The 61361-nt window shown below is 42.8% G+C and overlaps 1 pseudogene; it reads left to right on the top strand.

Moving 5' to 3' along the window:
• The first annotated feature begins 15064 nt into the window (after nucleotides 1–15064).
• Nucleotides 15065–23739, top strand: LOC149971538 (uncharacterized; annotated as a pseudogene).
• Nucleotides 23740–61361: the final 37622 nt, after the last annotated feature.

Below are 61361 nucleotides of genomic sequence, written 5' to 3'. Positions count from 1 at the left end.
CCAGCCGCGTCCTCAGAGCATGGGCAGACCAGCTGGCTGGTGTGTTTACAGACATATTCAATCAATCCCTATCCCAGTCCACTGTCCCCACATGCTTGAAGATGGCCACCATTGTTCCTGTTCCCAAGAAAGCTAAGGTAACTGAATTAAATGACTATGGCCCCGTAGCACTCACTTCTGTCATTATGAAGTTCTTTGAGAGACTAGTCAAGGATCATATCACCTCTACCCTACCTGTCACCCTAGACCCACTTCAATTTGCTTAACGGCCCAATAGGTCCACAGATGATGGAATTGCCATCACACTGCACACTGCCCTATCCAATCTGGACAAGAGGAATACCCATGTGAGAATGCTGTTCATTGACTACAACTCAGCATTCAACACCACAGTACCCTCCAACTCATCATTAAGCTTGAAACCTTGGGTCTCGACCCTACCCTATGTAACTGGGTCCTGGACTTCCTGATGGGCCACCCCCAGGTGGTGAAGGTATCGCTGATCCTCAACACTGGGGCCCACAATGATGTGTTCTCATTCTCATGTACTCCCTGTTCACCCACGACTGCGTGTTGCCATACACACCTCCAACTCAATCATCAAGTTTGCAGACGACACAACAGTGGTAGGCTTGATTACCAACAACGACGAGACAGCCTACAGGGAGGAGGTGAGGGCCCTCGGAGTGTGGTGTCAGGAAAATAACCTCACACTCAACGTCAACAAAACAAAGGAGATGATTGTGGACTTCAGGAAACAGCAGAGGGAACACCCCCCTATCCACATCGATGGGAAAGTAGTGGAGAGGGTAGTAAGTTTTAAGTTCCTCGGAGTACACATCGCAGACAAACTGAATTGTTCCACCCACACAGACAGCATCGTGAAGAAGGCGCAGCAGCGCCTCTTCAACCTCAGGAGGCTGAAAAAATTTGGCTTGTCACCAAAAGCACTCACAAACTTCTACAGATTTACTTTCTGAAGACACTGTATATTTAAAAACAAATGGTTGTTTCTCTTTAATACTACTAGCTAGCAAACCATTTTATGAAGTTGTCTTTAGCTACAGTGCCTTGCGAAAGTATTCGGCCCCCTTGAACTTTGCGACCTTTTGCCACATTTCAGGCTTCAATCATAAAGATATAAAACTGTATTTTTTTGAGGAAGAATCAACAACAAGTGGGACACAATCATGAAGTGGAACGACATTTATTGGATATTTCAAACTTTTTTAACAAATCAAAAACTGAAAAATTGGGCGTGCAAAATTATTCAGCCCCTTTAATTTCAGTGCAGCAAACTCTCTCCAGAAGTTCAGTGAGGATCTCTGAATGATCCAATGTTGACCTAAATGACTAATGATGATAAATACAATCCACCTGTGTGTAATCAAGTCAGGTTTGGATACAAAAATATTTCCCAAGCTTTAAACATCCCAAGGAGCACTGTGCAAGCGATAATATTAAAATGGAAGGAGTATCAGACCACTGCAAATCTACCAAGACCTGGCCGTCCCTCTAAACTTTCAGCTCATACAAGGAGAAGACTGATCAGAGAAGCAGCCAAGAGGCCCATGATCACTCTGGATGAACTGCAGAGATCTACAGCTGAGGTGGGAGACTCTGTCCATAGGACAACAATCAGTCGTATATTGCACAAATCTGGCCTTTATGGAAGAGTGGCAATAAGAAAGCCATTTCTTAAAGATATCCATAAAAAGTGTTGTTTAAAGTTTGCCACAAGCCACCTGGAAGACACACCAAACATGTGGAAGAAGGTGCTCTGGTCAGATGAAACCAAAATTGAACTTTTTGGCAACAATGCAAAACGTTATGTTTGGCGTAAAAGCAACACAGCCGATCACCCTGAACACCCCACTGTCAAACATGGTGGTGGCAGCATCATGGTTTGGGCCTGCTTTTCTTCAGCAGGGACAGGGAAGATGGTTAAAATTGATGGGAAGATGGATGGAGCCAAATACAGGACCATTCTGGAAGAAAACCTGATGGAGTCTGCAAAAGACCTGAGACTGGGACTGAGATTTGTCTTCCAACAAGACAATGATCCAAAACATAAAGCAAAATCTACAATGGAATGGTTCAAAAATAAACATATCCAGGTGTTAGAATGGCCAAGTCAAAATCCAGACCTGAATCCAATCGAGAATCTGTGGAAAGAACTGAAAACTGCTGTTCACAAATGCTCTCCATCCAACCTCACTGAGCTCGAGCTGTTTTGCAAGGAGGAATGGGAAAAAATGTCAGTCTCTCGATGTGCAAAACTGATAGAGACATGCCCCAAGCGACTTCGACACAGCTGTAATCGCAGCAAAAGGTGGCGCTACAAAGTATTAACTTAAGGGGGCTGAATAATTTTGCACGCCCAATTTTTCAGTTTTTGATTTGTTAAAAAAGTTTGAAATATCCAATAAATGTCGTTCCACTTCATGATTGTGTCCCACTTGTTGTTGATTCTTCACAAAAAAATACAGTTTTATATCTTTATGTTTGAAGCCTGAAATGTGGCAAAAGGTCGCAAAGTTCAAGGGGGCCGAATACTTTCGCAAGGCACTGTAGCTAGGTCCCCATCTCCCGACCTCATAACTAGCTCCCGACCTCATAATAAGCCATTTCAGGCTATTAATCAAGTTCGAGTAGCTTGTCTAACTATCTTAGCTGGCATTCCTGCTGGCAAGATTGGTCGACTTTAGAAAAGCAAGCAATTACTACATTTACTGAAAAAGACACAGATTTCTTTTAAACGTTTATCCAGATTTTAGCAGTGAAGCATATTTTGTTTCCTTAATAAAGAAATAACCACCAGTCAGCACAAGAGGTATGCTTAGATATGCAGGAAAATATAAATATTTTTGAAATAGAGTTAAGCATAATAACTATGGTTCTAGATCGCAGGAAATAGCTGTTTCAGGTGTTTGAAAAATGCAACATTCTCCAATTTATGGACTGGGGGCACCCCCCAGCCACCCTCACTTACTTTGTGCCCCCTCAGATTTTTGGGGTGCATGACGCCCTTGTGTGTGTGTGTGCCAGCTGTGACTGTGACCCACCCTCAGTGTTTCTGCTCTGTATAGCTCTGCTTGTTTGAGCAGAGAGCTGATTATTACAACAACACATTTTCACAAACACTGGATAGCTTTAGTTTTTCACAGATGATGTATTCTGGTGGATAAAAATATGATGTATACTGTAGTGTAGCCAAAACATGTAAAGATGTCTGTTGAAAACTTCCCATAAAGCAACAGGGAGTCACTTTCTGTGTTTATCCTATTGGGTCCTGAACATTGAAAAGACCTCAACGTTTTTTAATGTTGACTTTCTTCATTGAAATATTTCAAAGAAAATTATAAAAAGTGTATAATTGGATATGTTGGACTGTTGGAAATGTTACTTAAGTATAGCTTTGGATTTTTTCTCAAATTCAGTGAAACAGAAAGCCAGCCATAAACTAAAAAAAGAAGTCCTAGAACTCCTGTTGTGAAGACCTGGGGAGAAAACGGAGGCTTTGCTGACTTGCCAGGAGCATCAGTAATGACACACACACACACACACAAACAGAGAGTTATGAGCAGTCAGAGGTCCTCATCAGCAGGTTAAATAATGAATGAGTTACATTAACTTCACTCTACTGTCATCACATCTCAAAAGGAGCCATTTCCCTCCTCTCTGATTCACGGAACTGGCTTGAGAGTAGTAAAGAATACGGTAGGAAGGACAAACTCAACATAGACACTTGGGGCCAGTTTCCTGCTTAATGGAGAATCCTTTTTGAAAGTGCTATTTAGACCAGGAATACTGTATCATACTTAATTGAGAATCCCTGTTGAAAGTGCTCTTTAGACCAGAAATAGGCTTGGCCTGGTGTCTGGGAAACGAGTCCTATCCTACTTGTGAAGAAAGGAAGGATACATTTTTTAAAGTTTTCAAAAGTCAAAACATTCAGGTCCACCTTGTCAATGATCCTTCCGGTCGTTCTCACTCTTAATCTGGTCTTTGTCTTTGTGAATCTCAGCTCATCTAATGGTGGTTCTCTTTCAATATCAGAAGCATTATGCACATGGAATTACTCCAAGTTAACTCAGAGTATTAATGCATATGATTTCATAAATAACTGCCTGGGAAGTAAACATTGAACTACTTTTATTGACTAACTAATAATAATTTATTCAACTTCTATAGTGCTTTTCGTAACAGAAATCATCTCAAACCACTTGAAAAAGAAAAAGAAACAAGAATAAAAAAAAAACAGCTGTACTGCATGACAGAGTCTCCCCTACGGTTTGATTTGAGTGTTTCAGACCTGAGATGGAGCGACAGTCTTGATAGTTATATTTGAACTCTGTTTATCCCTTCGCTGTTCGGACGTACTCTCTGTAGCATTGTCTGACAGGGTACAGCAATGTAAATAAAAGGCAAGTATTCATTGTCATGCTACTCACAAGGAGCTGAGAGAGAGAGAGAGAGGTCCCTCCTGTGAGCTTGTGTGGCCTGCCACCTCGCGGCTGAGCCGTTGTTGCTCCTAGGCAATTCCACTTCAAAATGCTTAGATATGCAGAAAAATTAAGCATAATGATTATGGTTCTAGATCACAGGAAAAAGCTGTTTCACGTGTTTGAAAAATAAAAAATAAATCTCCAATTTATGGACGGGGGGGGCCTTGCCTACTCCAGAACACCCCCCAGCCATCCTCACGTACTTTGTGCCCTCTCAGATTTTTGGGGTGCATGACGCCCCTGTGTGTGTGTGCCAGCTGTGCCAGCTGTGACTGTGACCCACCCTTAGTGTTTCTGCTCTGTATAGCTCTGCTTGTTTGAGCAGAGAGCTGATTATTACAACAACACATTTTCACAAACACTGGATAGCTTTAGTTTTTCACAGATGATGTATTCTGGTTGATAAAAATATGATGTATACTGTAGTGTAGTCAAAACATGTAAAGATGTCTGTTGAAAACTTCCCTTAAGCAACAGGGAGTCACATTCTGTGTTTATCCTATTGGGTACTGAACATTGAAAATACCTTTAAGTGTTGATTCTCTCCAGGAAATATTTCAAAAATATATATAAAAAGTGTATAATTGAATATGTTGGACTGTTGGAAATGTTAATTAAATATGTTGATTTTATCTCAAATTCAGTGAAACAGAAAGCCAGCCATAAACTAAAAAAATAAGAGGTCCTAGAACTCCTATTGTGAAGACCTGGGGAGGTAATGGAGGCTTTGCTGACTTGCCAGGAGCATCAGTGATGACACACACACACACAAACAGAGAGTGATGAGCAATCAGAGGGCCATCAGCAGGTTAAATAATGAATGAGTTACATTAACTTCACTCCACTGTCATCACATCTCAAAAGGAGCCATTTCCCTCCTGTCTGATTCACGGAACTGGCTTGAGAGTAGTAAAGAATACAGTAGGAAGGACAAACTCAACATAGACACTTGGGACCAGTTTCCTGTTTAAATAATTATCAGACCCTTTTTTTCAATTTTTGCCCAAATCTAACTGCCTGTAGCTCAGGACCTGAAGCAAGGATATGCATATTCTTGGTACCATTTGAAAGGAAACACTTAGAAGTTTGTGGAAATCTGAAATGAATGTAGGAGAATATAACACATTAGATCTGGTAAAAGATAATACAAAGAAAAAAACATGTCTGGGAAGTAAACATTGAACCACTTTTACTGACTAAATAATAATATTTTTTTTCAACAGGGTGGCAGGGTAGCCTAGTGGTTAGAGAGTTGGACTAGTAACCAAAAGGTTGCAAGATCAAATCCCCGAACTGACAAGATGCAAATCTGCCGTTTTGCCCCTGAACAGGCAGTTAACCCACTTTTCCTAGGCCATCATTGAAAATAAGAATTTGTTCGTAACTGATTTGCCTAGTTAAATAAAGGTCAAATAAAAATAAAAACTTCCATAGTGCTTTTCGTTACAGAAATAATCTGAAACCACTTGAAAAAGAAAAAGAAAAAAAAATAAAAAAAACAGCTGTACTGGATGACAGTCTCCCCTACGGTCTGATTTCAGTGTTTCAGACCTCCAACATATGGAGCGACAGTCTTGATAGTTATATTTGAACTCTGTTGATCCCTTCGCTGTTCGGACGTACTCTCTGCAGCATTGTCTGACAGGGTACAGCAATGTAAATCATGCTACAGTAAACAACAGCTTAATATTGTGCTGTAGATAGGACTCAGGGACAAAGGGGTGTGAGGGGGAGGTGAGGAGAGAGAGACAGACAAGAAGAGAGAAAGAGCATGTGTGTGTGGTTATTCCAGCACCAAACCCTGGGAGAGATGGGATATTTCATTGGGGATATATTCAACATGAAACGTTGTCATTGCTCTTTGCTAAGCGTCAGTCTCTGCTAGGGGGGAGTTTAGAGTTTAGTATCAGTCTGTGCTAGGGGAGTTTAGAGTTTAGCATTAGTCTCTGCTAGGAGGCAGTTTAGAGTTTAGCATTAGTGTCTGCTAGGAGGGAGTTTAGAGTTTAGCATTAGTGTCTGCCAGGGGAGTTTAGAGTTTAGCATTAGTGTCTGCTAGGGGGGAGTTTAGAGTTTAGCATCAGTCTGTGCCAGGGGAGTTTAGAGTTTAGCATTAGTCTCTGCTAGGAGGCAGTTTAGAGTTTAGCATTAGTGTCTGCTAGGAGGGAGTTTAGAGTTTAGCATTAGTGTCTGCTAGGGAAGTTTAGAGTTTAGCTTGTGAAATGCCAAACTAAAGGAAACACTTGAGTAAATGAGGCATACAAGCACACTCTAAGGCCTAAAGTATGTGGACAGCTACTTGTCGAACATCTCATTCCAAAATCATGGGGATTAATATTGAGTGTTTTCCACCCTTTGCTGCTACAACAGCCTCCACTCTTCTGGGAAATCTTACCACTAGATGTTGGAACATTGCTGGGGGAACATGCTTCCATTCAGCCACAAGAGCATTAGTGAGGTCAGGCACTGATATTGGGCGATTAGGCCTGGCTAGCAATCGGCGATCCAATTCATCCCAAAGGTGTTTGGTGGGGTTGAGGTCAGGGCACTGTGCGGGGCTGTCAAGTTCTTCCACACCAATCTCAACAAACTATTTCAGTATGGATCTTGCTTTGTGCATGGGGGCATTGTCATGCTGAAATAGGAAAGGGCCTTCCCCAAACTGTTGCAACAAAGTTGGAAGCGCAAAATCGTCTAGAATGGAACTAAGGGACCCAGCCCAAACTATGAAAAACAGCCCCAGACCATTATTCCTCCTCCACCAAACTGAGTTGGTACTATTCGGCGGTCCCGTTCTTGGAGTTTGTGTGGCCTACCACTTAGCGGCTGAGCCATTGTTACTCCTAAACGTTTCCTCTTCAAAATAACAGTTGACCGGGGCAGCTCTAGCAGGGCAGAAATTTGACAAACTGACCTGTTGTAAAGCTGGCATCCTATGACGATGCCACATTAAAAATCACTAAGCTTTTCAGTGCGGGCCATTGTTTGTCTATGACGATTGCATGGTTATGTGGTTGATTTTATACAGCTGTCAGCAATGGGTATGGCTGAAATAGTTGAATCCACTCATCTGAAGGAGTTGTCCACGTACTTTTGGCCATGTAGTGTATATTGAAAGCAGGTGCTTCCATACAGGTATGGTTCTGAGTTAATTAAGAATCAAACATTCCATTATACTTATGGTCACATATAAAATGCCCAGTTGCCCATGGCTAGAAGAAAACATTACAGTGACTTTGAAAGAGGGGTTGCAAAGTAGCATAGGAGGTTTAAAGTGTGTGTGTTTCTACATCAGTCACCAGATCTCAACCCAACTGAACACTTATGGGAGATTCTGGAGTGGCTCCTGAGACAGTGTTTCTCATTGGAGAATGGTGTCGCATCCCTCCAATAGAGTTCCAGACTCTTGTAGAATCTATGCCAAGGTGCATTTAAACCTCTTCTGGCTCGTAGTGGCCCAGCACCCTATTAGGACACTTTATGTTGGTGTTTTGTTTATGTTGGCAGCTACCTGTATGCGTTGTATTTTATACATCTCAGGCCAGTAGTAAAAGCTTTGTCATGGGTAATGCAATTCAGTGTTCCCGTTTCCAAGCCAGAGAACACGGTATTTATTTGCTGTTTCATCTGGTTAAATATGGCCACTGGACACATTCCAGTGAATATCTAACATTCACAAAGAATCATCTGGCAGAGAATAGGAAAATAATGACCCCAAAATAGACTAAAAGAATGGAAAATGTAAATAGACAAATACAAACTTTGTTCAGATCTATTTTCAGTTGTTTTCTAGGTTGTTTTGATGATGTTCACGTGTCAGAGCCTCAAACCATTCCACATTTGAATGGCTCTGTACAGTATATATGACAACACTGATTTCCTGTCCACACTGCAAAGAGTGACAAAGGTTACATTTACATAGTGACACATAAGAGGAGAGAGAAAGTCAGAGACAGAAAAGACACCAGAGATAGACACAGCTAAAAATCAAAGTTGACAAAGTGCATTACTTATACTGTGGCAGACCAGAGGGTTTGATCAAGACGTTTACACTGAACAGACACCGCAACTTGGGTACGGCACCCACCACCATCTGGCAGCTCCCTTGTGGTGTAACGATGTTGGCCTGCCCTGTCGGATACAGCTTTGTGTCGCCGTGGACACAGGAGATCGACATCTCTGGGCCAGCAGGCGTGTGTTTACAAGCGTATCCATACTCCCAACTCCCAACTGAGATTTTTCTTTTTTTGGGGGGGGGGATGATAAATGTGGGTAAATTAACGTGAGATCGACAGTTATTTGCTTGACATTCATTGGCTGACAAAATGTTGTGACCGCCACAGCCCTACCTCTCCATAGCCTTGGTTGGTTTCTTCTCCATAGCCTTGGTTTCGGCCACCAACAGAGGGTAGATGCGGCCGTGCAGAGGCGCAGACCCTGCAAGCAGTTTAATGGCACAGTCCCAGGTGTAACGAGGAGGTAGACAAGCGGAGCGAGTCTTGTAAAAAACCTCCCGAAGATCTTGGTATACCTCCGGGATGTTGCGCTGAAGGGCAACCACAGGACTCTCAACAGAGGTAGAACCACAAGGAAAGGGTAAGCAGGTCTTCTGGCATTCGGGTGCCCAGTCAGTGATTTTCATCATCAGCCGTGAGATGGTGGGGTTATGACATTGAAGCCATGGGAGACTGAGGATGATCTTATGTACAGGTGCACTGATAATGAGGAAGGGAAGGTTTTCTTGATGTATGGATCCCACAGTGAGTGTGAGTGGTGCTGTGATGTGTGTGATTGTCCCGGATCTTAGTGGTTTACTATCCAGTGCTTGAACCGGACATGGAGTGAAGACCGGGTATGAGGGGATGCTAACCTCTGTGGGATATGTCGGATGGTAGCGTCCCACCTGGCCAACATCCAGTGAAAATGAAGAGCGCCAAATTCAAATAAATTGCTATAAAAATCTAACTTTGATGAAATCACACATTCAATATATCAAATTAAAGCTACACTTGTTGTGAATCCAGCCAACATGTCAGATTTCAAAAATGCTTTACGGCGAAAGCAAACAATGCTATTATCTGAGGATAGCACCCCAGTAAACAAAGAGAGAAAAGCGTATTTCAACCCTGCAGGCGCGACACAAAACTCAGGAATAAAAATATAATTCATGCCTTACCATTGACGAGCTTCTTCTGTTGGCACTCCAATATGTCCCATGAACATCACAAATGGTCCTTTTGTTTAATTCATTCCGTCGATATATATCCAAAATGTCCATTTATTTGGCACGTTTGATCCAGGAAAAAAACGGTTCCAACGTGACTACAAAATATCTCAAAAGTTACCTGTAAGCATTGTCCAAACTACTTTTGTAATACAACTTTAGGTACCTTTTAACGTAAATAATTGATCAAATTGAAGCCGGGATAAACAGCGTTCAATACAGGATGATAACAAAGTGTTGCGAGCGTTTCTGGTCACGCGCCTCTATCTAACAGTACACTTCGAGTTACCGTCGTTCTGGATGGCCGTACTTCTTCATCACACAAAGGAAAAACCTCAACCAATTTCTAAAGACTGACATCCAGTGGAAGCGATGGGAACTGCAAGCCCCTGGAATTCTAGATTCCCAATGAAAACCCATTGAAAAGAGTGACCTAAAAAAAAACATTTCCTGGATGGTTTGTCCTCGGGGTTTCGCCTGCCAAATAAGTTCTGTTATACTCACAGACATGATTCAAACAGTTTTAGAAGCTTCAGAGTGTTTTCTATCCAAAAGTACTAATGATATGCATATCCTGGCTTCTGAGCCAGAGTAGCAGGCCGTTTACTTTGGACACGATTTAAAAAAAACTTTGGACATGAAAATACTGCCTCCTATCCCAAATAAGTTTTAAAGGAGAAGATGAAGGCCTGGTCAATACATTTCCCCACGGCACCAGAGTCCACTAGAGCTGTGGACACAAAACATGAATGACAGCCAGCCAGTGAAATTGTTACTAGGAAATTTTTCCAACTTAATTGAGGAAAATAAGAACAATCCAAAATGTATTTTTGATACTGTCGCATACTAACTAAAAAGCAGCATTCCCCAAGAGAGGATGGCTTTCACTTCAGCAGCAATAAATTCATTAACTTCTTTGAGGAAAATATCATGATCGTTAGAAAAAAAATAACGGACTCCTCTTTAAATCTGCGTATTCCTCCAAAGCTCAGTTGTCCTGAGTCTGCACAACTTTGCCAGGACCTAGGATCAAGAGAGACACTCAAGTATTTTAGTACTATATCTCTTGACACAATGATGAAAATAATCATGGCCTCTAAACCTTCAAGCTGCATACTGGACCATATTCCAACTAAACTACTGAAAGAGCTGCTTCCTGTGCTTGGCCCTCCTATGTTGAACATAATAAACGGCTCTCTATCCACCGGATGTGTACCAAACTCACTAAAAGTGGCAGCAATGAAGTCTGTCTTGGAAAAGCCAAACCTTGACCCAGCAACTCACTGACTTCCTGAAGACAAACAATGTAAACTAAATGCTTCAGTCTGGTTTTAGACCCCATCATAGCACTGAGACGGCACTTGTGAAGGTGGTAAATTACCTTTTAATGGCATCAGACCAAGGCTCTGCATCTGTCCTCGTGTTCCTAGACCTTAGTGCTGCTTTTGATACCATCGATCACCACATTCTTTTGGAGCGATTGGAAACCCAAATTGTTCTACACAGACAAGTTCTGGCCTGGATTAGATCTTATCTGTCGGAAAGATATCAGTTTGTCTCTGTGAATGGTTTGTCCTCTGACAAATCAACTGTAAATTTCGGTGTTCCTCAAGGTTCTGTTTCAGGACCACTATTGTTTTCACTATATATTTTACCTCAAGGGGATGTCATTCGAAAACATAATGTTAACTTTCACCGCTATGCGGATGACACACAGCTGTACATTTCGATAAAACATGGTGAAGCCCCAAAATTGCCCTCGCTAGAAGCTTGTGTTTCAGACATAAGGAAGTGGATGGCTGCAAACTTTCTACTTTTAAACTCGGACAAAACAGAGATGCTTGTTCTAGGTCCCAAGAAAAAAAGAGATCTTCTGTTGAATCTGACAATTAATCTTAATGGTTGTACAGTCGTCTCAAATAAAACTGTGAAGGACCTCGGCGTTACTCTGGACCCTGATCTCCCTTTTGACAAACATATCAAGACTGTTTCAAGGACAGCTTTTTTCCATCTACGTAACATTGCAAAATTCAGAAAATGTCTGTCCAAAAATGATGCAGAAAAATGAATCCATGATTTTGTTACTTCTAGGTTAGACTACTGCAATGCTCTACTTTCTGGCTGCCTGGAAAACGCACTAAATAAACTTCAGTTAGGACTAAATACGGCTACTAGAATCCTGACTAGAACCAAAACATTTGATCATATTACTCCAGTGCTAGCCTCCCTACACTGGCTTCCTGTTAAAGCAGGAGCTGATTTTAAGGTTTTACTGCTAACCTACAAAGCATTACGTGGGCTTTCTCCTACCTATCTTTCCGATTTGGTCCTGCCGTACATATCTACACGTACGCTACGGTCACAAGACGCATGCCTCCTAATTGTCTGTAGAATTTCTAAGCAAACAGCTGGAGGCAGGGCTGTCTCCTCTAGAACTCCATTTTTATGGAATGGTCTGCCTTCCCATGTGAGAGACGCAGACTCGGTCTCAAACTTTAAGTCTTTACTGAAGACTCATCTCTTCAGTAGGTCATATGATTGAGTCTAGTCTGGCCCAGGAGTGTGAAGGTGAACGGAAAGGCTCTGGAGCATCGAACCGCCCTTGCTGTCTCTGCCTGGCAGGTTCCCTTCTCTCCACTGGGATTATCTGCCTCTAACCCTATTATAGGGGCTGAGTCAGTGGTTTACTTGTGCTCTTCCATGCCGTCCCTAGGAGGGGTGCGTCACTTGAGTGGGTTGAGTCACTGACGTGATCTTCCTGTCTGGGTTGGCACCCCCCCTTGGGTTGTGCCGTGGTGGAGATCTTTGTGGGCTATACTTGGCCTTGTCTCAGGATGGTAAGTTGGTGGTTGAAGATATCCCTCTAGTGGTGTGGGGGCTGTGCTTTGGCAAAGTGGGTGGGGTTATATCCTGCCTGTTTGGCCCTGTCCGGGGGTATCTTCGGATGGGGCCACAGTGTCTCCAGACCCCTCCTGTCTCAGCCTCCAGTATTTATGCTGCAGTAGTTTATGTGTCTGGGGGCTAGGCTCAGTCTGATATATCTGAAGTACTTCTCCTGTCTTATCCGGTGTCCTGTGTGAATTTCAGTATGCTCTCTTTAATTCTTTCTTTCTCTCTTTCGTTCTTTCTTTCTCTCGGGGACCTGAGCCCTAGGACCATGCCTCAGGACTACCTGGCGTGATGACTCATTGCTGTCCCCAGTCTACCTGGCCGTGCTGCTGCTCCAGTTTCAACTGTTCTGCTTGCGGCTATTGAACCCTGACTTGTTCACCGGATGTTGCTACCTGTCCCAGACCTGCTGTTTTCAACTCTCTAGAGACAGCAGGAGCGGTAGAGATACTCTTAATGATTGGCTATGAAAAGCCAACTGACATTTACTCCGGAGGTGCTGACTTGTTGCACCCTCGACAACTACTGTGATTATTATTATTTGACCATGCTGGTCATTTATGAACATTTGAACATCTTGGCCATGTTCTGTTATAATCTTCACCCGGCACAGCCAGAAGAGGACTGTCCATCCCTCATAGCCTGGTTCCTCTCTAGGTTTCTATCCAAAAAAACTCAGTTTTTTGGGCACGTTATGTTCAGAAATCCACAGAAAGAGTGGTCACGACAACACAGACAAATTCCAAATAGTATCCGTAATGTCCACAGAAACATGTCAAAATATTTTTTTAAATCAATCCTCAGGTTGTTTTTAAAATATATAATCGATAATATATCAACCGCAACTGTCTTTTTCAGTAGGAGAGGGAAAGGCAATGGCTGCCCAAACTCTGTTGCGCATACAAAACGCTGAGTGTTTTCTATCCAATACTAATAATAATATGCATATATTAGCAACTGAGACTGAGGGGCTGGCCATTTACTTTGGGCAACTTATTCATCCAAGCTACTCAATACTGCCCCCCAGCCAAAAGAAGTTAACAAGTCACATAATAGGTTGCATAATAGGTTGACTACTTTATCTCTGTACCCCACACATGCAATTATCTGTAAGGTCTCTCAGTTGAGCAGTGAATTTCAAACACAGATTCAACCACAAAGGTCAGGGAGGTTTTCTAATGCCTCGATAAGTAGATGTAGATGTGTCAACAACAAAAAAACAACAGACATTGAATATCCGTTTGAGTATGGTGAAGTTATTAATTCCACTTTGGATGGTGTATCAATACACCCAATCGCTATGAAAATACAGACGTCCTTCCTAACTTAGTTGCCGGAGAGTAAGGAAACAGCTCAGGGATTTCACCACGAGGCTAATGGTGACTTTAAAACAGTTACAGAGTTTAGTGGCTGTGATAGGAGAAAACCGAGGATAGGTCAACAATGTTGTAGTTAGTCCACAATACTAACCTAATTGACAGAGTGAAAAGAAGGAAGCTTGTACAGAAATAAAATATTCCAAAACATGCATCCTGTTTACAACAAGGCACTAAAGTAATACTGCAACAAATGTGTCAAAGAAATTAACTTTTTGTCCTGAAAACAAACTGTTCATTTCAATACAACACATTAATGAGCACCACTCTCCATATTTTCAAGCACAGGAGGTTGGTGGCACCTTAATCGGGGAGGACGGGCTCATGGTAATGGCTGGAGCGGAACAGGGGGAATAGTATCAAACGATGCAAACACATGATTTCCATGTGTTTGATGCCATTCCATTCACTGCTCAATTGAGGGATACTATTCCCCCTGTTTGATGCGATTCCATTCGCTCCGTTCCAGCGGATGAGCCATACTTCCTTAAGCAGCCTCAACTGTTTTCTAGCATAGTGGTGGCTGAATCATGTTATGGGTATGCTTGTAATCACTAGGGACTTGTGAGTTTTCACAATAAAAAAGAAACAGAATGGAAGTAAGCACAGGCAAACCTGATTAAGATTGCTTTCTACCAGAAACTAGGAGATTATTTCACCTTTCAGCATGACAATAACCTAAAACACAAGGTCAAATCTACACTGGAGTTGCTTACCAAGAAGACAGTGAATATTCCTGAGTGGTGAAGTTACAGTTTTGACTTAAATCTACTTGATAATCCATGGCAAGAACTGAAAATGGATGTGTATCAATGATCAACAAACAATTTAACAGAGTTGAGAAGACTAATGGGCAAATGTCGAACAATCCATGTCTGAAAAGCTCTTAGAGACTTCTAGAAAGACTCACAGCTAAACATTTCCGGTCACAACTTGTAGAGTTGTTTACGTGCTGCTGTGCGGTTTGTAACCTTAATTTGCTACCTGCCAACTTTACGGTTTTTACTTTTTAATTACCATTTTATATTTACATTTTTTCCCAAGCTCAACTTTTTTCATTCAACTTTTTCACCCCGGATGCTTTATTTGGATGTGATTCGTCAGGACCTCCAACAGCTGAAGCTAAGTAGTAACATTAACATTATGCCTTCTAATTGCAGTCGCTGTACTCATAATATACAGGAGAACGATCGCCTTATGACAAGGATAGCCGTGCTGCATGCCCAGCTTCAGACGCAATCGTTAGGCATGGGTAATTTAAGTGTAGGAAAGGATGAAACTGCGTCTGTGCCACCAATAAGTACAGATACTAGTATTAATACCCTCACACAGTCCCCGCAGCCGGACAATTTTCTCATGGCTTCTGGAAGGAAATGCTGTAGGAACGCTCAACCGGTGTCGCTCATTCAGCTGACAGAAACGTTCAAATGGTTCTCCCCCTTAAGCAACGGGTTGAAGTCATAGGCCGAGCCTTCTCTGGTGTCTCCTCCTCCCGTTACGGGGTCTGAGACGCCGAAGCCTCCCACCATTAGCTCTGACAAATTGAAAACCCTAGTCATTGGTGACTCCATTAGACTTATAATGTATCATCCAGCGATCATACACTGTTTACCAGGGGGCAGGGCTACCGGCGTTAAGGCTAATCTGAAGATGGTGCTGGCTAAGACTAAAACTGGCGAGTGTAAAGAGTATAGGGATATTGATATCCACGTCAGCACCAACGATGGTAGGATGAAACAGTAAGAGGTCACCAAGCACAACATAGCTTCTGCGTGTAAATCAGCTAGAAAGATGTGTTGGCATCGAGTATTTGTCTCTGTCCCCCTCCCAGTTAGGGGGAGTGATGAGCTCTACAGCAGAGTCTCACAACTCAATCGCTGGTTGAAAACTGTTTTCTGCCCCTCCCAAAAGATAGAATTTGTAGATAATTGGCCCTCTTTCTGGGACTCACCCACAAACAAGACCAAGCCTGGCCTGCTAAGGAATGACGGACTCCATCCTAGCTGGAGGGGTGCTCTCATCTTATCTACGAACATAGACAAGGCTCTAACTCCCCTTGCTCCACAATGTGATAGGGTGCAGGCCAAGCAGCAGCCTCTTTGCCCAATCAATGTAGTCAACTCAGCTTTCCCCATTGAGACCGTATCTGTGCCTCAATCTAGGTTGGGCAAAACTAAACATGGCGGTGTTTCCCTTAGCAATCTCACTGGAATAAAGACCTCCATTCCTGTCATTATTGAAAGAGATTGTGATATCTCACATCTCAAAATAGGGCTACTTAATGTTAGATCCCTCACTTCCAAGGCAGTTATAGTCAATGAACTAATCACTGATTATAATCTTTATGTGATTGTCCTGACTGAAACATGGCTTAAGCCTGATGAATTTACTGTGTTAAATGAGGCCTCTCCTCCTGGTTACACTAGTGACCAAATCCCCTGCGCATCCTGCAAAGGTGGAGGTGTTGCTAACATTTACGTTAGCAAATTTAAATTTACACAAAAAAACGACTGCGTTTTTGTCTTTTGACCTTCTGGTCATGAAATCTAGGCAGCCTACTCAATCACTTTTTATAGCTACTGTTTACAGGCCTCCTGGGCCGCATGCGGCGTCCCTCACTGAGTTCCCTGAATTCCTATCAGATCTTGCAGTCATGGCAGATAACATTCAGACTTCGGAGCCATCATCGACTCCGTGGGTTTTGGACCTACTCACTGCCACAGTCATACTCTGGACCTAGTTTTGTCCTGTGGAATAAATGTTGCAGATCTTAATGTTTTTCCTCATAATCCTCAATTATCGGACCATCATTTTATTACGTTTGCAATCGCAACAAATAATCTGCTCAGATCCAAACCAAGGATCATCAAAAGCTATGCTAGAAAAATAACCCAAAGATTCCTAGATGCACTTCCAGACTCCTTCCACCTACCCAAGGACATCAGAGTACAAAAATCAGTTAACCACCTAACTCAATTTAACCTTGCGTAATACCCTAGATGCAGTCGCACCCCTAAAAACAAAAAACATTTGTCATAAGAAACTAGCTCCCTGGTACACAGAAAATACCCGAGCCCTGACTCAAGCTTCCAGAAAATTGGAATGGAAATGGCGCTACACCAAACTGGAAGTCTTCCGACTATCTTGGAAAGACAGTACCGTGCAGTATCGAAGAGCTCTCACTGTTGCTCGATCATCCTATTTATCCAACTTAATTAAGGAAAATAAGAACAATCAAAAATGTATATTTGATACTGTCGCAAAGCTAACTAAAAAGCAGCATTCCCCAAGAGAGGATGGCTTTCACTTCAGCAGTGATAAATTCATGAGCTTTGATGAAAATATTTAAAAAAACTATCGGCCTATATCGAATCTTCCATTCCTCTCAAAACTTTTAGAAAAAGCTTTTGATGCAGAAACTCACTGCCTTCCTGAAGACAATCAATGTATACAAAACACTTCCATCTGGTTTAAAACCCAATCATAGCACTAAGACTGCACTTGTGAAAGTGGAAAACGACCTTTTAACTTGCTATGGCTGGGGGCAGTATTGAGTAGCTTGGAGGAATAAGGTGCCCAGAGTTAACTGTCTGTACTCAGGCCCAGTTGCTAATATATGCATATTATTAGCACATTTGGATAGAAAACACACTGAAGTTTCAAAAACTTTTTGAATGACGTCTGTGAGTATAACAGAACTCATATGGCAGGCAAAAACCTGTCATATTGCACTTCCTAAGGCTTCCACTAGATGTCAACAGTCTTTAGAACCTTGTTTGATGCTTCTACTGTGAGATGGGGGCGAATGAGAGGGGAATGAGTTAGAGGTCTGCCAGAGAGGCATGAGCTGACCATGCGCGGTCACGTGAAAGTTAGCTTGCGTTCCATTGCAATTCTACAAACAAAGGAATTCTCCGGTTGGAACATTATTGAAGATTTATGTTAAAAACATCCTAAAGATTGATTCTATACATCGTTTGACATGTTTCTATGGACTGTAATGGAGCTTTTTGACTTTTCGTCTGCACCTAGTGATCGCGTGTCATGAATTTGGATTACTGGGCTAAACGTGCGAACAAAAAGGAGGTATTTGGACATACATTATGGACTTTATCGAACAAATCAAACATTTATTGTGGAACTGGGATTCCTGGGAGTGGAATTATAAGATCGTCAAAGGTAAGTGAATATATATAATGCTATTTCTGACTTCTGTTGACTACACAACATGGTGGATATCTTTTTGGGTTGTTTTGGTCTCTGAGCACTGTACTCAGATTTTTGCATGGTGTGCTTTTTCGGTAAAGCTTTTTTGAAATCTGACACAGCAAATGCATTAAGGAGAAGTGTATCTATAATTCCATGCTTAATAGTTCTATCTTCTATCAATGTTTATTATGAGTATTTCTGTAAATTGATGTGGCTCTCTGCAAAATCACCCGGATGTTTTGGAACTACTGAACATAACACGCCAATGTATACTGAGATTTTTTTATATAAATATGAACTTTATCGAACAAAGCATACATGTATTGTGTAACATGAAGTCCTATGAGTGTCATCCGATGAAGATCATCAAAGGTTAGTGATTCATTTAGCTCTATTTCTGCTTTTTGTGACTCTTCTCTTTGGCTGGAAAAATGGCTGTGTTTTCCCGTGACTAGGCACTCACCTAACATAATCGTTTGGTTTGCTTTCTTTGTAAAGCCTTTTTGAAATCGGAAACTGTGGTGGGATTAACAATCAATCAATCAATCAAATTTATTTTATATAGCCCTTCGTACATCAGCTGATATCTCAAAGTGCTGTACAGAAACCCAGCCTAAAACCCCAAACAGCAAGCAATGCAGGTGAAGAAGCACGGTGGCTAGGAAAAACTCCCTAGAAAGGCCAAAACCTAGGAAGAAACCTAGAGAGGAACCAGGCTATGTGGGGTGGCCAGTCCTCTTCTGGCTGTGCCGGGTGGAGATTATAACAAAACATGGTCAAGATGTTCAAATGTTCATAAATGACCAGCATGGTCGAATAATAATAAGGCAGAATAGTTGAAACTGGAGCAGCAGCACAGTCAGGTGGACTGGGGACAGCAAGGAGTCATCATGTCAGGTATTCCTGGGGCATGGTCCTAGGGCTCAGGTCCTCCGAGAGAGAGAAAGAAAGAGAGAATTAGAGAGAGCATATGTGGGATGGCCAGTCCTCTTCTGGCTGTGCCGGGTGGAGATTATAACAGAACATGGCCAAGATGTTCAAATGTTCATAAATGATCAGCATGTTCGAATAATAATAAGGCAGAACAGTTGAAACTGGAGCAGCAGCACAGCCAGGTGGACTGGGGACAGCAAGGAGTCATCATGTCAGGTAGTCCTGGGGCATGGTCCTAGGGCTCAGGTCCTCCGAGAGATAGAAAGAGAGAAGGAGAGAATTAGAGAACGCACACTTAGATTCACACAGGACACCGAATAGGACAGGAGAAGTACTCCAGATATAACAAACTGACCCTAGCCCCCCGACACATAAACTACTGCAGCATAAATACTGGAGGCTGAGACAACAAGACAACAAGTGTATCTTTAAAATTGTGTAAAATACTTGTATGTTTGAGGAATTTTAATTATGGAATTTCTGTTGTTTTGAATTTGGCACCCTGCACTTTCACTGGCTGTTGTCATATCTATCCCGTTAGCGGGATCTCAGCCCAAAGATGTTTAAATGGCATCAGACCGAGGCTCTGCATCTGTCCTCGTGCTCCTAGACCTTAATGTCTGCATTTGATACCATCGACCACCACATGCTTTTGGAGAGATTGGAAACCCAAATTGGTCTACATGGACAAGTTCTGGCTCTTATCTGTCTGAAAGATATGTTTGTCTCTGTAGATGGTTTGTCCTCTGACAAATCAACTGTACATTTTGGAGTTCTTCAAGGCTCCGTTTTAGGACCACTATTGTTTTCACTATGTATTTTACCTCGTGGTGATGTCATTTTGAAACATAATGTTAACTTTCACTGCTATGCGGATGACACACAACTGTACATTTCGATAAAACATGGTGAAGCCCCAAAATTGCCCTCCCTGGAAGCCTGTGTTTCAGACATAAGGAGGTGGATGGTGGTACATTTTCTACTTTTAAATTTGGACAAAACTGAGATGCTAGTTCTAGGTCCCATGAAACAAAGAGATCTTCTCTTCTCTCTGACAATTAATCTTGATGGCATCTGAGCTGCCACAAACTTAGACTATTGAAACATCATCCTGAGATGTTTTGAAACATGACATGGTGTCTTCTAACTCTACTTAATCAAGAGTTGTGCAACACCATGCCAGGGACAGGGAGCACTAAGAGAAGGGTGTTTCGAGTTTCCAATTCCTGTAAGTGAGATTCACTTCTCTTGTTGTTTTTTCCATTCTCTCATTGTTTATTCCCTTCTCTTATTGTTTATTCCCTTCTCTTATTGTTTTTTCCATTCTCTCATTGTTTATTCCCTTCTCTTATTGTTTATTCCCTTCTCTTGTTGTTTATTCCCTTCTCTTGTTGTTTATTCCCTTATCTTGTTGTTTATTCCCTTCTCTTGTTGTTTATTCCCTTCTCTTGTTGGTTATTCCCTTCTCTTGTTGTTTATTCCCTTCTCTTGTTGTTTATTCCCTTCTCTTGTTGTTTATTCCCTTCTCTTGTTGTTTATTCCCTTCTCTTGTTGTTTATTCCCTTTTCTTATTGTTTATTCCCTTCTCTTGTTGTTTATTCCCTTCTCTTGTTGTTTATTCCCTTTTCTTATTGTTTATTCCCTTCTCTTGTTGTTTATTCCCTTCTCTTGTTGTTTATTCCCTTCTCTTGTTGTTTATTCCCTTTTATTATTGTTTATTCCCTTCTCTTGTTGTTTATTCCCTTCTCTTGTTGTTTATTCCCTTTTCTTATTGTTTATTCCCTTCTCTTGTTGTTTATTCCCTTCTCTTGTTGTTTATTCCCTTATCTTGTTGTTTATTCCCTTCTCTTGTTGTTTATTCCCTTCTCTTGTTGTTTATTCCCTTCTCTTGTTGTTTATTCCATTTTCTTATTGTTTATTCCCTTTTATTATTGTTTATTCCCTTTTATTATTGTTTATTCCCTTCTCTTGTTGGTTATTCCCTTCTCTTGTTGTTTATTCCATTTTCTTATTGTTTATTCCCTTTTATTATTGTTTATTCCCTTTTATTATTGTTTATTCCCTTCTCTTGTTGGTTATTCCATTTTCTTGTCGGTTATTCCCTTCTCTTATTGTTTATTACCTTTTCTTATTGTTTATTCCCTTTTATCATTGTTTATTCCCTTCTCTTATTGTTTATTCCCCTTTCTTACTGTTTATTCCCTTCTCTTGATGTTTATTCCCTTCTCTTGTTGTTTATTTCCTTCTCTTATTGTTTATTCCCTTCTCTTGTTGTTTATTTCCTTCTCTTATTGTTTATTCCCTTCTCTTGTTGTTTATTCCCTTCTCTTGTTGTTTATTTCCTTCTCTTATTGTTTATTCCCTTCTCTTATACCATCGATCACCACAAAATTAATCCATGCTTTTGTCACTTCTAGATTAAACTATTGCAATGCTCTACTTTCCGGCTACCCGGATGAAGCACTAAATTAAAAACAGTTAGTGCTAAATACGGCTGCTAGATTCTTGTCTAGAACCCAAAAATGTGATCATATTTCTCCAGAGCTAGCCTCTCTACAATGGCTTCCTGTTAAGAAGGCTAGGGCTGATTTAAAGGTTTTACTGCTAAACTACAAAGCATTATATGGGCTTGCTTCTACCTATTTTTCCGATTTGGTCCTGCCGTACATACCCACATGTATGCTACGGTCACAAGATGCAGGCCTCTTTACTGTCCCTAGAATTTCTTAGAAAAACACCTTGAGGCAGGGCTTCTCCTATAGAGCAACATTTTTATGGAATGGTCTGCCTACACATGTGAGAGACACAGACTCTTTATTGAAGACTCATCTCTTAACATAAGTAGGTCCTATGATTGAATGTAGTCTGGCCCAGGGGTGTGAAGGCGAACAGAAAGGCACTTGAGCAACGAACCGCCCTTGCTGTCTCTGACTGGTCGGTTCCCCTCTCTCCACTGGAATTCTCTGCCTCAAACCCTATTACAGAGGCTGAGTCACTGGCTTACTGGTCCTTTCCATGCTTTCCCTAGGAGGGGTGCGCCAATTGAGTGGGTTGAGTCACTGACGTGTTCTTCCTGTCCGGTTTGGCTCACCCCCTCGGGTTCGTGCCGTGGGGGAGATCTTTATGGGCTATACTCGGCCTTGTCTCAGGATAGTAAGTTGGTGGTTGAAGATATCCCTCTGGTGGTGTGGGGGCTGTGCTTTGCCAAGTGGGTGGGGCTATATCCTGCCTGTTTGGCCCTGTCCGGGGACATCGTCGGACGGGGCCACAGTGTCTCCCGACCCCTCCTGTTTCAGCCTCCAGTATTTTTTCCGCAAAGGTTTATGTGTCGGGGGGGCTAGGGTCAGTCTGTTATATCTGAAGTATTTCTCCTGTCTTATCCGGCGTCCTCTGTGAATTTAAGTATGCTCTCTCTCTTTCTCTCTTTCTCTTTCTCTCAGAGGACCTAGCCACAGTGCTTCTACACCTGCATTGCTTGCTGTTTGGTGTTTTATGCTGGGTTTCTGTACAGCACTTTGTGACATCAGCTAATGTAAGAAGGGCTTTATAAATACATTTGATTGATGCATTTGATTAATCACTGCCAAAGGTGCATCTAACATTCCCACTCAAGGGTGGGAATGCTTATGCAAATGAGATATTTCTGTATTTCTTTCTCAATAAATTTGCTAAAATGTCTAAAAATATGTTTTCCCTTTGTCGTTATGGGGTATTGTGTGTAGATGGTGAGATATTTGTATTTATTTAATCCATTTTGAATTCAGGCTGTAAAACAACAAAATGTGGAATAAGTCAAGGGCTATGAAAACCTTCTGAAGGCCCTATGTCAACTAACGTGTTCTAATATACAACTTTGCAAAACACAGCTCTCCTGTAATCAGTTAAAACAAACCATACAGTACTTGCAAGAACAGCAAAAAAACATGTCTCAGTCTCAAATCAGATTTCCTAAATGACATTAAAAGGAATAATCGTTGAAATACGATATTTAACAGGATTCCTGGCTGATCTAATTTTATTGAATGAAAACCCCTTTGAGGGATGTTAATGAAAATTTGTTTTGTCAGAGCATTGATTTCCTGTGGCATGACGGCGACTAGGATTGCCATGTTTGGGTAATACATTTTTCAAAGGCAGGCATGCCTATGGAAGCCCCTCAATAAAAATAATAACAACCAACACAAAAATACCAACTCCCAAAATAGAAGTCTAGGTCAGAGAATGAGACATCACTCGTTTTCTGTGGATGGAGGGATTCTCTCTCCCTTTGTTTTGTCACTCTCTTCTATGTATTCTCATGTGTTTGGGTAGCTGTGGGCTGAGGCAGGGCCAGATTTATACTATAGTATATCTCTCATGGGATAGAGAAGGACTTTCCCATACAAGCTTATGATATCACCCCTGACAGATTTATCAGTAAGGACTGCCAGGCGACAGGCTTGAAAGATATCAAGTTGTTTTTACTGCGGTCTCACCGATCTCACAGAGGCTGTTTCTTAATATGCATACTACCGTGCTCCTCACTCTCACGCTCCGAGTGCATTCTGCAATAATGTTCTCTTAACTATGTTCTTGTGAGGACGAGAGTGTGGAGAACGCATAAAACATTACATTTGATTAACTCTCGCACTCCCTTTACTGTATTACCTCACACTTCACCTCCACATTCACTGAACAGTCTTGCAGCCAGGACCATGGCAATAGAGATGAAAAACAAGACATGCACAAAGCAACCGTTTCACTTCATAACTATCAGCTAGCAATATGTAAATCGTAGTAATGTAGATAACCAGATAGTTCAACAGGCAAAAGGACCTAAAACTGATATTATGCAAGATTCTTCGTGGGTAGCTAGCTAACAATTATTTGTGGCTAGTTAACAGTAGTAGCTAGCCAGTTGGCCCTATTGACTTATTATGGGCAAGCGATCTAGAGCATGTAGGCAGGTAAACATGCCAAAATTAACACAGTATGTATTTATTAACAAATCAAGATAAAATATTGTGGTCAGGCAACATCTGAGATGTGAATAGGTGACATTTCATTCTGAAGTCAGAGTGTATTTTCTCTCGCTACTGCTCAAATAATGGCCCCCATAGGGTTCTAGAAATTCTGCATAGTGGTTGTGTCAAATGTCTTTGCATACTTTCCATTGAAGCTTGTATCAATGCATGCTTCAAAATATGTACAAACAGATTGGAGAATGCACTAACAGAACCTCTGAGCCTCAGCTGTGCTATAGGGTCCATTCTATATTATATTCTATTTGATTCTATTCTATTATATTATATTTGATTCTACTCTGTTCTATTTGATTCTACTCTGTTCTATTTGATTATTTTCTATTTGATTCTATTATATTCTATTCGATTCTACTCTGTTCTATTTGATTCTATTCTATTTGATTCTATTCTATTCTATTTGATTCTATTCCACCTCACCAGACCATTTTTAGTCAGTCATTGTAAAGTATGACTGTAAACTATGACTGAAGCAGATGTGATACCTCAACCACAGCCGCCTGCCTTGAGTTCTCTCTGAGAGGTACCAGGAAGTGTTGAATGATGACAGACAGAGCCGGCCAGAAGCCAGAGCAGCTGGGGTCACGGCTGGTAACGGTGTGGGGAAATTATATCAGCATCACAGTCCGTCACTGGCTTTTTCTAAACAGAGACATGGCTGAACCTCTATCAGAGAATATACTGAAGCATGGAGACAAGATGCTATCTCAGAGTCTGTCTTCCATGTATTAGAGCAGCTAGCATAGCCAAATTAATCAAATGGGCACTGATGTTTTAATCAACGGTGGTGATACAAGTGATATGAAGCTCAAGCTATAAAAGCCAGTGACCATAGTATGTCATCGTTTTTAACAAAGCATTTTTGTGTTGGAGGGGAGGCGGATTGTCAGTGACTTCCCCAACCATCTGCTGTAATGCTTTTGTGTGTGTGTGTGTGTGTGTGTGTGTGTGTGTGTGTGTGTGTGTGTGTGTGTGTGTGTGTGTGTGTGTGTGTGTGTGTGTGTGTGTGTGTGTGTGTGTGTGTGTGTTTGAGGTGTACTTTCTATAATCATAGTGCCAGCTACAGCCCTCCTTCTAACATCACGTCCTAGACATTCAGTCAGTTATGGACTGAACGCTAGTAGACAGTGTGACAAGTTGCCCTTGAGGATATCGCAGAGCAGCCATTCTCCCTCCCTCCCTCCCTCCACCCCACCCTGTCTAACTGTGCTAAGTGCTATTTCCAAGGAAGTTTTCATCCTATGGACGTGCTCTACCAGATGCCATCCCCTCCCCTGCCCTCTAAGGGTTAAATACCTTCCCCTCCCCTCCCCTCTAAGGGTTAAACACCTTCCCCTCCCCTCTAAAGGTTAAACACTATCCACTCCCCTGCCCTCTAAGGGTTAAACACCTTCACCTCCCCTCTAAGGGTTAAACACCTTCCCCTCCCTTGCCCTCTAGGGGTTAAAATCCCTCCCCTCCTCTGCCCTCCAAGGGTTAAATACCTTCCCCTCCCCTGTCCTCTAAGGTCCTCTCCCCTCTATTGTCCTCTAAGGGTTAAATACCTTCCCCTGCCCTGTCCTCTCCCCTACCCTGTCCTCTAAGGGTTAACTACCTTCCCCTGCCCTGTCCTCTCCCCTCCCCTGTCCTCTAAGGGTTAAATACCTTCCACTCCCCTGTCCTCTATGGGTTAAATACCTTCCCCTCCCCTGTCCTCTCCCTCCACTGTCCTCTAAGGGTTAAATACCTTCCCCTCCCCTGTCCTCTCCCCTCCCCTGTCCTCTAAGGGTTAAATACCTTCCACTCCCCTGTCCTCTATGGGTTAAATACCTTCCCCTCCCCTGTCCTCTAAGGTCCTCTCCCCTCTCTTGTCCTCTAAGGGTTAAATACCTTCCCCTGCCCTGTCCTCTCCCCTACCCTGTCCTCTAAGGGTTAAATACCTTCCCCTGCCCTGTCCTCTCCCCTCCCCTGTCCTCTAAGGGTTAAATACCTTCCACTCCCCTGTCCTCTATGGGTTAAATACCTTCCCCTCCCCTGTCCTCTCCCTCCACTGTCCTCTAAGGGTTAAATACCTTCCCCTCCCCTGTTCTCTCCCCTCCCCTGTCCTCTAAGGGTTAAATACATTCCACTCCCCTGTCCTCTATGGGTTAAATACCTTCCCCTCCCCTGTCCTCTCCCTCCACTGTCCTCTAAGGGTTAAATACCTTCCCCTCCCCTGTCCTCTCCCCTCCCCTGTCCTCTAAGGGTTAAATACCTTCCCCTCCCCTGTCCTCTCCCTCCACTGTCCTCTAAGGGTTAAATACCTTCCCCTCCCCTGTCCTCTCCCCTCCCCTGTCCTCTAAGGGTTAAATACCTTCCACTCCCCTGTCCTCTATGGGTTAAATACCTTCCCCTCCTGTCCTCTCCCTCCACTGTCCTCTAAGGGTTAAATACCTTCCCCTCCCCTGTCCTCTCCCATCCCCTGTCCTCTGAGGACAATGTTAATTACAGCTAATTATCAGTTTACTACCTGAACACAACAACAGGCATCTCAGACTCCATAAACTGGAGGCTGTCCAGCGTTGATAGTATAGGTACTGTATTGGTTAAAGTAGTGAAGATTTCATGTACAGGTAACACCAAATAAAGGAAACACCAACATGAAGTGTCTTAATAGGGTGTTGGACCTCCACGAGCCAGAACAGCTTCAATGCACCTTGGCATAGATTCTACAAGTGTCTGGAACTCTATCGGAGGGATGTGACACCATTCTTCCATGATAAAATACATAATTTGGTGTTTTGTTGAAGGTGGTAGAAAACGCTGTCTCAGACGCCACTCCAGAATCTCCCATAAGTGTTCCATTGGGTTGAGATCTGGTGACTGAGAAGGCCATGGCATATGGTTTACATCATTTTCATGCTCATCAAACCATTCAGTGACCACTCGTACCCTGTGGCTGGGGGTATTGTCATCCTATGGGGGCATAGGAATGGTAGCCTAAATAATGGCCTGCCGAGCATTTTATACATGACCCTAAGCATAATTGGATGTTAATTGCTTAATTAACTCATGAAGCACAGCTATGTGGAAGCACCTGATATCAATATATAATGTACAGTGCATTCGGAAAGTATTCAGACCCCTTCCCTGTTTACACATTTTGTTATGTTACAGCCTTATTCTAAAATTGATTAAATACATGTTTTTCCTCATCAATCTATAAACAATACCCCATAATTGCAAATGTATATACCATAACATTAGCATTCAGACCCTTTGCTTTGAGCTCAGGTGCATCCTGTTTCCGTTGATCATCCTTCAAATGTTTCTACAACTTGATTGGAGTCCACCTGTGGTAAATTCAATTGGAAAGACACACTCATGTCTGTATAAGGTCCCGTAGTTGACAGTGCATGTCAATGCAAAAGCCAAGCCATGAGAAAGAAAGGAATTGCCCGTAGAGCTCCGGGACAGGATTGTGTCGAGGCACAGACCTGGGGAAGGGTACAGAAACATTTCTACAGCATTGAAGGTCCCCCAAGAACACAGTGGCCTCCAACATTCTTGAATGGAAGAACCATCAAGATTCTCCTTAGAGCTGGCCGCCCAGCCAAACTGAGCAGGGAGGTGACCAAGAACCCGAAGGTCACTCTGACAGAGCTCCAGAGCTCCTTTGTGAAGATGGGAAAATCTTTCAGAAGGACAACCATCTCTGCAGCACTCCACCAATCAGGCCTTTATGGTAGAGTGTCCAGACGGAAGCAACTTCTCAGTGAAAGGCAAGACAGCCCGCTTGGAGTTTGCCAAAGGGCACCTAAAGGACTCTCAGACCATGAGAAACAAGATTCTCTGGTCTGATTAAACCAAGATTGAACTCTTTGGCCTGAATGCCAAGTGTCACTTCTGGAGGAAAGCTGGCAACATTCCTACGGTGAAGCATGGTGATGGCAGCGTCATGCTGTGGGGATGTTTTTCAGTGGCAGGGACTGGGAGACTAGTTAGGATTGAGGGGAAGATGAATGGAGAAAAGTACAGAGAGATCTTTGATGACAACCTTCTCCAGAACAATCAGGATTTCAGACTGGGGAGAAGGTTCACCTTCCAGCAAGACAACGACCCTACGCACACAGCCAAGACAACATTGGATCGGCGTTGGGACAAGTTTCTGAACATCCTTGAGTGACCCAGCCAGAGCCCGGACCTGAACCTGATCGAACATCTCTGGAGAGACCTGAAAATAACTGTGCAGTGACGCTCCCCATCCAACCTGACAGAGCTTGAAAGGATCTGCAGAGAAGAATGGAAGACACGTCTCGAATACAGGTGTTTCATACTTGTAGTGTTGTACCCAAGAAGATTTGAGGTTGTAATCGCTGCCAAAAGTGCTTCAACAAAAAACTGAGTAAGTTGTCTGAATACTTATGTAAATGTACTATTTTTTATTAATTTCATTATGTTTTTTTTGTTTAGAATAACATAACAAAATGTCAAGGGGTCGGAATACTTTCCAAATGCACTGTACTTTGTATGCCTATTTTACTCAATCTGTTCCATTATTTTGACAGTTACTTGTATCCATCCGTTCACTTACTTGACTGTTTACTCAGAGAACAGGACGAGAGAGGATGCTTGGTGACTGTTTACTCAGAGAACAGGAAGAGAGAGGATGCTTGGTGACTGTTTACTCAGAGAACAGGAAGAGAGAGGATGCTTGGTGACTGTTTACTCAGAGAACAGGAAGAGAGAGGATGCTTGGTGACTGTTTACTCAGAGAACAGGAAGAGAGAGGATGCTTGGTGACTGTTTACTCAGAGAACAGGAAGAGAGAGGATGCTTGGTGACTGTTTACTCAGAGAACAGGAAGAGAGAGGATGCTTGGTGACTGTTTACTCAGAGAACAGGAAGAGAGAGGATGCTTGGTGACTGTTTACTCAGAGAACAGGAAGAGAGAGGATGCTTGGTGACTGTTTACTCAGAGAACAGGAAGAGAGAGGATGCTTGGTGACTGTTTACTCAGAGAACAGGAAGAGAGAGGATGCTTGGTGACTGTTTACTCAGAGAACAGGAAGAGAGAGGATGCTTGGCGACTATTCCAACATGCTTCAACACGTTCTGCTCAGAGGGTGTTATCTGTATCTCCTCAAAGCAAACACATTCACTCCTCTCTCTCTCTCTCTCTCTCTCTCTCTCTCTCTCTCTCTCTCTCTGTCTCTCACACACACACACACAGACACAGACACACACACCATAATCACACATAGTCACATAGGTCAGGGGTTATTAGGGCTGGGCTGTGTTTGTGTGTGTGTGTGTGTGTGTGTGTGCGTCACTCTGAGACACCACACAGGAAGAAGTTCTAAGGGAAAGAGGAAGCAGTGATTAATTACTTTTGCAGCCCGCCTGCAGATTCCTCACCACCTACAGCAACCAGACCAGAGGTTTATATACTATTTATTCTTTGAGCATTTGCTTTAACTTGTCTGGGGTGTCATGTAGGCAGGTTAACACAACTATTCTATTGGTTCCATTGTAAAGGCAAGTTCTACTAGACTGAAATAAAAGAAGACTTCAGAGTTTGTCTTGAAAGAAACCTGGAGGTATTGCACATATTGGAGACAAATGTTCCAATAGTTTCAATCCGTTCCAAAGATCCACTCAAACGAGTGTTTTGACTTGAGATCCGTGCCAGTCTCAAACCTCCTTGTTACATGTTACCTCGTAACCTCTTAACCTCATCATGTTACACTAATACAGTATGGTATTGTAATATAGTGGGAAGACTGAAGCTTATAATTCATTTGAACATTGGAATTACACACACAAACATACTGCATCTCCTGTTAGGACTTCCTCCTACATGTACAGAGACAGTGTGGGGGGCAGACATAACAAATATGTTGTTGTCTTGTCCTCCAGTACACTAACTCTCCCATCTTCTTGTCTGTCTTTTCAACCTTAGGCACTCTATAATGGTCCACCAAATCCCCCCCAAACCCTAGAATAAGTGGCCAATATAGAGTCTAAACCTGAAACAGATGCAGCTGGAAGCTGAGTGTTCCCCCTCCTACATAGCAGTCCAATTAGAAACCCATGAAGACTAGGGGGAATTTCAGTTCTGAATAATCTGCAGCTTTTTTGCTGATGACAAAATAAGAACCATACATCATTAATCATGTGTTCCAGTCCTGTATTCTCCTGTATGTAGAACAACTGGCTGTAATCCTCCTGTATGTAGAACAACTGGCTGTAATCCTCCTGTATGTAGAACAACTGGCTGTATTCTCCTGTATGTAGAACAACTGGCTGTAATCCTCCTGTATGTAGAACAACTGGCTGTAATCCTGCTGTATGTAGAACAACTGGCTGTATTCTCCTGTATGTAGAACAACTGGCTGTAATCCTCCTGTATGTAGAACAACTGGCTGTAATCCTGCTGTATGTAGAACAACTGGCTGTAATCCTCCTGTATGTAGAACAACTGGCTGTATTCTCCTGTATGTAGAACAACTGGCTGTAATTCTCCTGTATGTAGAACAACTGGCTGTAATCCTCCTGTATGTAGAACAACTGGCTGTAATCCTCCTGTATGTAGAACAACTGGCTGTATTCTCCTGTATGTAGAACAACTGGCTGTATTCTCCTGTATGTAGAACAACTGGCTGTAATCCTCCTGTATGTAGAACAACTGGCTGTAATCCTCCTGTATGTAGAACAACTGGCTGTAATCCTCCTGTATGTAGAACAACTGGCTGTATTCTCCTGTATGTAGAACAACTGGCTGTAATCCTCCTGTATGTAGAACAACTGGCTGTAATCCTCCTGTATGTAGAACAACTGGCTGTATTCTCCTGTATGTAGAACAACTGGCTGTAATCCTCCTGTATGTAGAACAACTGGCTGTAATCCTCCTGTATGTAGAACAACTGGCTGTAATCCTCCTGTATGTTGAACAGCTGGCTGTAATCCTCCTGTTTGTAGAACAACTGGCTGTATTCTCCTGTATGTAGAACAACTGGCTGTATTCTCCTGTATGTAGAACAACTGGCTGTATTCTCCTGTATGTAGAACAACTGGCTGTAATCCTCCTGTATGTAGAACAACTGGCTGTAATCCTCCTGTATGTAGAACAACTGGCTGTAATCCTCCTGTATGTAGAACAACGTCCTGAAGTTAGTCTTTGGTCTCTCTATGGGCACACACTCACACGTACACACCCACACACACACACACACACTCACTCACATGTACACACCCACACCCACACCCAAACACACACATATACACATACATTAAACACACAGTAGATGTGCAGTTATCTGGACAAGTTTACTGGAGAGAGCGGTGCGTTTTCAGGGTTTATTTGAAAGTCAACACCTCTAGTTATATCAGCTCTAACCACTTTCCATCTTATCAGATCTGTCCTCCTCTCACAGGAAGAGGAGAGGACGGAGGTTGGTCTGGTATTGTATTGCGTAACCATCTGCATGCCCTGGGCTCAGTGTTAATGACCTGTTGACAGGTCCTGGGCTCAGAGTTTAAGGCCTGTTGACAGGTCCTGGGCTCAGTGTTAATGACCTGTTGACAGGTCCTGGGCTCAGTGTTAATGACCTGTTGACAGGTCCTGGGCTCAGTTTTAATGACCTGTTGACAGGTCCTGGGCTCGGTGTTAATGACCTGTTGACAGGTCCTGGGCTCAGTGTTAATGACCTGTTGACAGGTCTTGACATGCTGATGATATTGACATAATGATGATCTTGACAAGGTGATGATCTTGACATGGTGATGATCTTTACATAATGATGATCTTGATATGATGATGACCTTGACATGGTGATGATCTTGACAAGGTGATGATATTGACATAATGATGATCTTGACATAATAATGATCTTGACAAGGTGATGATATTGACATAATGATGATCTTGACATGATGATGACCTTGACATGGTGATGATCTTGACAAGGTGATGATATTGACATAATGATGATCTTGACATAATAATGATCTTGACAAGGTGATGATATTGACATAATGATGATCTTGACATGATGATGACCTTGACATGGTGATGATCTTGACAAGGTGATGCTATTGACATAATGATGATCTTGACATAATAATGATCTTGACATGGTGATGATCTTGACAAGGTGATGATATTGACATAATGATGATCTTGACATGGTGATGATCTTGACAAGGTGATGATATTGACATAATGATGATCTTGACATGGTGATGATCTTGACAAGGTGATGATATTGACATAATGATGACCTTGACATAATGATGATCTTGACATGTACACAAACCATCAAAGGGCTTAACAGTCACATTGCTGTATAAAAGGTTAAGGGTCACACACTGTGATTGACCAAGTGCCCTATTCAAACAAACCCTGCAAACGGATTCCGTCTATAAGTCACAAAACAGAATTCACTAGGTATGTACCTTCCCCTCCCCTGTTCTGGTTACAGAGAGAAGCAGAGACACACAATAATCCCTCACCGGTAATAATTCTCACTGTGTAGAGGAATGTTACTGAAACATGTTTCTACCCACTACTTAATAAATACAGTGCCTCCAGAAACTATTTACACCCCTTGACTTTTTCCACATTTTGTGGTGTAACAGCCTGAATTTTTTCATAGTAAAAAAATATCTATATGTTTCTGGCCTACACACAATACCCCAATAATGTCCAAATGGAATGATGCTTTTAGAATTGTATTACAAATGAATAAAAATGAAAAACTGAAATGTCTAAGTTCTCAATCCCTTTGTTATGGCAAGCCTAAATAAATTCAGGAGTAAAAATGAGCTTAATAGATCACATAATCTTGATTTATTTTACCTTTATTTATCAACTTGACAAGTCAGTTAAAAACAATTTCTTATTTTCAATGACAGCCTAGGAACAGTGGGTTAACTGCCTTGTTCAGGGGCAGAATGACAGATTTGTACCTTGTCAGCTCAGGGATTTGAACTTGCAACCTTTTGGTTACTAGCCCAACGCTCTAACCACTAGGATACCCTGTCGCCCAAGGCATTGACTCATTATGTGTGTAATAATAGTGTTTACTATGATTTTTAAATGACAACGCCATCTCAGTACCACACACATAAAAATATCTGTAAAGTCTCTCAGTCGAGCAGTGAATTTCAAACACAGATTCAACCACAAAGACCAGAGAGATTTTCCAATGCCTCACAAAGGGCACCTATTGGTAGGTGGGTAAAAATGAAAAAAGCAGACATTGAATATCCCTTTGAGCATGGTGAAGTTATTCATTAAACAGTAACAGAGTTTAATGGCTGTGATAGCAAAAAACTGAGGATGGATCAACAACATTGCAGTTACTCCACAATACTAACCTAATAGACAGAGTGAAAAGAAGGAAGCCTGTACAGAATACAAATATTCCAAAACATGCATCCTGTTTGCAGTAAGGCACATAAGCAATTAGGCACTAGAGTAAATCTGAAAATAAGTTGTCTAAGAAATTATCTTTATGTCCTGAATACAAAGCGTTACGTTTGGGGAAAAATTCAACACACACACTCACACACAATGGGGTTACGTCACTTTACAAATATTCCCTAACGTTATTACAACAATACCAAAACATGCTCCAACATGATAACAACCCACTATTGATGGATTAGTATGTGTGTGATCCCTCTGTCTCTACGGAGAAATCATCCAATGACATCAACCTATATACTCCGGAGCTGTACAATACATTCTTCACGCTGACCCAGGTCAAATTTCCCCAAGTTAATGTTCAAAACCCTCCTCTCGGGCTTTCAATTTCCTGACAGTTGTCAATGTATTATTGTGACCTTTGAGTCTGCCCACAGCCCAGAGCGTCTTACTTTATTGGGCATGAGCGGCCAACGATGATCCACCTGGCTTGGAGCTCTGACCAACTGAAACCCTTTACATAGTCTAGCTAACTGCATGTCTGAGCAGCTTACGTAGAATATTCTGTGACGTCTTCCAACCCCCCGACATTCTGATGACATCACTGTTTGCAGAGCAGTCACTTCTGGACTGTAACCTTTGAACCCCCCCACCCCATTATTTGCTCTGGAGTGAAGGCATCGTAATTGAAGAATGGATCATTGATTGTCCAGACAAAAACAACAACCTATTTCTTGATTTAATTTACAGATATCGCTACCCAGATCAATTGGACATGGACTTAAATGTCCTCCCAAAACTCAGACAAGCACCCCAATACCATAACAACAATTGGTACCACTGCATACCTGCATACTATCTGGTGCATGTGACAATAAAACATAAAACATTTTTATCTACTGATTCATTTGGTGGAAACAAAGATAGTCTGGACCACCTCAGTGGACTTGTACATGATATGACTGAGATTATGACCTACAGTATATTAACTGTACACATTTCATCAGATATATAATGTTTACTGCAGAAGGGCAGAGAACACCCCTGCTAAACTCAGACACGAGACGTATGTGGCAGGGTCTACAGACAATCGCGGATAAAAAGGGAAAACCAACCACGTTGCGGACATCAACTTCTTGCTCCCGGACAAGCTAAAAACCTTCTTCGCTCACTTTAAGGATAACACAGTGCCACCAACGCGGCCCCCTCACAAGGACTGTGGACTCTCATTCTCCGTGGCCAACGTGAGTAAGACAATTAAGCATGTTAACCCTCGCAAGCTGTCGGCCCAGACAGCATACCTCAGAGCATCCGCAGACCACCAGGCTAGAGTGTTTACAGACATATTCAATCTCTCCCTATCCCAGCCTGCTGTCCCCACATGCTTGAAGATGTCCACCATTGTTCCTGTACCCAAGAAAGCAAAGGTAACTGAATTAAATTACTATCGCCCCGTAGCACTCACTTCTGTCATCATGAAGTGCTTTGAGAGGTTAGTTAAGGTTCATATCACCTACCTTACCTGACACCCTAGACCCACTTCAATTTGTTTACCACCCCAGGAGATCCACAGATGATGCAATTGCCATCAGACTGCACACTGCCCTATCCCATCTGGACAAGAGGAATACCTATGTGAGAATGCTGTTCATTGACTATAGCTCAGCATTCAACACCATAGTACCCTCCAAGCTCATCATTAAGCTCGGAGCCTTGGGACTGAACCCCGCTCTGTGCAACTGGGTCCTGGACTTCCTGACGGGCCGCCCCTAGGTGTTGAATGTAGGAAACAACACCTCCACTTCGCTGATCCTCAACACAGGGCCCCACAAGGGTGAGTGCTCAGCCCCCTCCTGTACTCCCTGTTCACCCATGACTGCGTGGCAATGCACACCTCCAACTCAATCATTAGGTTTGCTAACACAATAGTAGTAGGTCTGATTACCAACAATGATGAGACAGCCTACTGGGAGGAGGTGAGGGCCCAGGTGGAGTAGTGCCAGGAAAATAACCTCTCCCTCAACAAAACAAAGGAGTTGATCATGGACTTCAGGAAACAGCAGGAGGGAGCACGACGGGACGGCAGTGGAGATGGTGGAAATCTTCAAGTTCCTAGACAGATACCGTTGAAGTCGGAGGTTTTCCTTAGCCAATTCACTGTCAGCCAGTTCACTGTCTTCAAACTCCCTGTCATAGATGAGCCAAGACGCAGCGTGCATGAAATTCCACATCTTTTAATAAAGGGAAACTTTCACAAAAAAAACAGGTAAACGGAAAACCGACCGCGACCCGACCGTGGGGCACACAAACACACACAGAAAATAAATAATTACCCACAACATAGGTGGGGAAAAGGCTGCCTAAGTATGATTCCCAATCAGAGACAACAATAGACAGCTGCCTCTGATTGGGAACCACACTCGGCCAAAAACAAAGAAATAGAAAACATAGAATGCCTACCCAAATCACACCCTGACCTAAATAAAACGGCTCTCTAAGGTCAGGGCATGACAACCAAATACATTTAAACTTAGTTTTTCACATTTCCTGACATTTAATCAGAGTAAACATTTCCTGTTTTAGGTCAGCTAGGATCACCACTTTATTTTAACAATGTGAAATGTCAGAATAATAGTATAGAGAATGATTTATTTCAGCTTTTATTTCTTTCATCACATTCCCAGTGGGTCAGAAGTTTACATACACTCAAGTAGTATTTGGTAGCATTGCCTTTTAAATTGTTTAACTTGGGTCAAACGTTTCGAGTAGCCTTCCACAAGCTTCCCACAATAAGGGTTGAATTTTGGCCGATTCCTATTGACAGAGCTGGTGTAACTGAGTAAGGTTTTGTAGGCATCCTTGCTTGCACACGCCTTTTCAGTTCTGACTACACATTGTCTATGGGATTGAGGTCAGGGCTTTGTGATGTCCACTCCAATACCTTGCCTTTGATATCCTTAAGCCCTTTTGGAAGTATGTTTGGGGTCAATGTCCATTTGGAAGACCCATTTGCATCCAAGCTTTAACTTCCTGACTGATGTTTTGAGATGTTGCTTCAATATATCTACATAATTTTCCTTCCTCATGAAGCCTTCTATTTTGTGAAGTGGACTAGTCCCTCCTGCAGCAAAGCACTCCACAACATGATGCTGCCACCCCCTGTGCTTCACGATTGGGATGGTGTACTTCGGCTTGCAGGCCTCCCCCTTTTTCCTCCAAACATAATGATGGTCATTATTGCCAAGCAGTTCTATTTTTGTTTCATCAGGCCAGAGGACATTTCTCCAAAAAGTATGATCTTTGTCCCCATGTGCAGTTGCAAACAGTAGTCTGGCTTTTTTATGGAAGTTTTGGAGCAGTGACTTCTTCTTTGCTGAGCTGCCTTTCAGGTTATGTCAATATAGGACTCGTTTTACTGTCGTTTTAGGTACTTTTGTACCCATTTCCTCCAGCATCTTCACAAGGTCCTTTGCTGTTGTTCTGGGATTGGTTCGCATTTTTCACACCAAAATATCTTGAGGAGACAGAACGCTTCTCCTTCCTGAGCGGTATGACGGCTGCGTGGTCCCATGGTGTTTATACTTGTGTACTATTGTTTGTACAGATAAACGTGGTACCTTTAGGCATTTGGAAATTGCTCCCCAAGATGAACCAGACTTGTGCAGGTCTACAATGTTTTTCTGGGGTCTTGGCTGATTTCTTTTGATTTTCCCATGATGTCATGCAAAGAGGCACTGAGTTTGAAGGTAAGCCTTGAAATACATCCACAGGTACACCTACAATTGACTCAAATTATGTCAAATAGCCTATCAGAAGCTTCTAAAGCCATTACATAATTTTCTGGAATTTTCCAAGCTGTTTAAAGGCACAGTCAACTTAGTGTATGTACATTTCTGATCCACTGGAATTGTGATACAGTGAATTATAAGTTAAATAATCTGTCTGTAAAAAATTGTTGGAAAAATTACTGGTGTCATGCACAAAGTAGATGTCCTAACCGACTTGCCAAACTATAGTTTGTTAACAAGAAATTTGTGGAGTGGTTGAAAAATGAGTTTTAATGACTCCAACCAAAGTGTATGTAAACTTCTGACTTCATCTGTATCACTGACAATCTGAAATGGTCCACCCACATAGACAGTGTGGTGAAGAAGGTGCAACATCGCCTCTTCCTCCTCAGGAGGCTGAAGACATCTGGCTTGGCCCCTTAAGACCCCCAAAACGTTTTCAGATGAACAATTGATAGCATCCTGGCGGGCTGTTTCACCACCTGGTACGGCAACAGCACTGCCCGCAACCGCAGGGCTCTCCAAGGGGGGTGCGGTCTGCCCAACACATCACTGGGGGCACACTGCCTGTCCTCCAGGACACCTGATGTCCACCTGATGTCACAGGAAGGCCAAAAATATCATCAAGGACATCAATCACCTGAGCCACGGCCTGTTCACCCCGCTATCATCCAGAAGGCGAGGTCATTACAGATGCATCAAAGCGGGGACTGAGAGTCTGAAAAACAGATTCTATCTCAAGGCCATCAATATGTTAATAGGACTAGGCGTCCTGCTAGCGGGACAACTTCCTGTGAATCTGGAGGGCGCGCAATTCAAATGAATAATCATAACAATTATGGATATTAAACATGTAGATACATGTAAGTGTCTTATATAGGTTGAAAGCTTAAATTCTTGTTAATCTAACGCCAATATCCGATTTACCGATTTACAGTAGCCATTACAGCATGCCATGCCATTGTTTGAGGACGGCGCCGCACATCAAAATAATTTTCCACCGGCACAGGTTTCATAAATTCACAAATAGCGATTAAATAGTCGTCACTAGCCGGCTACCACCCAGTTACTCAACCCTGCACCTTAGAGGCTGCTGCCCTATATACATAGACATGAAATCACTGGTCACTTTCATAATGGAACACTAGTCACCTTAATCATGTTTACATTCTGCTTTACTCATCTCATTTGTATATACTGTATTCCATTCTGCTGTATATTCATCAATGCCACTCCAACATTGCCTGTCCTAATATTTATATATTTCTTAATTCCTTTCTTTTACTTTTAAATTTGCTTGTATTGTTCTGAATTGTGAGATACTACTGCACTGTTGGACCTAGGAGCACAAGCATTTTGTTAATCCCACAAACACATCTAAATATGTGTACTATATGTGACCAATACAATTTGATTTGATTTGATTTGAACATACTGTAACAATGTTATTGGTTCGCTCCCTGTTCCCCCATAAGGCTCTGGTCAAAAGCATTGCATTACAGAGTGAATATGGTGCCATTGGGGCCACAGACAAAAAGGAGAAAAAAGGAGAAAAACTTCATGACATTTACTAGAAAAAGTTTAGGCGCTTGTTTCCGAACATTAATATCCAAGGTTTGGTTTTTTTATTGTAAAGACGGCCAACTTTTCTGAGGGTTTTATGGTTTTGTTTATATCGTAGATAAACTGGCGTATATCACCGACAATGTGTAACCTCCCTCTTGGATTTATATCAACATCTTCAGTCCAACAAGGTGGAGCATTTCGCTCCACTCGCAATAACATCTGCTAAACACGTGTATGTGACCAATAACATTTGATTTGATTTGATGTTCTCCACACCAAAAGGTTGTTGAATGTAAAATGTCCGTATTTGAGACATAGTAGCCAGCACATTCACATAAAAGTGTTGTAGCCATCCACTTATGTAAAGTTATTTTCACACATTCCTTCCTTCCTTCCTGTGTCGATGTTGAGTATGTGCAGATAACGTCTGTCAGTGAATATTACGGTGAAAAGACAAGAGGAGTGAAGCCACCTTAGACTATTGAAATACACCCATATACTGATCTCTGCCACTTTAGACTTTTTAGATACACCCATGTACTGACCTCTGCCTCACCAGACATAAATAAATTGAGATGTCTTGCTGAGCTGTTAGCTTTGCTGTTAGCTGAGCTGTTAGCTGATCTGTTAGCTGAGCTGTTAGCTGAGCTGTTAGCTGAGCTGTTAGCTGAGCTGTTAGCTGAGTTGTTAGCTGTGTTTTTAGCTGAGCTGTTAGCTGTGCTGTTAGCTGTGCTGTTAGCTGAGCTGTTAGCTGAGCTGTCAGCTGAATTATTCCAGAAGTAGCACACTTTAATGACCTGGTCAACTAATCATCAGGCCCTTGACTAGGTGAATCAGATGAGCTACTTCAGGCCCTTGACTAGATGAATCAGATGAGTTACTTCAGGCCCTTGACTAGGTGAATCAGAGTAGTTACTTCCGGCCCTTGACTAGATGAATCAGATGAGCTACTTCAGGCCCTTGACTAGATGAATCAGATGAGCTACTTTAGGGCTACAACAAAATTGTGAAATGTCTGGGGGTCCCTGGGGAGAGGTTTGAAAAAGGCTGTCCTAGATGATGCAGTGTTCCCTGGCAGAGGAAAAGTGTGGCTGTGACATGGAAACCCTGGAACAGATTCTTGGCCCTCTGTTACTGGCATGGTCCCCTTTCCTCTGCTCCCAAACACACACACACACACACACACACACACACACACACACACACACACACACACACACACACACACACACACACACACACACACACACACACACACACGTCAGCCAATGAGGTGTCAGAGAGATGGACTGACTCTCAGGTAACAGACAGACAGCAAGGACCCCAGGAAGGTCCCGCACATCTGCCTGATCAGAAATGTCTGTCTGCCTGAGTCTGGAGGGAGAAGGACAGAGGTGAACCCAGTGTGTGTGTGTGTGTGTGTGTGTGTGTGTGTGTGTGTGTGTGTGTAGGATGGGGGTGACACCCTGTATTGGATCACCATACTGTTTCTTTCTGCATAAAGTTCTCCCATCTTTTAATGACAATTATTTAAAAGTTTGTGAGGCAAGCTGGCTTTATCAATCTTCATGTTGCCACTCCGGTGAAAGCACTGACAAACATACTGCATGGTCATGTAGGTTTTTGCATTGTGAGAAATTAGCATACAGTCTAGTTATTCTACCCGAGGGATGGGAGAGTCACAGGCAGTCTAGTTATTCTACCCGAGGGACGGGAGGGTCACAGACAGACTAGTTATTCTACCGGAGGGACGGGAGCGTCACAGACAGTCTAGTTATTCTACCGGAGGGACGGGAGGGTCATAGACAGTCTAGTTATTCTACCGGAGGGACGGGAGGGCCACAGACAGTCTAGTTATTCTACCGGAGGGACGGGAGGGTCACAGACAGTCTAGTTATTCTACCGGAGGGACGGGAGGGTCACAGACAGTCTAGTTATTCTACCGAGGGACGGGAGAGTCACAGGCAGTCTAGTTATTCTACCAGAGAGATGGGAGAGTCTTAGACAGTCTTGAATTATTAGAGACCTGAGTGTGTTCACTGGGATGTCTGTAATTGGAGAGCTCATTGAACACAGCAGTGATTTACAGTATGGTAGTTAGGATTAACGCCACCACTGAATACCACTGAATGCCTGTCAGTAGGAAAACAGCCCCTGTGCTGTTGCTGAAGACACTCTGCCAGGATGTTGACACAGGTGAAGCCACTGTGGATTACCACTAGCTGTTACTGTGGAAGGGGGGAAGAGTTACAGCAGAGCACTGGGATTATCACTAGCTGTTACTGTGGAAGGGGGGAAGAGTTACAGCAGAGCACTATGATTACCACTAGCTGTTACTGTGGAAGGGGGGAAGAGTTACAGCAGAGCACTGGGATTATCACTAGCTGTTACTGTGGAAGGGGGGAAGAGTTACAGCAGAGAACTATGATTACCACTAGCTGTTACTGTGGTGGGGGGAGAGTTATGGCAGAGCACTATGATTACCACTAGCTGTTACTGTGGTGGTGGGGGGGAGTTACAGTAGAGCACTATGATTACCATCAGCTGTTACTGTGGTGGGGGGCAGAGTTACAGCAGAGCACTATGATTACCACTAGCTGTTACTGTGGAAGGGGGGAAGAGTTACAGCAGAGCACTATGATTACCACTAGCTGTTACTGTGGTGGTGGGGGGGAGTTACAGTAGAGCACTATGATTACCACCAGCTGTTACTGTGGTGGGGGGCAGAGTTACAGCAGAGCACTATGATTGCCACTAGCTGTTACTGTGGTGGGAGGAGAGTTACAGCAGAGCACTATGATTACCACCAGCTGTTACTGTGGTGGGAGGAGAGTTACAGCAGAGCACTATGATTACCACTAGCTGTTACTGAGGTGGGGGCAGAGTTACAGCAGAGCACTATGATTACCACTAGCTGTTACTGTGGTGGGGAGGAGTGTTACAGCAGAGCACTGGATTACCACTAGCTGTTACCGCTAGCTATTGTGATGGAAGACATTTGAGAAAGATATATCCCTCCTTTGTGCTTTACTATTGGTTTAGTGGTCTCTTTACTCCCCTCTCTTTCTCTCTCTCTCTCTCTCTTGAGTGACGGATTAGTCGAAATTATTTGTTTGGAGCACTGCATAAACAGTTAATGTCGGAAGTTTACATACACTTTGGTTGGAATCATTAAATCTCGTTTTTCAACTCGTCAACATATTTCTTATTACAATCTATAGTTTTGGCAATTCGGTTAGGACATCTACTTTGTGCATGACACAAGTAATTTTTCCAACAATTGTTTACATAAAGATTATTTCACTTATAGTTCACATTATCACAATTCCAGTGGGTCAAATTAACTGTGCCTTTAAACAGCTTGGAAAATTCCAGAAATTATGTCATGACTTGAGAAGCTTCTGATAGGCTAATTGACATCATTTGGGTCAACTGGAGGTGTACCTGTGGATGTATTTCAAGGCCTACCTTCCAACCCACTGCCTCTTTGCATGACATCATGGGAAAATCAAAAGAAATCATCCAAGACCTCAGAAAAAAAATTGTAGACATCCACAAGTCTGGTTCATCCTTGGGAGCAATTTCCAAACGCCTAAAGGTACAACGTTCATCTGTACAAACAATAGTATGCAAGTATAAACACCATGGGACCACGCAGCCGTCATACCGCTCAGGAAGGAGACTCATTCTGCCTCCTCGAGATGAATGTAGTTTGGTGTGGAAAGTGTAAATCAATCCCAGAACAACAGCAAAGGACCTTGTGAATATGCTGGAGGAAACAGGTACAAAAGTCTCTATATCCAAAGTAAAACGAGTTCTATATCGATATATAACCTGAAAAGCCGCTCAGCAAGGAAGAAGCCACTGCTCCAAAACCGCCATAAAAAAGCCAGACTAAGGTTTGCAACTGCACATGGGGACAAAGATTGTACTTTTTGGAGAAATGTCCTCTGGTCTGATGAATCACAAATAGAACTGTTTGGCAATAATGACCATTATGTTAGGTGGAAAAAGGGGGAAGCTTGCAAGCCAAAGAATACCATCTCAACCGTGAAGCACGGGAGTGGCAGCATCATGTTGTGGGGGTGCTTTGCTGCAGGAGGGACTGGTGCACTTCACAAAATAGATGGCTTCATGAGGAAAGGAAAATGATGTGGATATATTGAAGCAACATCTCAAGACATCAGTCAGGAAGTTAAAGCTTGGTCGCAAATGGGTCTTCCAAATGGACAATGACCCCAAGCATACTACTAAAGTTGTGTTAAAATGGCTTAAGGACAACTAAGGCAAGGTATTGGAGTGGCAATCACAAAGCCCTGACCTCAATCCTATAGAAAATTTGTGGGCAGAACTGAAAAGGTGTGTGCGAGCAAGGATGCCTACAAAACCTGATTCAGTTACACCAGCTCTGTCAGGAGGAATGGGCCAAAATTCACCCAATTTATTGTGGGAAGCTTGTGGAAGGCTACCCGAAACATTTGACCCAAGTTAAACCATTTAAAGGCAATGCTACCAAATACGAATTGAGTGTATGTTAACTTCTGACCCACAGGGAATGTGATGAAAGAAATAAAAGCTGAAATAAATCACTCCCTCTACTATTATTCTGACATTTCACATTCTTAAAATAAAGTGGTGATCCTAACTGACCTAAAACAGGGATTGTTTTGCTAGGATTAAATGTCCGTAATTGTGAAAAACTGAGTTTAAACGTATTTGGCTAAGGTGTATGTACACTTCTGACTTCAACTGTATGCTTGTACCTTATTTGAGTTCACAATCCCCTCATTAGTTTCTTAGGCAGTTTCTGTCCAGTTTAATGTTACAAGACTTGGACCTGTCAGTTCCTGGTGCATTAGGTTGCAGTGTAACTTACTGAGACACACACATAAGCGTGAGTGCACGCATGCATCTTTACACACACACAAATTACAGCATGTTGAGTTCCATTTGAAATATAGGCATATATTACACCTCGTCTGTGTTTGTGCAGCTACTCTTCCTGGGGTTCAAACATAATAAAGCATTTACATTACACATAAAATAAAATATAAAACAGTACGTCAAATAACATTATTACACCACTACACATCTACAACACAACATGTTTAATACCACCATACAACAATATCACAATGTATGCATATGCACGTGTCTGTACTTTTTTGTGTATCTCTTCACAGTCCCCGTTGTTCCACAGTCCCCGTTGTTCCACAGTCCCCGTTGTTCCACAGTCCCCGTTGTTCCACAGTCCCCGTTGTTCCACAGTCCCCGTTGTTCCACAGTCCTCGTTGTATTTTTACCTGTTTTTTTAAATCTGATTCTACTCCTTGCATCAGTTACCTGATGTGGAATAAAGTCATGGCTCTAAGTTGTACTATGCGCCTCCCATAGTCTGTTCTGGACTTGAGGACAGTGAAGAGACCTGGTGGCATGTATTGTGGGGTATGCTTGAGTGTCCGAGCTGTGTGCTAGTATTTTAAACAGACAGCTCGGTACATTGAGCTTGTCAACAGCTCTTACAAAAACAAGTAGTGATGAAGGCAATCTCTCTTCCACTTTCAGCCATGAGAGATTGACATGCATGTCATTAATGTTAGCACTCCGTGTACATTTAAGGGCCAGCCGTACTGCCCTGTTCTGAGTCAACTGCAATTTTCCTAAGTCCCTCTTTGTGGCACCTGACCACATTACTGATAATTAGTCTAGGTGTGACAAAATTAGGGCCTGTAGGACCTGCCTTTTTGATAGTGTTGTTAAGAAAGCAGAGCAGCGCTTTATTATGGACAGACTTCTCCCCATCTTAGCTACTGTTGTATCAATATGTCTTGACCATGACAGTATACAATCCAGGGTTACTCCAAGCAGTTTAGTCACTTCTACTTGCACAATTTCCACATGGTTCATTATGAGCTGTAGTTGAGGTTTAGGGTTTAGTGAATGATTTGTTCCCCAACTACAACACTTTTAGTTTTGGAAGTATTTAGGACTAACTTATTCCTTGGTACCCATTCCGATACTAACTGCAGCTCTTTGTTATGTGTTGCAGTCATTTCAGTTGCTGTAGTAGCTGATGTGAATAGTGCTGAATCATCCGAATACAAAGACACATTGACTTTACTCAAAGCATGTCGTTAGTAAAAATTGAAAAACGTAAGGGGCCTAAACAGCTACCCTGGGGAATTCCAGATTCTACCTGGATTATCTTTGAGAGGCTTCCATTAAAGAACAAGCTCTATTTTCTGTTAGACAAGTAACTCTTTATCCACAGGGGGTGTAAAGCCATAACACATACGTTTTTCCAACAGCAGACTATGATCGATAATGTCAAAATCTGCACTGAAGTCTAACAAGACAGCCCCCACAATCATTTTATCATCAATTTCTCTCAGCCAACCAGTCATTTGTGTAAGTGCTATGAGTATTGAGTATCTTTCCCTATAAGCGTGCCAAAAGTCTTTTGTCATTTTGTTTACTGTGAAGTAGCATTGTATCTGGTCAAACACAATTTTTTCCAGAAGTTTACTATGGATTGGTAACAGGCACATCTGTCGGCTATTTGAGCCAGTAAAGGGGGCCTTACTATTCTTAGATAGCGGAATGACTGTGACTTCCCCAGGCCTGAGGGCACACACTTTTTAGTATGCTTATATTGAAAATGTGGCAAATAGGATTGGCAATTATCGTCAGTAAATTTCCATCCACATTGTCAGACCTCGTGGCTTGTCATTGTTGATAGACAACAATCATTTTTTCACCTCTTCCACACGGACTTTACAGAATTCAAAAGTACAATTCTGTCTTTCATAATTTGGTTAGATATACTTGGATGTGCGTTTGTTTCTGGCATGTCATACTTAAGTTTGCTTATCTTTCCAATGAAAAAGTAATTGAAGTTGTTGGCAATATCAGTGGGTTTTGTGATGAATGAGCCATCTGATTCAATGAATGATGGAGTGTGTGTGTGGGTGGCAGATTGATGGTGTGAAGCCGGTTCTTCAACTGCACACTTCACACACATAGTGAACATCATGATCCCAATACTTCTGGAGCACAAATCACCTCCTCTCAGTGTGTGTGTGTGTGTGTGTGTGTGTGTGTGTGTGTGTGTGTGTGTGTGTGTGTGTGTGTGTGTGTGTGTGTGTGTGTGAGAGTGTTTGTTTGTGTGTGTGTGTGTGTGTGTGTGTGTGTGTTCCGAGCCAGGAGAGGAGGTTAACCTCAGCACCATGCTAATTAACGCCTCAATATAACCCTTTAGTCTTTCTGTCGTTTCTAAGAAGTGGGTCATATGTTACAGCAGCCCCCTTGGAGTTATAAAGCCTTTATAACACATACTCTGTAACTGCACTCACCTAAACCTCTTTCTCTTTTGTAGTATTATGGAATGATATTCTGACCAGGAAAAAGTCGAGGCCATCATCTGTGTGGATGTCAATCGGCAACTTGACTGACAACGGCTGACTATCGCCCTCCATCTTAGAATTGTTTTCAGTAGCTAATGAGTTGTTTTGAATTGACTCTGACAAACCTCCAAAATGACACATATGCCACACTTTACATAGATGTCTATGATTTAACAATAAACCTTTCGGACACAGGGTAAAAGAGTTCATGGTAACCTAAATTCCTCCGGAAGCAGACAAACAGCCTGTTAACAAATTTATAATTTTGATTGCTCCCCTGCCCGCCCTCAGGATGTACCCCATTAGAACTGCCAATAGGTTACTGCCACTATGGGTTACCTTCTAAAGCTTTAAAGACTAGTCGCCCTGCCACCACAGGTTACCTTCTAGAGCTTTAGAGACTAGTCCCCCTGCCACTACAGGTTACCTTCTAGAGCTTTAGAGACTAGTCCCCCTTCCACTACAGGGCACCTTCTAGAGCTTTAGAGACTAGTCCCCCTGCCACTACAGGTTACCTTCTAGAGCTTTAGAGACTAGTCCCCCTTCCACTACAGGGCACCTTCTAGAGCTTTAGAGACTAGTCCCCCTGTCACTACAGGGCACCTTCTAGAGCTTAGAGACTACTCCCCCGCCACTACGGGTTACCTTCTAGAGATTTAGAGACTAGTCTCCCTGCCACTATGGGTTACCTTCTAGAGTCTTAGAGACTACTCCCCCTGCCACTACGGGCACCTTGTAGAGCTTTAGAGACTAGTCCACCTGCCACTACAGGGCACCTTCTAGAGCTTTAGAGACTAGTTCCCCTGCCACTACAGATTACCTTCTAGAGCTTTAGAGACTAGTTCCCCTGCCACTACAGATTACCTTCTAGAGCTTTAGAGACTAGTTCCCCTGCCACTACAGGGGCCATGGTCTGATCTGATAGGTTGAGGGTAGGAGGGGCCATGGTCTGATCTGATAGGTTGAGGGATAGTTGTTCACCCTGACTGTTTTCTCATCAACTCTTATATGACCAGATTTCCTCTAGTCCAGAGTTTGTCCCCTGTCCTTCCCTGTGACGCCGCATTTTTTGTTACACACACACACACACACACACACACACACACACACACACACACACACACACACACACACACACACACACACACACACACACACACACACACAGACATATTTTAAAAGCTAACAACAAACACACCCAATGCTGGGAAAAATTGCTTCCTGTCTGGTTCAAAACCAAAGGATATCCAGCATCCCCTTCCTGACCCTGTATATGACCCCATGCTGATGGGGGAGGTATGGGACACAGTGGTGTGGAAGCTACTGAGAAGCCCTAATACATGACCTACTTTCTGAACTACATAGAGATCAGATAGTGTCTATAGAGCCAGAAGAAGTGAGGCTACAGCAGGTCTGTGAAATACTGTGTCATATCAGGAATGCTAACTTCTGTTTAGTCAGTAATGGTTGCACTTTGTATATCTTTCTGAAGAAGCACGTTGCTTACAGACTTAAACTATGCTACTGTCTAATGGTTAGGTATTATAGAGGTCACCTCTTACAGTTTTAAACTATGCTACTGTCTAATGGTAAGCTATTATTGAGGTCATCTAATTGCAACAAGTCACGTAAGCAACAACTACAGTGTCTGTCATGCTACACACGTCATTCACACATTCCTCTATTCATGATATGTTACCGGTGAAACGTGCTTTCCACTGTGACCCACAATGAACGACGTATCCCTCTCTCTCTCTCGCTCTCTCTCTCAGGGCCTTTCATCTGATGGAAATAACCTCTCCTGATTGCCCCCTCCCTGTAGGTATAATTAGGCCAGTGTAGAACAACTCTGGACCTGGTCCGGTCCCTGGCTGCCAGTTTGAGAGAGCTGCTCCACTGGTCCTGTGCTGCTGGCCTCCAATATCAACACATTATCTACACGGCTGGAATGCTTTGCTCTGACCGACATAGCATAGACCGGCCATGACAGGAACATTCATACAGAGAGGAAGTTACAAGGGTCGTAGAGAGAAAGTAGGCAGGGAATAGCGATCACAGTGGGTTTAAATGATTAAATACGTGTCCCAAATAGCATCCTATTCCCTTCATAGTGCACTACTTTTGACCATGGGCAAAAGTAGTGCACTATATACACTGTGGCCAGTTTATATAAACTGTATACACTGTGGCCATCTAGTACCAGGTCGGACCCCCCTTGCCTACAGTATAGCCGGAATTCTTTGGGGAATGGGAGTGTTGCTCAATAAAACCATCCCCACACCATTAAACCACCGTCACCAGCCTGTACCGTTGACATCCGGCAGGTTGTCCAGTGTTGGTGATCGTGTGGAGCCGCTTCTTCTTGTTTTTAGCTGATAGGAGTGGAACCCGGTGTGGTCGTCTGCTGCAATAGTCCTTCCGTGACACAAGGACGGATGAGTTGTGCGTTCGGAGATGCCGTTCTGCACACCTCTGTTGCACTGTGCTGTAATTTGGCTGTTTGTGGCCAGCCTGTTAGTTTGCACAGTTCTTGCCTTCGACCTCTTATCAACCAGTGGTGTAAAGTAAAAGTCATTTTTTTAGGTATCTGTACTTTACTATTTATATTTTTGACACCTTTTACTTTTACTCCACTACATTCCTAAAGAAAATAATGCACTTTTTACTCCATACGTTTTCCTTGACACCTAAAAGTATTCGTTACATTTGCAATAATTAGCAGGACATAAAAATGGTCCAAACACAAGAAAATGTATAGGTATAGTATACTTAAATGTATAGAATAACAGTTACATGTAGTGGAGCTATGTGCTCACTTTTGATACTTAAATATATTTAAAACCAAATACTTTTAGACTTTTACTCAAAGTGTATTTTTCTGGGTGACTTTCACTTTTACTTGAGTCGTTTTTTGTTAAAGTATCTTTACTTTTACTGACAAATGGTTATTTTTTTCAACCACTGTTATCAACAAGCTGTTTTTCACCCACAGGACTGCTGCTGACTGGATATTATTTATTTGTTTCACCATTCTCAGTATTCCCTAGACCCTGTGAGTGTGAAAAGCCCAGGAGGCCAGCCATTTGTGAGATACTGGAACCGGAGCGCCTGGCACCGACGATCATATCACGCTCAAAGTTGCTTAGGTCACTCATTTTGCCCATTCTAATGTTCAATTGAACTGTAACTCTCTGTCTGTAGGAGCAAACCATTTTTGTGAACAGGGCGGTGTACCTGGCCAATTAGAGCAGATACAAAGGTAGTGCACTACTAAGAGCCGAGAGAGAGAGAGAGAGAGAGAGAGAGAGACTCCCTTGAATTGAAGTGAGAGAGCATATATTGTGTCATCGCTTGCCAGCGGCGAGCTCCTGCTCCTCATAGTGTGGAAGCCAGCAGGTCAGAGGCAACAGCCATCCACAATGAGACATGCAGATCGAGGGGTAGCCCTTAATGAGCCCCACTGCCACAGGCGTCTTAGCAGGGTCCATTGTGGGGCAATCACAGAGAGAGGATCGAAACCTTTCCCAAACCGTATCGAGGCATGGCCCTGTTCAGTGGCGCTTATACCTGTAGAACTCAGTGAGGAAGAACTTTCATCGACTCCGGGATGCTGGCCGTCTAGGCAGAGTTGAAAAGAATAAGCAATATTTCAGACTGGCCAATAAAAATGGGCAAAATAACACAGACACTGGACAGAAGAACTCTGTCTAGAAGGCCAGCATACCGGAGTCGCCTCTTCACTGTTGACATTGAGACTGGTGTTTTGCGGGTACTATTTAATGAAGCTGCCAGTTGAGGACTTGTGGGGCGTCAATTTCTCAAACTAGACACTCTAATGTACTTGTCCTCTTGCTCAGTTGTGCACCGGGGTCACCCACTCCCCTTTCTATTCTGGTTAGAGCCAGTTTACACTGTTCTGTGAAGGGAGTAGTACACAGCGTTGTACGAGATCTTCAGTTTCTTGGAAATGTTCTCTATTTCTCAGAACAAGAATAGACTAACAAGTTTCAGAAGAAAGTCTTTGTTTCTGGACATTTTGAGCCTGTAATCGAACCCACAAATGATGCTCCAGATACTTAACCAGTCCTAAAGAAGGCCAGTTTTATTGCTTCTTTAATCAAAACAACAGTTTTCAGCTGTGCTAACATAATTGCAAAAGGGTTTTCTAATGATCAATTAGCCTTGTAAGCATTCAGACTCTTTACTCAGTATTTTGTTGAAGCACCTTTGGCCCAGTGAATTCAGCGTCACATCTTCTTGGGTATGATGCTACAAGCTTGTCACACCTGTATCAAATCAAATTGATTTATATAGCCCTTCTTACATCAGCTAATATCTCAAAGTGCTGCACAGAAACTCAGCCTAAAACCCCAAATAGCAAGCAATGCAGGTGTAGAAGCACGGTGGCTAGGAAAAACTCCCTAGAAAGGCCAAAACCTAGGAAGAAACCCGGAGACGAACCAGGCTTTGAGGGGTGGCCAGTCCTCTTCTGGCTGTGCCGGGTGGAGATTATAACAGAACATGGCCAAGATGTTCAAATGTTCATAAATGACCAGCATGGTCAAATAATAATAATCACAGTAGTTGTCGAGGGTGCAACAAGTCAGCACCTCAGGAGTAAATGTCAGTTGGCTTTTCATAGCCGATCATTTAGAGTATCTCTACCGCTCCTGCTGTCACTAGAGAGTTGAAAACAGCAGGTCTGGGACAGGTAGCACGTCCGGTGAACAGGTCAGGGTTCCATAGCCGGAGGCAGAACAGTTGAAACTGGAGCAGCAGCACGACCAGGTGGACTGGGGACAGCAAGGAGTCATCATGCCAGGTAGTCCTGAGGCATGGTCCTAGGGCTCAGGTCCTCCGAGAGAGAGAAAGAACGAAAGAGAGAAAGAGAGAATTAGAGAGAGCATACTTAAATTCACACAGGACACCGGATAAGACAGGAGAAAAACTACAGATACAAGCCCCCCGACACATAAACTACTGCAGCATGAATACTGGAGGCTGAGACAGGAGGGGTCAGGAGACACTGTGGCCCCTTCCTATGAAGGGCCAAACAGGCAGGATATAAGGCCACCCACTTTACCAAAGCACAGCCCCCACACCACTAGAGGGATATCTTCAACCACCAACTTACCATCCTGAGACAAGGCCGAGTATAGCCCACAAAGATCTCCGCCACGGCACAACCCAAGGGGGGCGACAACCCAGACAGGATTGGCTGTATCACCACCGGCCGTGATTGGGAGTCCTATATATAGGGTGGCACCCAATTGGCTCAGCGTCGTCCGGGTTTGGCTGGTGAAGGTCGTCATTGTAAATAAGAATTAGTTCTTAACTGACTTGCCTAGTTAAATAAAGGTTAAATAAAAATAAATACATAAAAAGAGATGTGAATGGTTGTGTTTTGTTTCAGTTTGGGTAGAGGTATCGCAAAAACAAAAGCATTTTTAGAGGATTGGCCCCTAGCCTATAACAGAGATTTAGCTTCCTCTCCTCTTCACCTCTAGCGTGCGTGCATGCATTTGAGTGAATGTGAATGTGTGCATCGTTGTCATTCAGTGTTTTAGGACTGTGATAGTGTATCTGGGTGTCCCATTGTCGTAGGCTGACACTGCAGAGCGGAGCAGAACAGAGCTGGGTAGTGTACTGTACTGCTGGTGTATAGTTGAACCAGATTCCCCTGACGTCTCCTGATAGTAGTTCAGAGAACGACAGCAGCACAGAGACACACACACACGCACAAACACACAGCCAAGACACACACACAGTCTATTTATACTGTAGTGCTCCTCTTCTTATCAGGAGAAGGTACTTATAACCACACTACCGAGACATCACAACCACTCACTTCACTTGCCAGGTCACACCGTGATACAAGACAGTTTTTGACGTCCATCCATGTCTGAGGATGTCGGGAGATGACGTGGAAACCGGCCACTAGGGGCAACAGTGAGCGCTGTTACCTTCAAGTAGGTTTCGGTTTTGCTAGGGTGTTGTGGACGGGGATGGCAGATGGGTGTAAGCATAACCTTAACCCTTACCTTAACCATTCAGAATTAATGCCTAACCTTAACCATTCAGAGTTAATGTCTAAACTCAAGCCTTACCTTAACCACTCAGAGTTAATGCCTAACCTTATCCCTTAAATGAACCATTCAGAATTAATGCCTAACCTTTACCACTCAGAGTTAATGCCTAACCTTAACCCTTACCTTAACCATTAAGAGTGAATGCCTAACCTTAACCCTTACCTTAACCATTAAGAGTGAATGCCTAACATTAACCCTTACCTTAACCATTAAGAGTGAATGCCTAACCTTAACCCTTACCTTAACCATTAAGAGTGAATGCCTAACCTTAACCCTTACCTTAACCATTAAGAGTGAATGCCTAACCTTAACCCTTACCTTAACCATTAAGAGTGAATGCCTAACCTTAACCATTCAGGATTAATGTCTATCCCTAACCCTTACCTTAACCATTAAGAGTGAATGCCTAACCTTAACCCTTACCTTAACCATCCAGGGTTAATGTCTAACCCTAACCCTTACCTTAACCATTAAGAGTGAATTCCTAACATTAACCCTTACCTTAACCATTCAGGGTTAATGTCTAACCCTAACCTTAACCATTCAGAATTAATGCCTAACCTTTACCATAACCACTCAGAGTTAATGTCTAACCCTAACCCTTACCTTAACCTTTCAGAGTTAATGCCTAACCTTAACCCTTACCTTAACAATTAAGAGTTAATGCATAACTTTAACCCTTACATTGATGATTCAGAGTTAATACCTAACCTTAAGATTTCAGAGATTATTCCTATCTTAACCCTAAACACTTGGAAATGTATTGTTTGCAAATAATAAATCATCGACTTGAATACATTTCCTTTATCAGAGACATATAACCTGACCTTTTAATATATGGATAATGTAATAGAATAAGGATCTAGTAAGAGAAAATATAACGTATGAATACACAGTAGATCTAATAATCCTGAAAAGCAAAGCGAGAGTGTAGGAATGCAGATCTAGTTCATGAATGAAGGTTGAACAGTACAGTTCCCTCACATCATTATCTGAGTCCATAAATTACACTGTATTCCTTATCGGCCTTGGTCAAAAAATAGCCAAATTTAAAGGAAATAGGGTGCCATTTGGGAAGCAGACACCACTTTGAACGGCAGAAATAAACTCATTGGTTATCACCTTGCTCTGAAGAGACCAGTATAGAACTGTATCAGTTATCAGAGAAGAGACCAGTATAGAACTGTATCAGTTAACAGAGAAGAGACCAGTATAGAACTGTATCAGTTAACAGAGAAGAGACCAGTATAGAACTGTATCAGTTAACAGAGAAGAGACCAGTATAGAACTGTATCAGTTAACAGAGAAGAGACCAGTATAGAACAGTTATCAGAGAACGGTGTAGAACTGTATCAGTTATCAGAGAAGAGAATGGTATAGAACTGTATCAGTTATCAGAGAACGGTATAGAACTGTATCAGTTATCAGAGAACGGTGTAGAACTGTATCAGTTATCAGAGAAGAGAACGGTATAGAACTGTATCAGAGAAGAGAACAGTATAGAACTGTATCAGTTATCAGAGAACGGTATAGAATTGTATCAGTTATCAGAGAACGGTATAGAATTGTATCAGAGAACAGTATAGAACTGTATCAGTTGTCAGAGACCAGTAAAGAACTGTATTGGAACGTATTGCTCCGGTTGGAACGTTATTGGATATACAGTATATGATAATAACATCCTGAAGATCCTGAAGATTGATTCTCTACTTAGTTTGACCAGTTTATTCGACATGGACGAACGTTTTCGTCCGAGTTCGCCTGGACCAGCGCCAGCTTTTGGACATGTGAACTAAACCTGCTAGCAAAAGTAGCTAATTGGACACTAGTAATGGACATTATGGAACAAAACAACGATTTATTGCGGAACTAGGATTCCTTGCACTGCATTCTGATTAAAGATCAAAGGTAAGGGAATATTTATTATGTCATTTCGTATTTCTGTTGACTCCAACATGGCAGAGAAATATATCTATCCCTAAAAGGTTTTAACTGACTTGCCTAGTTAAATAAAGGTTAAATAAAAATAAACACATACAAAAGAGATGAATGGTTGTGTTTTGTTTCAGTTTGGGTAGAGGTATCTCAAAAACAAAAGCATTTTTAGAGGATTGGCCCCTAGCCTATAACAGAGATTTAGCTTCCTCTCCTCTTCACCTCTAGCATGCGTGTGTGCATGCATTTGAGTGAATGTGAACGTGTGCATCGTTGTCATTCAGTGTTTTAGGACTGTGATAGTGTATCTGGGTGTCCCATTGTCGTAGGCTGACACTGCAGAGCGGAGCAGAACAGAGCTGGGTAGTGTACTGTACTGCTGGTGTACAGTTGAACCAGATTGCCCAGACGTCTCCTGATAGTAGTTCAGAGAACGACAGCAGCACAGAGACACACACAAACGCACAAACACACAGCCAAGACACACACACAGTCTATTTATACTGTAGTGCTCCTCTTCTTATCAGGAGAGGGTACTTATAACCACACTACCGAGACATCACAACCACTCACTTCACTTGCCAGGTCACACCGTGATACAAGACAGTTTTTGACGTCCATCCATGTCTGAGGATGTCGGGAGATGACGTGGAAACCGGCCACTAGGGGCAACAGTGAGCGCTGTTACCTTCAAGTAGGTTTCGGTTTTGCTAGGGTGTTGTGGACGGGGATGGCAGGTGGGTGTAAGCATCTGCCTCTGATTCTAAAGGTTTCATATACAGCAACAGAAAGTTTTTTTTTAGATTTTTGTTTTAAGACTTCTGCCTCTTATTCCAAAGGTTGCAAGTTTGAATCCAGCAATAGAAAGTTGTTTTGAGATTTTTGTTTTAATAAGTCCATAACAAACCTTAACCCTTACCTTAACCACTCAGAGTTAATGCCTAACCTTAACCCTTACCTTAACCATTCAGACTTAATGCCTAATCTTTTTATTTATTTTTATATTTTTCCCCTTTTTCTCCCCAATTTCGTGGTATCCAATTGTTTAGTAGCTACTATCTTGTCTCAGTGCTACAACTCCCGTACGGGCTCGGGAGAGACGAAGGTTGAAAGTCATGCGTCCTCCGATACACAACCCAACCAAGCCGCACTGCTTCTTAACACAGCGCGCATCCAACTGGAAGCCAGCCGCACCAATGTGCTAACCTTGGTTAGCGCGCACTGCGCTTGGCCCGCCACAGGAGTCGCTGGTGCACGATGAGACAAGGATATCCCTACCGGCCAAACCCTCCCTAACCCGGACGACGCTAAGCCAATTGTGCGTCGCCCCACGGACCTCCGTGGAACAGGACAGGACAGAATAAAACAGAACAGAGCAGTGATAGAAACACTGGTTGGACAGATCTGCAGCTAGACACACTTAGGTCAAATAGTTCAAAATACTAGAAGTGCAATGACCATGTAGGTCCTGGATCACGTAGGTCCTGGATCACGTAGGACCTGGATCACGTAGGTCCTGGATCACGTAGGTCCTGGATCACGTAGGTCCTGGATCACGTAGGTCCTGGATCACGTAGGTCCTGGATCACGTAGGTCCTGGATCACGTAGGTCCTGGATCACGTAGGTCCTGGATCACGTAGGTCCTGGATTGTAACAAAAATGTTCTACAGTACAGAGATTGAAAACATTTCAAGTGTATTTCACCCAATGCAGGAATTGAACCCATGACTTGGCGCTGCTAACACCATGCTCACGCCATGTCTGCATGGTATCTGTGGGGACAGACAGAACGTGATATACCCATAATCCTCAGGGTCTCTAACCAGAGGGTGGTCCTTTCTGGGGTTGAATTAGCTATATAAATATGTTACATTCTGCCAATGAAGGTGGCTTTAAAATACAATAGAAATAACCAGCACTGGTCACAGCCATGTTCCTGCACACTGATTTAATGTGGTTTATTTTGATAAGGGTTCTGCATGTTAACTGTAATTCTGCTGTCATTTAACGACCCGCTGTGAGGATTAATGGGACTGGTGAGTCTAATCTAGTCAACCTGTCAGATGACACACTATTACCCACTAAACGCTGGAACGCTCACAGAGCAGGACTGTACAGATGAACTCTGGCTGTCTCAGTCTGCTGACGTTGAAATAAACATTGATTACAAGCTCTCCATCATCACATCCCCACAGGTCCGGGTCAAAAGTAGTACATTATACAGAGAACAGGGTGACATTTGGGATACACTCATAACCTCCTCTTCTCCATCAAATTGCAGAGCACAGAGGTGACGCTTGGTACCAAAAACATAATCTTCAATGGAGGTCCAACCGTTTCTTCCGATAAGTAGAGTAGATTATACACATTTTCAATGTAAATCCACTTCTCGGGCTCCTGAGTGGCACATCTCAGTGCTAGAGGCATCACTACAGAAACAATGTTTCCAATCCAGACTGTAGCACAACCGGCTGTGATTGGGAGTCCCAAAGGGCGGTGCACAATTGGCCCAGCATCTTCTGGGTTTGGCCTGTGAATGCCTTCATTGTAAATAAGAATTTGTTCTTAACTGACTTAAATAAAAAAATATACTATATACACCGAACCCAAACATTATACACCCTGATATTACAGACAGACATTTTCATTGTAAGTCCACATCTTATAGTGAACCCAAACAAAGTCCTGTGTAGCTCAGTTGGTAGAGCATGGCACTTCAAATGCCAGGGTTGTGGGTTAAAATCCCGTGGGGGACCTGTATGAAAAGTCATGCACTCACTCAGAGTCAGTCACTCTGGATAAGTGTGTCTGCCAAATGACTCAAATGTAATTTTACACCGTGATATTACAGACAGACGTCTTTAATGTAATTTTACACCGTGATATTACAGACAGACGTCTTTAATGTAATTTTACACCGTGATATAACAGACAGACGTCTTTAATGTAATTTTACACCGTGATATTACAGACAGACGTCTTTAATGTAATTTTACACCGTGATATTACAGACAGACGTCTTTAATGTAATTTTACACCGTGATATTACAGACAGACGTCTTTAATGTAAGTGCATCAGCTTCTTCGTACAGTAAGTTTTATTCCCTGCTTTTTCTCTACTGTAATCCTTTCCATCAAAATGCCTCCGTTGCAATGTTACCTATACATTTCAGTCCAAGTCCACGTCTCTACCCCCGTTCTCCTCAGCACTCAGAGACTCTACTATATTACTATGAAAGTTTGCTGATGTTGAAAAATTACATAGATGGGGTCTTTAACAACTCTGTCCTTGCAACATGGTCCCCAATATGTCAAAATAGTGACATTGAACATCAGTTACATGTCTGATATTCTGACATATGTAAAGTTATGTAATTTGGCCCTGCGTGCGTGAGGAGGATTATCGACTGCATCAGGGTTAGGAAGATGGATTCTAGAGTGAGCATGTGATTAGCAGCAGTGGCCCATTTAAACGGTCGGTGCTTTACCCTGGTTAAGTTGGTTTCAGATTCGATATTTGGGACCTTCAAACTTCAATAGCTCACAAACGATTTGAGCTACATACCTCATGTTAGGTTCTTTGTGAAGGAAAAGGGTCTAGAACATTGCACAGGTATTATTTTCCCCAGATTTTAATTTGTATATTGGGAAGTGCCGGAACAAATAGTGAGAGCGAGAGGTGGGTGAACTGGGGAACTGTGAGGTACCGGAAAAACACCTTTGTAATTAAGCTTTGCATGCATATCATCACATTTGCGAAGTGGTCTAGACTAGAGAAGCAGAGTAGAGGTGCTTGCAAAATAGTTTTTGTAGCCTAGGGTCTGGGAAACATTGGGCCTTTTATAAAAACGCATTTCATGCAATTCTATGTCATTTTTTACATGACTGAGACTTCAGCAGAATCTTTTTAAATACTGCACAAATGATTTAAATGTCAGACTACTTTGACACTGGCAAACTGAGAATGTGAGATAATTAAAAACTACCTCGTATTGAAAAAATCCATAGCCAAGGTGTGTGGAGGTGTTGGAGGAGACATATTGTACAACATGAGGAGGAAATTATAGTCCTAAAAAAGCTTTCCAGTTTCAATGACTCACCCAATGATGCAAAGCTCTGACAAAGGCCCTGATGCTGATATGTAAAGCTTAACATAGAGCAGTGATACGAGCAAGAGCAGTGTGTGGGTGTCTTATTTTTTCTCATATGATTCTATAAGGAAATAAATGAGGAAGTACAACTCTGGAGAGATGGTAGTTGCAGGCTCATGTCTAGCAGAGCAGAGAGAGGGAAAACAATCATAGAAAGTGAATCTCATTCTGGTTCTGAGAGAGATACATGCTTCACTCTGCCACGAGTTGGACTCTAGGCTACAATGTTGCGCAAATACAACAGGTGTATGTATACCTTAACCAACAATGCAGTTCATGACAGAGTTGAGAAAATATTTACAAAATAAACTAAAGTAAAACAAATGTAATTAAAAAGTAACACAATAAAAAAACAATAATGAGGCTACCGTAATATACAAGGTACAAGTTAGTCCAAGTAATGTGTACATGTAGATAGCGGTAAAGTGACTATGCGCAGATATTAAACAGTGAATAGCAGCAGTGTAAAACCAAAGGGGGGGGGGGGGGGGGTCAATGCAAATAGCATACAGCATGATGCTGCCACCACCATGCTTCCCCATAGGGATAGTGCCAGGTTTCCTCTAGATGTGACGCTTGGCATTCAGGCCAAAGAGTTATATCTTGGTTTGATCAATTAAAATCAAATCAAAACAAATGTTATTTTTCACATGCACCGAATACAACAGGCCTTACAGCAGACCTTACAGCAAAATGCTTACTTATTGTTGTAACGGCAGATCTCCTCTTCGTCTGAAGAGGAGTAAGGAGAGGACCAAGATGCAGCGTGGTAAGTATCCATAATGTTTTTAATACAGACAAATGAACACAAACAAAAACAATAAACGATAACGTGAAATCTACAACAACCGAAACAGTGACAAACACACACACGGAAACAAACACCCACAAACCAACAGTGAAACCCAGGCTACCTAAGTATGATTCTCAATCAGAGACAACTAACGACACCTGCCTCTGATTGAGAACCATAAACCATACTAGGCCGAAACAGAAACCAAACATAGAAAAACAAACATAGACTGCCCACCCCAACTCACGCCCTGACCATACTAAATAAAGACAAAACAAAGGAAATAAAGGTCAGAACGTGACATTTGTAACTATCGTCTGTGGTGGAAGAAGGTGAGGACCAAAGCGCAACGGGAAACAGTCCCGTGTGGCACCAACACTAACACGGAAAATAAACACCCACAACTCAAATGTGAAACCAGGCTCCCTAAGTATGATTCTCAATCAGGGACAATGATTGACAGCTGCCTCTGATTGATAACCATACCAGGTCAGAACGTGACAGTACCCCCCCCCCCCCCCCCCCCCCAAAGGTGCGGACTCCGGCCGCAAAACCTAAACCTATAGGGGCGGCTCTGGCGCGGGACGTCCTTTTCCGCCTCTCTACCCGCCTCCGTGGCCTCTTTAACGTGGAGCCTGGCAGCACCTGACTGACTGGCGGCTCTGGCAGCTCAGGACAGACGGGCGACTCTGGCAGCTCAGGACAGACGGGCGACTCTGGCAGCTCAGGACAGACGGGCGACTCTGACTCTGGCCAGAGGAGACTCACTGGAGACCAGATGCGCTGAGCTGGCTTCATGGCACCTGGCTCGATGCCCACTCTAGCCCGGCCGATACGAGGCGCTGCAATGTACCGCACCGGGCTATGCATGCGCACCTGGGACACCGTGCACCTCACGGCATAACACAGTGCCTGCCCGGTCCCTCTCTCTCCACGGTAAGCACGGGAAGTTGGCGCAGATCTCCTACCTGACTTCGCCACATTCCCCTTGTGCCCCTCCCAAGGAATATTTGGGGTTGACTCTCGGACTTCCAGCCACGCTGCCGTGCTGCCTCCTCATACCGCCGCCTCTCCGCTTTCGCTGCCTCCAGCTCTGCCTTTGGGCGGCGATATTCCCCAGCCTGTGCCCAGGGTCCTTTGCCGTCCAATATCTCCTCCCAAGTCCAGTTGTCCAGGTATCGCTGCCTCTCGTCACCACGCTGCTTGGTCCTTTGGTGGTGGGTGTTTCTGTAACGATCGTCTGTGGTGGAAGAAGGTGAGGACCAAAGTGCAGCATGGTAAGTGTTCATGTTTTTAATAAAGTAATGAACACTGAACAAAACAATAAACGTGAAGTAATCAAACCGAAACAGTCCCGTGTGGCACTAACACGGAAAATAAACCCCCACAACTCAAAAGTGAATCCAGGCTTCCTAAGTATGATTCTCAATCAGGGACAACGATTGACAGCTGCCTCTGATTGAAAACCATACCAGGCCGAACACAGCAATCCCAAATCAATAGAAAAAAGAACATAGACATCCCCCCCAAATCACGCCCTTACCATACTAAAACAAAGACATAACAAAAGAACTAAGGTCAGAACGTGACACTTATAAGCCCTTAACCAACAATGCAGTTTTGAGAAAAATACATAAAAAAGTAAGAAATAAAAGTAACAAATAATTAAAGAGCAGGAGTAAAATAACAATAGCCAGGCTATATACAGTGGGTACCGGTACAGAGTCAATGTGTGGGGTGTCAAGACTTCCACCGAAGGTGGTTCCTCTCCTAGTTCGGGCGGTGCTCGGCGGTCGGTATCGCCGGCCTACTAGCCATCACCGATCCATTTTTATTTTTCCGTTTGTTTTGTCTTTTGTTTATTCACACCTGGTTTTCATTTGCTTTCATTCCTGTGTGTATATTTACCCCTGTTTCCCGTTTAGGTTTGTGTGGGATTATTTTCATGTTGCTCGTTGAGGTTTTCCTCAGTTTATTTCACTTGTGTACAGTGTTGTACGATAAGTAAGGAGCATTGTTTTTCTCCTTCCGTGAGTGACTGTGTGTTTCATTTGTCTTGGGCGTTTATTGGTATTGTACCTGAACCATTT

Source organism: Oncorhynchus mykiss, chromosome 25 (genome assembly GCF_057628025.1).
Source record: "Oncorhynchus mykiss isolate SJ-2025 chromosome 25, ASM5762802v1, whole genome shotgun sequence".
Taxonomy (NCBI): domain Eukaryota; kingdom Metazoa; phylum Chordata; class Actinopteri; order Salmoniformes; family Salmonidae; genus Oncorhynchus; species Oncorhynchus mykiss.
The sequence above is the reverse complement of the archived record's forward strand: the minus strand, read 5'-3'. Positions and strand labels throughout refer to the sequence as shown.